General features: G+C 45.0%; 3 protein-coding genes and 1 pseudogene across 6 annotated transcripts in view; 2 read left to right on the top strand and 2 right to left on the bottom strand.

Annotated features, from left to right (window-relative positions):
* LOC148131743 (zinc finger protein 174-like) overlaps nucleotides 1–3,355 on the bottom strand; it is a 13,275-nt gene extending 9,920 nt beyond the window's left edge. Inside the window, exon 1 of the mRNA XM_087953223.1 lies at nucleotides 3,287–3,355. The gene's annotated coding sequence lies outside the window, so the exon portion shown is untranslated. The remainder of the gene's footprint in view (nucleotides 1–3,286) is intronic.
* Nucleotides 3,356–11,418: 8,063 nt separating this feature from the next.
* LOC113424437 (uncharacterized) lies at nucleotides 11,419–56,591 on the bottom strand. Of its 4 annotated transcripts, none has more exons than XM_026686126.2 (11): nucleotides 56,470–56,591; nucleotides 52,537–52,738; nucleotides 46,522–46,672; nucleotides 41,658–42,076; nucleotides 38,691–38,814; nucleotides 36,766–36,843; nucleotides 31,239–31,397; nucleotides 16,713–18,920; nucleotides 14,385–14,437; nucleotides 13,948–14,010; nucleotides 11,419–11,716 (listed from the first exon to the last, which is right to left on the bottom strand). In XM_026686126.2, the coding sequence occupies exons 1-10, from the start codon at nucleotides 56,538–56,540 to the stop codon at nucleotides 13,966–13,968; spliced, it is 3,510 nt and encodes a 1,169-aa protein (XP_026541911.2). In that variant the 5' UTR covers nucleotides 56,541–56,591; the 3' UTR covers nucleotides 11,419–11,716; nucleotides 13,948–13,965. The 4 variants fall into 4 exon arrangements, with proteins under 4 accessions (XP_026541911.2, XP_026541910.2, XP_087809009.1 ...); XM_026686125.2 differs by having other exon boundaries at nucleotides 36,766–36,846; XM_087952883.1 differs by lacking the exon at nucleotides 31,239–31,397.
* LOC113424451 (CD82 antigen pseudogene) lies at nucleotides 24,550–25,387 on the top strand (annotated as a pseudogene).
* On the top strand, nucleotides 28,405–29,304 carry LOC113424449 (CD82 antigen-like). The gene has a single exon (XM_026686148.2). It carries the CDS (start codon nucleotides 28,405–28,407, stop codon nucleotides 29,302–29,304), a length of 900 nt encoding a protein of 299 aa, XP_026541933.2.
* Nucleotides 56,592–68,279: the final 11,688 nt, after the last annotated feature.

The following is a 68,279-nucleotide window of genomic DNA, read 5'->3' on the forward strand; positions in this document are numbered from 1 at the left end:
CACACTGTAATTACAAATTCATCTCATCTTTTTTGGAGCAAGAATCAACTAATATAAAGCCTAGTTTATAGTATCATTAATTTCCAAATAATCAAGCATAGAAAATCATATTATAATTCTTTCCATAGTCATCACTTGTAACATATTTTTACATTATATTATTTTAACTATTACGTTATAGTTATATTATGTTATATTTCTCTAATTTCTTGTCTAACCATTGATAAAATAAATCCCATATTTTATAATATTCTTTTCTTCTTGCTCTCTAATGGCAAATGTCAATCTACTCATTTCTGCACATTCCATTTTTTCTTTTATCACTTCATCCTCTGTTGGAGCTTTTTCATTTTTCCAGTTTTGCACAAATACAATTCTAGCTTCTGTCAAAATATTAACAAACAAATATGTCAATTCTTTACTGCATCCTTCAGGTAATATGCCCAATAAAAATATCTCTGGTTTCAAATCTATATGCTGTTTTGTCATTTTTTTCCAACCATGCATGAATTTTAGTTCAATCAATGGACTTTTTAACTGGATGTTTCTGTTAGGAGGAAAAGAAGTAAGGCAATAAGTTAAGGTGCCCAAATCACTGCTTTTTCTCCTGTGAAGGAAGCCCCCCACTTCCCAGATAAAAGAAACCATGAGGCAGCAAATAATCCAAACACAATACAAATAATTAAATCATAAAGGGAAGAAAAGCCCTGTTTGGCTCATTAGCAGAACTCATACCTCAGGCAAGCTCAAGTGTAAACCCTTGAGATAAACCTAACTACAAAAAAAACACAATTAGCACTAGAATGTAGCAAAAGAGCAAACATAATAGCTGTTGCTTGTTAGACCAATTACCAGAACAAATAGACATAGGAATTAGATTTCTCAACCTTGCTTTCTTTCAGGAACACAGATTAATCTTCCTCCTTCCAGACAGAATTGAATAGGGAAAATTATCCCATCAATAAACACAGGATTCAACATCACCAAGCACAGACTTAAACCAAAAAACCAGTTTTAGACAAAAACTCAAAGGGTATGTAACAATCACAATTAGAATATCAGTCTTTTTAGCTAGCCAAGAAACTTTGCTGAATGTCACTTGTCTTGGTTTCTTGCCATTAAAAGACCTCTTTCTGGCAGCTCTGCTTCATTATTCTATTTATTCTCCAAAGCGTTGTTTCCCCGGCTGGAAGAATCCTCATCGGGAGGCATTTTCCTCCCAACACTTGTAAGATCACTTCTGTGTCTTTTCCACGTCTTTGGCTGCGTCTAGGAAGGAAGATGCTATAGATTTGCTTTGCGCTTCCTCTCCATGAACCTTCCAACACCGCGTTCCCTCATCCTTGGCAGCTTCAAGCTGGCTGGGGAATTCTGGGAGTTGAAGTCTACACATCTTGAAGTTGCCAAGGTTGAGAAACACTGCTCTAATATTAACAGATTAACAGAGTTGGAAGGGGACCTTGTAGGTCATCTAGTCCAACCCCCTGCCCAAGCAGATCCTACACCGTTTCTGACAAATGGCAGTCCAGTCTCTTCTTGAAAGCTTCCAGTGATGAAGCTCCCACAACTTCCGAAGGCAAAGCTGTTAATTGGTTTATTGTTCTCACTGTCTCCTTATTTCTAGGTTGAATCTCTCCTTGATTAGTTTATCATATCAGAATCGGAATAGAGCTGGAAGAGGTCTTCTAGTCAAACCCCCTGCTCAAGCAGGAGACCCTATACCATTTCAGACAAGTGATCAGTCTCTTCTTAAAAACCTCCAGAGATGAAGCACCGATCACTTCTGAGGGGAAGCTGTTCCACTGGTTAATTGTCCTCACTGTTATGAAGTTTCTCCTCAATTCCGGGTTGCTTCTCTCCGTGATTAGTTTCCATCCATTGTTTCTTCTCTTGCCTTCTGGTGCTTTGGAAAATAAGTTGACCTCCTCCTCTTTGTGGCAGCCCCTCAAATCTTGGAATACTGCTATTATATCCCAAACACTTACGATGAGCCAAACCCAAATCCTGCAATCATTTGTCATGTTTTAATCTCCAGGCCTTTAATCATCTTAGCTGCTCTTCTCTGAACTTTTTATCTATTTTTTCTCCTAGCAGAATCCACAAGGAGATAGTTTTACACACACACACACACATAAAATCTCCTTCTCTGAACTATCTATCTATCTATCTATCTATCTATCTATCTATCTATCTATCTATCTATCTATCTATCTTAACATGGTGAGGTTTGTATTTGCAGTTTCATTTTAATCCTAGGATTGTTTTCATTTAAGTTTCCTCTAATAGGAATTCTGGGTGCTGATCAGCAGGAGAATCAGAGCTCAAATAGGATCCCTGAGACAACAATTCCCTGAGAGTCACAAATTCACAGAAGCGTAAAAGTATATGTAGAACAAAAACTCACATGGGGCTAGGGGAAGATTCCCACTACAAATGTTTAGAAAACATAGAACACGGAAAACAAAATATATAAATAGCAATTACGGGTAGTCCTCAATTTACAAGCACAGCTGAGCCCCCAAATCCTGTTGCTAAGTGAAACAGTGGCGAAGTGACTTTTGCTCCATTTTATGACATTTCTTGCCACTGTTGTTAAGTGAATCACTGCAGTTGTTAAGTTAGTAACTTAATGGTTTGAGGTGAATCTGGCTTCCCCATTGATTTTGTTTATCAGAAGGTCGCAAAAGGGGATCATACTGCCACCGTCATAAATGTGAGGCAGCTGCCAAGTGTTTGCATTTTCATCACTTGACCATGGAGATACGGCAATGGTTGTAAATGTGAAAAATGGTCACGGGTCACTTTTTTTTTTCCAGTGTCATAACTTGGAACGGTCACTAAACAATCGGTAGTAAGTCAAATTCCCTTAAAATTTTGCACCAAGTCCCTCAAAGTGTCACCTGCAGAAGTAGCTGGGGGGGACTACAATAGCTCAGCAACAAGACAGAAACCCCATCGAAGCCAGGCGCACCGTATAAAAACACGCTCTTCAGCATCAGAGCGTGACACACGCCCACTTGAACCGAGATTCCCATCCATAAGGACTAGAAACTTGTTTGTCACCGTTGCAAAGTTATTTCCCCGAGCTGCTGTATACGCACGCACGTGGTGCCGAACTAACGAATCTGCTGGCCCAAACCCAATGCAACTGGAAAGCCCTCTGGAGAAACTGGGAGGGAATATCAATCCACCAACAATCGGTCAATCAATTCAAACCAACTTTCTGTATTGCAAAATTTGCATTATACTTCCATGCACGCTCCCGCTCTGCCCGCCCTGGACTTACAGGTCCGCCTTCTCTCTGTTCCAGCCAAAGCAAGCTCACTTTGCTTTAATAATACTTTGCTAGTGGGCTGGACAGGAAGAGACAACACCCCCCACCCCACCAACCACAATCCCTTTGATTTATTACCCACAGCCCCTTATCCCTCCTCTCTAGCCGCTTCAACTCGGTGGCTCCATTCTTCTGGCACGGTGGTCTTTGAACCCAGAGAGTTCCCCTTGCCTAGAGCGGAAGGAGGATTTGGGGGGAAGGAAGGGAGGAAAGAAATAAATGGGAGGGGGTAACAGTGAAGTTGGAGAGTTCATTGCCTTCCCCTCCTCCCGCTCACCCCCAATCCTTATTAGTTGTAAGTGTATGAATTATCTTTAGAAAGAGGCTGGGGGTGGGTGGCATTGGGAGAGACTTTCAGGAAAAGATTGGACTGCCATTTTTTGGAAATGGTGTAGGGCAGGGGTCCCCAAACTTGGCAACTTGAAGACTTGTGGACTTCAACTCCCAGCTGGCTGGAGAATTCCGAGGGTTGAAGTCCACAAATCTTTTTTTCAAAAAATATTTTTTTTTATTTTTTAACGACATAGACAAACACAAACACAAACTCAGAACATAAAACCATCTTTCCATAATACAGTGTGTCGGTTGGTACATATCTCTTGTGCACAATATACTTGAATACACAATTCTTGAATACAGCTCATCAGTCTGGAACCCGCATTACGTATCTGATATTAACACAGTTGAGAAAGTCCAGAAATATTTCACAAGAAGAGTTCTCCATTCCTCTACTCGTTGCAGAATACCTTATGCCACCAGACTTGAAATTCTAGACCTAGAAAACCTTGAATTACGCCGTCTTCGGTCTGATCTAAGTATGGTATATAAATTATACATTGCAATGTCCCACCTGTCAATCAATACTTCAGCTTCAACCATAACAATACAAGAGCAAACAATAGATACAAACTCAAGGGTAATCGCACCAAACTTGATTGCAGGAAATACGACTTCAGCAACATTGTGGTCAATGTCTGGAACACTCTACCTGATTCTGTGGTTTCTTCCCCAAAAACTTTAACCTTAGACTTTCTACTATTGACCTCACCCCTTTCCTAAGAGGTCTGTATACATAAGCGCACCAACGTGCCTACCGTCCCTGTCCTATTGTTTCTTTTATTTTTCTTCTATGTATCCATGTATTCATAACTATGTTTTTACTTATACCTATTATCTTGTAAGCAATTGACAAACCTAATAAAATAAATTTAAAAAAATATTAACAGTCCCGCCTAACAAATTAAAATTCATATTATATAAATCAACTATCGATATCATATATTATTATCAAACCATTATTAGACTATGATTATTACATTCATATGTATTTTCGAGCAAACCTCAACTAAATAGTCCACAATAGTCTTAAAGTTGCCAAGTTTGAGACCTCTGGTGTAGGATCTCCTGCTTAGGCAGGGGGGTTGGACTAGATGATCTACAAGGTCCCTTCCAACTCTGATTATCTGTTATCTGTTCTCGAGCCAAAGGGGGGCATTTGGGCGTGGGGGGAAAGTAGCAAGAAAGGGGGAGCAAAGGATTGCAATTCGCAAACTTGGGAGTGGGAATGGAATAAAGAAATCACACCCACACATCCACCCTTTATCCAATATTCAGGAAGTCCTTGACTTGCAGCGTTTGAAGCTACAACTGGGGGAAAAAAATGACTTACGACCACTTTTTCCCACTTAGGACCATCGCGGCATCATCTCTGGGGCCACGGGATTGAAATTTTGGATGCTTGGCAACCCGGCCTGTATTTATGACGGTCGCAGCGTCCTGGTGAATCCCGATTCCCCTTTTTGTGACCTTCGGACAAGAAGAAGTCCACAGGGAAGCAAGATTCACTTTACGACTGCGGTGATTCACTTAACAGTTGTGGTAAGTAAAAGTTATAAAATGAGGCAAAACTCAACAACTGCCTCGCTTAGCAACAGAAATGTTGGGCTCCACGGTGGTTGTACGTTGAGGACTACTAGTACTTGATCCACCGCCCTCTTCCCAACACCTTCGCCTCGCCTAATCCTGGGTTTGAAATCATAGGCTAAGCCACCCTCAAGATGGCCCCTATTTCTTATTTCTCCCCTATTCCTTGGAGGAATCCATTCGCAGAGCAGCCGGTTGGGGAGTGAGCCCTTGGGAGGCTATTCAACTGAGGCCGTCTTGGCCTCAGCCTTTGGCTTGAAGGCTCTTCAAAAGGGGAGTTGCCCCCTGTCATCTTTGGGGGCCACTAGGACCCTCGTCTGGAACTTCCTTTAATTTCCATCCAGAAAAGCTACAATAATTTAAAATAAAGAATTTTGTAAAAAAAAAAAATGGATAATTAAGTAAACAAATAAGGCTTGCCTTCTGAGGTATGTTTTACAGATTAATAGTTGGAAGGAACCTTATAGGTCATCTAGTCCAACCCACACACCAACCACGCGGGAGACCCTACACCATTTCTGACAAATGGCAGTCCAATCTCTTGAAAGTCTCCAGTGATGGCGCTCCCACAACTTCCGAAGGCAAAGCCGTTGATTGTTCTCACTGTCAGAAAGTTTCTCCTTATTTCCAGGTTGAATCTCTCCTTGTTCAGTTTCCATCCATTATTCCTTGTCTGGCCTTCGGGTGCTTTAGAAAATAGCTTGACCCCCTTCCTCCTCTCTGTGGCAGCCCCTCAAATATTGGAAGACTGCTATCCTGTCTCCCCTGGTCCTTCTCTTCACTAGACTAGCCATGCCCAGTTCCTGTAACCATCCTTCATATGTTTTAGTCTCCCAGGCCCCTAATCATCCTGGTTGCTCTTTATCCTGTTCTCCTTCAGGTATTGCAACTGCTCTCCGATCCCAGTTTGATCCAGTTCAAACACCCCCAAGACTTTGCTCTGTTTTCTCATAGGTCTGGTTCCCCCTCCCCCCCACAACTTCTTCCCAACTTCTTGTCTATTGCCCTTCTCTTGACCTTAGCAACTTTAAGAAGCATTGGACTTCAACTCCCAGAATTCCTTGAGAACTCAGATTCCCTGAGAATTCTGGGTATCTTGACTGAGAATTTTTTTTCCTCTCGGCCCTTCTGAAGCACCCAAGTGGCACCCTCAACATCAACTTCCCACACACCCCTCCAGCCTTGTGGCTGTGTCATAATGAACTCTGAGACATAAATAAGATTAGGACATACAACAGTTTTTCCCAACCTGATCTCCTTCCAATCTATTGGACTACAGCTGCCAGAATTCTCTCTCTTTTTAAATAAACTTTATTCATTTTTTTCAACAATTAAAAAACCTAAAAATACAATTGTATCAACGCTGAAGATATCATTTACATTTCTTAATCATATTCTTATACTTAATTTTCTATTACATTGCAATTATTACATATTACTTTTTCTATTGATTCTCTATTCCTTACTCCTTGCTTATATCATTTGTTACATAGTACATTTTCTGTTAATTCTACATTCAGTACATATAGCTTCATATTCTTTAATTAGTTACATTATTACTTTTCTTTCTATTCTCAAACCATATATACCAGGCATCCCAGACTGAATAATACATCGATTCCTCTCTATCTTTTAACTCTAGAGTCAGCCTGTCTATTTCTGCGCACCCTAAAATTGTTCTTATCACTGTTCCCTCTTGTGGTATAATCTCCCTGTTTCCAGTGCTGTGTGTATGTAATCCTAGCAAACTCCCAGAATTCTCAGTTAATATCACCCATATTCCCTGGTATTTCTGGTCATTGTTGCCCAGGTTGTGATTTTGGCCACTGATCCCTCTCAGCCCAACCTCACAGGGTTGCTGTTTAGGGAAAAGGACCCAGGTTTCAGAAAAAAGCTGCTATATCAGCCTTATACTGCACAGAGAACCCGCGATTTAAAACCATTCATTTAGTGACTGAAATTACAACGACACCGAAAAAACTGACTTATCATTTTTTTCACACAACAGGGGCAGCATCCCCATTGTCACATTACCAAAATCCTGACACTTGGCAACTGACTCATACTTATGACGATTGCAGTATCCTGGGCAGGGTGGGGTCAAGGTCCCTTTTATAATCTTCTGATAATCAGTGTGGAAACCAGATTCACTTAATAACGGTGTCGCTAATGTAACAGCTGCAGTGATTCATTTAACAGCTGTGGCAAGAAAGGTTGTAAAATGGGACAAAACTCAGCAACGGTCTTGTTTAGAAACGGAAATTTGGGGCTCAGTTAATGGATGTCGGTCAAAGACTATATCAACTCATAAAACATTTTCTATACACGTTTTATAGTTGCCAACAGAATGAAGAGGGGAGGTTTCGAAGAGCAGGCGGCAGTGTGGAATCGAAAGTACATTCCATTCACGTTTTCTTCAGAGATTGATTAGATGACTGAAGTTTCTGCTGCGCAAAAATCTAATTGAAGAGCATGATTGTTGACTCTTGGCTATGGATGTGTTTTGTTGGAGAATATGAATTATGATACACTCAGAGAGGTGGGGGGGGGGGAAAGCAGGGTCAAGGGTGACGGTGAATTACGTGTCTCAGAGTCGGCTATGCCCAGGTCATGCCAACATGTTGACTTCCAATAAATCCTTCGAAGTTTTGGGAGTTTGGCTTGGTGCTAATGATTTAATTGGGGTAACTGCCGGAATCCTGACAGATAGCCGACTCTGTGACACGTAATTCACTTTGGTTTTTGTGTGTGTGTGTGGTACAGCTCACCTTCAAGAAGTGAGGGGAGCCGAATGTCAACTCATAAAACATTTTCTACACATGTTTTATACTTGCCAACAGAAGGCGGGGGGGGGGGGTGTTTCAAAGAGCAGGCAGTAGTGTGGAATCGAAAGTACATTCCATTCAACTGTTGGAATCCTGACAGACTGCCTACACAATTAAAATTGAGCACCTCCCTATATAATTGGCTTTGATTACAATATTCAGAATCAGAATAGAGTTGGAAGGGACCTTGGAGGTCTTCTAGTCCAGCCCCCTGTTCAAGCAGGAGATATCCTACAACATTTCAGATTTGAGCGTTTTTCTTTTAAATAAGAAACTGCAATCTTTTCCCTCCTGTAAATCGGCAGCGCTACTGAATGGAAACGCTGCCAAACAACATCAACCCGGAACGTGTGCAAGCGCGAGCAGCCTTGGAACTGCTCGTCAATCTTCCCTGTTCTTTAAGGGTTAAGACGAGCGATGCTACAATTCCTAGAGAAGACTTGCGGAAAAGGGGGGGGAAGAAAAATTCGATCTTTCCGGTCCGGCCCCTTTGGAAAATGCAAAGTGATCACGTGGGTGGAATCCCCGAGTTTGGAGAAGTGAAGCTGCAGCAGCGGGATGGGAAGAGTGGCCGTTGCAGCGCGACCATAGAGTAGGGAAGCGGGCGCCGGTCTGGGAAAGACAGGCGCGGTTCCAATCAATCAATCTCCAAGGTCCCTTCCTGTTCTGGTCTATATTCTAGGGGGGTTGGACTAGATGACCTACAAGGTCCCTTTCAACTCTGATTATCTGTTATCTATACTCTGTTATACAGTATATTCTATTATATTCTTTTTTATTTTCGATTCTATTCTATATTCGCTGGGGAAGCCAGATTCACTTAACAGCCAGTTTACTAACTTATCAACAGCAGTGACTTATTTAACAACTGAGGGAAGAAAGGTCATAAAATGGGGCAAAATTCAATCAATGTCTCGCTTAACAGGAACTTTGGGCTCAATAGTGTTCATAAATCAACTAGCTGTAACTTGCACTGTTCAGATAATCAGAGTTGGAAGGGACCTTGTAAGTCATCTAGTCCAACCCCCGCCCAAGCCGGAGACTCTGCACCATTTCTGACAAATGGCAGTCCAATCTCTTCTTGAAAGCCTCCAGTGATGGCGCCCTCACAACTTCCGAAGGCAACTTCTGTTCCATTGGTTAATTGTTCTCACTGTCAGAAAAGTTTCTCCTTATTTCCAGGTTGAATCTCTCCTTGTTCAGTTTCCATCCGTTATTCCATGTCTGGCCTTCGGGTGCTTTAGAAAATAGCTTGACCCCTTTCTCCCTGTGGCACAAACTGTTCACTGGAACAGTCTGTAGAGATTCTCGGTCATCCAGGTCATGATTGTCCCAAAGGTGCTTTTTTTTCAGGTGTCAACTGGACTTTCTTGTTTTTTTCTTTTGAAGATGTTTTGCTTCTCATCCAAGAAGCTATTTCAGCTCTGAATTGCAGACTACAAGGAAGCAGGAACACTAACCAGGTGATCCTGAGGACATAGATAAAACTTCCAAGTGCCTCAACTCACTGACCTTCCAAAAGGATGCAAATGCTGTCTGCGAGGAATATAAAACCTTCCATTCCCACTCTCCTGTCAGAGCTGAAGAAACTTCTGGGATGAGAAGCAAAACATCTTCAAAAGAAAAAAACAAGAAAGTCCAGTTGACTCCTGAAAAAAAAAGCACCTTTGGGGCTGCAACTGGAACAAAATTTGAATAACATATACCAGTGATGGCTAACCTTTTCGGCACCAAGTGCCCAAAGCGTGTGTGTGCTGATCCCCAAAACGCGTGTGTTCCCCGCCTTCCAGGAATGCACACGCACCCTGCACATGCGCCCACAACCCCCATGTTTCCATGCATCTGCATGCATACGTGACTGTGTCCCCACAACCCCACACGTGTGGCCCTCGCAACCTTGTGCATTCACATGACCCACGCGTGTGCGCCGTCCCCCACGTGGCAGAGACACGAACATCAGTTGGCTGGTGGGAGCTGCGCGCATGCGTGGCAGAGCTGGGTTGGGGTGACGGCTCACATCCCAAGAGAGGGGTCTGTGTGCCACCTCTGGCATGCGTGCCAGAGGTTTGCCATCACGGATGTATACTGTCCAGCTGTCAGAAATGTGTGGATTCCTCTGATAGGAGCAGCTTTCGTTTTCATTGCAACTTTTCAGTGTCTCTCTGCAGGGCCCCAAATTTGGAGTCTCTCTCTCTTGTAATTTTGTCTTTGCTTGATGGATCCATTTTTAGGTCATCTGTCATCACTGGATCCTGGGTGGATTAGACTCAAGGGTTTGAGAGGAAGACAAAAGACTTCTTTAATCATCTCAGCTGCCATACGTGTCATTTGCCCTGTTTTAATTTCTTGGATTTAGAAAATTTTAAAAAAAGGAATTTAAAATAAAAAAGAACAATATATCTTTGATCCCTGTGTTTGTTGAATTTCATTTTGGTTTTGGTAGGGCCCAGGTCTGTTGAAGATCCTTCTGGATCTTGAGCCTATTTTCTGGAGAGTATTGGTTATTCCTGCCAGCTTAGTGTCATCTGCAAATTTGATGAGCTGCCTTCCATCTAAGCCCTCATCTAAGTCATTAATGAAGATATTGGGCCCAGGAAAATAAATAAGGCTGGCTTCATCCTTTTTGACTTTCTGAAACTCCCTCAAGATATGTGTTAGGAATATAAGTCACCTAACAGGTATTTGGGTTAGAAATATATAAACCAAGATAAACATATCTTTAAGGGAATGCAAGAGCATGCAATTGGGTGTGGTTTCTCAAACAGCCATAAGATGGAGCCAGAAACCTGGGTTGTTTAGTCTTAGTCTGAGTCTCAGAAGAGAGTGTATCTCTGTTTCCTTCTGTTGGAAAATATTGCCATTGCTCCATTTCTTCTAATTGACTGATATTACTGGATTTAATGTAAGTCTGATACTGAACTGTTTCTGACACTGGAATTTGATATTTGGATTATCCCTGGATGAAAACTGATTGATTTTACCTGTGAATGACTTTGGATTGCTTATTTTGGACTTTGCTTAAACCTGTCTGGAAGTAAAAACCTACATTTACTGTACAGTTTATCTGTGTGCTCTGTGTGTATTATTCCAACACTACTCTCAAATACGTCTCCCTGTATGCGCTCATTCTCCTAACGGGGAATTACCTCAACAATATGGTTGTAACATCAGGCCTGGGGAGGACAGGTGAAATACTGAGTTAGCCCCACTGTTAAAATAAAAATGGGGTTAAATCCGTCACCATTGTCTGTCATATAAATTCAGATATCTAACAATTACCACCTTCAAAGATTGAGGAGAGGGGGAAGAGGAAATAATTGCAAGTGCACAATGCAATACAATATAGTCATTTTATTTTACAGTATTTCGTTTAGATCTAGGTTATTCAGAGGATGCAAAGCGAAGAGAAGCAGTCAGCGTGACAATGTTGAGGGAGATGGACACCACATCCAATAAAGGGCTTGTGCTGAAAAAAAAAAAAAAAGATGAAGAGAGGAATTGGTTTTGAGGGAAAGGCAGCCATCTTGATGTCCTCCAGAAGGAAAAGGATGAGCTTCTTGAAGGAAAAGGATGAGTTTCTGGAACAGCTTCTGGAAGAGTTTTCCATTTGGTTTGGTAAACTGAGGCCACGCTCCTTAAAAAAAAAAAAGAATCAAAGTAAGACCATTGACGGGTTAGAAAAATCTGCTACGTAGAGAATTCTATGGAACTTCCAATGTACTAAAAGAATTATTGTGCAAGTGTCATTTGTACAAATGAGAAGATGGCTAGTACATTCTCTTTCCCCAAATCAAATCAAATTTTTATTGTGGCCATTGGACAGCAAAAAGAGGGGGAGGGATGCAGTCATTTAAAAAGCACAGAAGATGCATCAGAGTCAAAAATTACTATTGCCAAGAAAAGCTAAAAGATATAAAACAAAACTACATGTAAAAAATAAAAGAGTCTAAAAAGAGGGAGAATTGGATCAGTCCTGGTAAGTTTACGCATCCGGAATTTTGGCTGTCAGGCCCACGTGAGGTCAACTGGAAATTAGAAATGAAATGAAATCTAAAGAAATGACAACTGCACTGCTTTTATTTTGAAGTCAACTGTTTTTCAATTTCTTGAAATTGGAAGAAAGAATATTACATATATTCTGTAATATACGTTGGAATATCCAATATATGTATTACATATATATTGGATCCCATTTCATTGTTACACCAAGATTGCCTCATAGAACATGGGTGAGGGGAATTATTCAAGAAGTTGTTTCAAATTGCAAGCAGTCCTCGCTTAATGACAGGAACGGGGAATGGAATTTCCATCATCAAGTATAGGTAATCCTCAACTTATGACCAGAATGGATCCCCAAACTTATATTCCTGAGTGAGAAATTTGTGAGGTGAGTTTTGCCCCATTTTATGACTTTAATTGCCGCGTAAAGTGAACTGCTGTGGTGGTTCAATTAGTAACCCGGTTGTTAAGGTGCATCTGGCTTCCCCATTGACTTTGCTTGTCAGAATGTGACCTTGGGATACTGCAACCGTCATAAATGTGAGTCAGCTGTCAAGCATGTAAATCACACGACCGCGGGGATGCTTAAACGGTCGCAAGGGTGAAAAATGGCCATAAGTCACTATTTTCAGTGCCGCTGCGTGCTCAAATGGTCACTCAACACACTGTTGAAAGTCAAGGACCGCCTTCAATGCAGTATTAAGAGTGCAGAGTAACCAGCCTCTGTTATTAAACGAATCACCGAGAGTCATTAAGTGTAGGCCCTCACCTGGACAGGGCTTTTGACTTTCTGCTGGCTTCCCCATTGGCTCTGCTCACGGGAAATCAGCAAGAAAATCTGGGTCGATTGTGACTGTGCGATTATGGGATGTGCTGCCACCAGTTATAAACACAAGCGGATTGGCAAGCGCCTGAAATGTGATCGTGTCAGCGTGGGGTGGGGGAATGGCATGTTTTTATGACAGCCAGAAGTGTTGTAGGGCAGGGGTCCCAAACCCCTGGGCCGTGGCCCGATACTGGGCTGAAACCCATTCAGAATCGGGCCACGCAAGCATCAGGTGAGCGTGTGCCTGCTGCTCACACAGAACCATGGCCTCTTCCCCCCGCCACCGGTCCACAAAGCCGGAAGGGTTGGCGGGGGGGTGCGTTTTAAGGAGCCATAAAGCACCCTTAAGGCTGTTGTAACTCCAAATGGTCATTAAATGACCCGTCATGCTGTGTTTCCCCGAAAATAAGTCCCAACCAGAAAATAAGCCCTAGCATGATTTTTCAAGGTGCTCAGAACATAAGCCCTTACTCCCAAAATAAGCCCCAGTTAAGATTTTCAGTCAGACGGACGCATTTAATACCATATTTCCTTGAAAATAAGACCCAACCGGAAAATAAACCCTAGCATGATTTTTCAGGGTGCTCAGAACATAAGCCCTACCCCCAAAATAAGCCCCAGTTAAGATTTTCAGTCAGACGGACGCATTTAATACCGTATTTCCTTGAAAATAAGACCCAACCAGAAAATAAACCCTAGCATGATTTTTCAGGGCGCTCGAAATATAAACCTTACCCCCAAAATAAGCCCCAGTTAAGATTGTCAGCCAGGCGGGCGCATTTAGTACCGTATTTCCTTGAAAATAAGCCCTAATGCATCTTCTGAAGCAAAAAATTAAGACCTGGTCTTATTTTGGGGGAAACACGGTATGTCAAAGACTACTTGTAATACATAAGTTACATAAATGAATCACTGAAGGTAAAGGAAAGTATTGGAGGATGAATAACATTGCCATCTACCAGTGCACGAACCAGTTATTCTCCTTCCTCACCCAGGACGCTAATCGCACCATCCTGCTCTTTTCTCTCAACTTCACTTACCTTTTTGACAATTTGGCGCTATACGGCTGTGGTCAAAATAATTGTATTGCAGTCCAGGCTCATCTAAAGGAGGGTGGGGTGGGGAAGAAAACATAAATCTCTGTTTATAAAACAAAACCCACATGGCAAAAGCCACAGCTGCAGAAGCCCTCCGACGCCGTGCGAGTGTTGGGCTGGAGTTACACACAACACAACCCATTAAGTGTTCTGTCAGATTCTGCTTTGGGTCTCAATTTCGGCTCACGTTGCTTTGTCACAGTCACACACACAACCCCAGAAGCCCACCCAACCTCTCTCTGAGTAGCCACAGAAAATTACAATCCATTTTCACTGGGATTTTTTTTTTCCAGGGTAGCTGGGAAAGTTCGGATAGAGAGAAAATAAAAAAATAAATAAAAAGAATATATATATATATATATATTATTTCTCCTCCTTACCACAGCAGTGGTGATTTCTTCCATGGAGAGTTCAGGTGGCCCGACAACAAGATCTGTGAATTTCAGAAAGTTAATTCAGTGGGATGTATTAACAGCTTACAAGGACTTTTAAGTCAGTGACAATTGTGGGCGTGATGGGAGGAGCTGGAAGTTGTGGGTGTTACATACGGGGTCAGCCCTGCGAGGCGGTTTAGACAAGAAGCCAAGAAGACCAACCAAGTCTGCTAGCTCTCTCTTCATTCAAAGGCAAGGGTCCCCAAACTTGGCAACTTTAAGACTTGTGGACTTCAACTCCCAGAATTCTCCAGCCAGCTGTGCTGTCCACAAGTCTTAAAGTTGCCAAGTTTGGAGACCTCTGCTCTAAGGTTACATTAATAAAATTCTGAAAGGCTGAAAGCATTGAGGGGCTGTCTCAGGCCACTGGGACTGTGTGGTGGTTCGCCGGCAGCAGGTGCGGACGGCTGAGGTCTCGGAGAGTGAGGACTCAGATGAGGGGCTTGTTTGTGATGCAGGGATGGGGCCAGGACCATCAGGGGGTGGAGTGCTGCCTTCGGAGATTGTGGAGGCTGGCAGCAGTGATGAAGAGGACCCAGAGGAGCCTGTGCTCATGTGTGCAGGGGTGCTGAAAGGAAAGAGCAGCTGCAGCAGCACGGGCGACTCGGGAGTAAGGCTGCAAGGTAATGGCCCCTCCCTTAAGAGATAAAAGCCAGCTGAGAAACCGGAGTTCTTTGCAGGAAGCAAAGAAGTTTTTGCACTCAAGCCTTGTGGATATTCAGACTCTCTTAGTTTGTGTCTTTGTGTTTGAAATATTTCTTGGCAACTTTATCTAGTGTTCTTGGCAGCCTTGAGCAACCTTGGCAAGGCTTGTTCTTATCAGAGACAATTAGTTTTAATAGCCTTTTAACCGTGAAGGAACGGAATTCGTAAATTGCGCAGAGCTGGCAGAAGGCGAGAGCAGCTGAGACAAAAGGGGCGACTCGGGAATAAGGCTGGGAGGTGATTGCCCCTCCCATAAGGGATAAAGGACAGGCATAGGTGAAGAAACCTTTGCAGGAAGCAAAGTCTGTTCATTCTGTTCAGATTAAACCTTGAAGCTCTGTGTGGACTTTGTACTTCAGTTGATTTTTTTCTAGTTCATTTGGCACTTTAGTTGTTGGCAGCAATTTAAAGGAGAGAAAGGTAGGTGCTTATCTCGAGGGACTGTTTGGGACTCATTACAGGCTGGGAATGAGCATAATTCCCAGCACTGAAATAAAACAAAGAGTTGTTTTAACTAAGCATGGGCTTAATTACGGTCTCCGGAAACCTTGGTCAGAACAGACGCAGTGCTAGGAGGAACCAGACTTCAGAATGATGGAGGAACCGGACTTCAGAATTGAGTGGGAGGCTTCCGGTTAGGACCTTTGTGGCTCCTTTTTTAAGGAGTTTTTAAGGTTGCGTCAACCCCTGGGCTGGACATACCTGATTCATGTAACTATTCTTTGTATGCTTTAACCTCCAGCTCCCTAACCCTTTTTATGCTGCTCTGAACTTTCTTGTTTTGTTCCTTGAAAACGTTTCACTTCTCATCCAAGACGATAGAACTGAAGAAAGCTTATCTTGGATGGAGAAGCGAAACATTTTCCAGGAAAAAAACAAAACAAGAAAGTACAGATGCTTTTTGGAAAATCACCTTTGGGAGAACACCGGGAACTCATCTCTAGATTTCCTTTCTTTGTAAGGAATGAAAAGACTCTTTCTTTTCAATCAGATGTCCTACAGCAGGGGTGGGGAACCGTGGCCCTTTTGTGACTTGTGGACTTCAACTCCTAGCGGTCAAGCCCAAAATCTATCTATGTGTAGCCATTTTAGTTAGGCTTAGTATATATTCTTTTTCTGACTTTCTCTGTGGCACTCATGGGGGGGAAGGGTTTCGGGCTTGCCACATTCCTGAGGGGGGAGGAATGCAGATAGGGAGAGTTGTTTAGGCTAGGTGATTCTTCTTCCTGTGGGAAAACAAGCTGTCCGTGCTTAGGCCTCTTGAGGTGGAGATTTATGACATCAAGCAACGTTAAATTACTTCTATTGGAGACTTTTGGGGGTTGTTTCTAACTTCTGATATTGTGAGTAATTCTGGGTTCTGTCAGATCTGGAATTACCACGGACTTTGCCAATTTGATGCTTTCCTAAATAAAAGAAATTGTCTTGGAAGATGGACTTTGTTCTTTTCTTTTTAAATGGATTTCATCACTTGGAAACCTGACACTAGCGTGTTGGCTCAGGAATTCTGGGAGTTGAAGTCCACAAGTCATAAAGGTGCTTCCCTACCACAGTCCTACAGGATCTCACCTGTGTGGGTCCTTTCATGCTCTGCAAGAAGAGACCGTTGGCTGAAGCTTTCCGTGCATTCAGAACACTGGTAGGGCTTCTTCCCCAGGTGAGCCGCCCGGTGGGTGAGGAGGGACCTCTTCCAGCTGAAGCTCTTCCCACACTCAGAGCATTTGTAGGGTTTCTCTCCTGTATGAGTCCGCTTGTGCACAATCAGGGCCACTTTCTGGTTAAAGCTCTTCCCGCAGTCGAAGCAGGAATAGGGCTTCTCTCCCGTGTGGATGATCTCATGGCGAGCCAGGTGGTCCTTTTTATGGAAGCACTTCCCGCACTCAGCACACGAATACGGCTTCTCGCCGGTGTGGATTCTGGTGTGGTTGATCAGGCCCACCTTCCAGTTGAACCCTTTTCCGCACTCGGAGCACTGGTACGGCTTCTCTCCCGTGTGGGTCCTCTTGTGCGTCATGAGGCGGTCTTTCTTGTAGAAGCTTTTCCCGCAGTCCGAGCACTCGTAGGGCTTCTCCCCCGTGTGGGTCCTCATATGCGCCACGAAGTTGGCCTTCACGCTGTAGCTTTTCCCGCACTCGGCGCACTCGTGCGGCTTCTCCCCTGTGTGGGTCCGTTTGTGGGCAAAGAGTGAGGACTTTGCATGGAAGCTCTTCCCGCACTCGGGACACTTGTAGGGTCTCTCGCCCGTGTGGATCCTCTTGTGCTGGATGAGGATCCATTTCCCGCTGAAAGTTTTCCCACACTCCGAGCACATGTAAGGTTTCTCCCCCGTGTGGGTCCTCATGTGGATGTTCAGAGCGGACATCCAACTGAAGCCTTTGCTGCAGATTTTGCACTCGTGCAGATTCTGCTCCCCCGTGTGCTTCCTCATGTGCATGATCAGGGAGCGTTTCCAGTAGAAGCCCTGGCCACAGTCTGAGCAGGTGTGGGAGCGTTCCCCCGTGTGGGTTTTCTCATGCCTTAAAAGGTAAGAGGAGCAGGAGAAACCCTTCCCGCAATGGGAGCACTGATACGGCCGTTCTCCTGTATGAATTCTCTTGTGTACGTCAAGGTACGCTTTCAGGATGAAGCGTTTCCCGCAGTCAGGGCATTCGTAGGGTTTCTCGCCCGTGTGCGTCCTCCGGTGCGTAATTAGGCCAGAAATCTGTTTGAAGCTCTTCTCGCATTCAGAGCACTCATAAGGCTTTTCCCCCGTATGGGTCCTCTTATGTGTAACGAGAGTTGCTCCGTGATTGAAGCTCTTCCCACATATGGAGCACATGTAAGGTTTCTCACCCGTGTGGATTCTCCGGTGCGTGATCAAGTAATCCTTGCGGCCAAAGCTTTTCCCGCATTCGGGGCACTCATAGGATTTGAGAGCTGACCCGGCTGAGTGGGTTTTCTTGTGTCTCCGAAACGACGCGGTATAACTGAAGCATTTCCCGCATTCAGCACACTGGTAAGGCTTCTCCGCCGTGTGGCTCTGTTTGTGGATGTTGAGAGTTCCTTTCTCGCGGAAACTTTTCCCACAGTCGGGACACTGGTAGGGCTTCTCTTCCGAATGAGTTCTCATGTGTACATTAAGAGCCGATTTCACGGTGAAGGTCTTCCCGCAATCAGAGCACTCGTACGGTTTTTCCCCTGTGTGGATCCTCCGATGGACGGCAAGGTGCGGCTTACGGTTGAAGCTCTTGCCACAGTCTGGGCATCTGTAGAGTTTCTCCCCTGTGTGGATTCTCTCATGCAGGATTAGGGACCCCTTGCGGAAGAAGCTTTTCCCGCACTCCGAGCAAGCGTATGGCCTATCCCCTGTGTGGATCCTCTTATGCTGGAGAACGTAGGCTTTCTCACGGAAGGTTTTCCCGCAGTCGGAGCACTGGTAGGGTTTCTCGCTCGTGTGGCTTGCCTCGTGGCTGAGAAGTGCATGGCGGGAGGAAAAATTCTGGTCACACTGGGGGCAGCTGTACAGTTTCTCTCGGCTGTGACCCCTCTCGTGGATTATCATCTGGGACCACTTGTAAAAGCTTTCTCCACACTGCACACATTTGTATGGATTCGCTTTGGCTTTCTTGCCTGGGAGGGATCCCTGGCCACTATCCGTTCTACTGTCCTCCTCCAAGGTCTTTTGCGGAGTCTCATCTGGCAGAGCGTCTCCTCCAACTTTCCCCAAAATTGCTACTTCTTCCTGGGTAGGCTGTTCCAATGGAAGGTGGGCTTCTTTTACTTGCGACTGATCATGGCCTATTGGAACAAAAGAAGAGCAACAAAGATGATTAGGGGACCAGAGGCTACAACATATGAAGAACAGCTACTGGAATTGGGTATGTCTAGTTGAATGAAAAGGACTAGGGGTGACATGATAGCAGGGTACCAATATCTCAGGGGCTGCCCCAAAGAAGAGGGAGTCAAGCTGTTCTCCAAAGCACCTGAGGGCAGGACAAAAAGCAACGGATGGAAACTATTCAAGGAGAGAAGCAACCTAGAACTAAGGAGGAAAATTCCTAAAAGTGAGGACAATTAACCAGTGGAACGACTTGCCTCCAGAAGTTCACTGGAGACTTTTAACAAGAGGCTGGACAGCCACTTGTCTGGAATGGTATAGAGTCTCCTGCTTGACCAGAGGGTTGGTGTGATGACCCGGGGCGTGGCACAAAGGCAACACAATCAAATAAGCAAGAAGAGTCCCTTAATTATCTCCAACTTTGTCCCCAATGTCCGGGTTACCTTCGGCTGGAGAAAAATTTCTCCCAAGAACAGTCTTTAAGTGGAGGAAATTCAGTCCGAAAACAAAATACATACAAACTGTAACTAAAAATCCAAACAAACCACGCTGCACTAATTAACTTGACAAGGCAGGAACAGGAATTGCACACTTGAAAGCACAGCAAAACACACAGTTGGGAAGACACCAGGAACCCAGATAAGCCTCGACAATAAAAGATAATTCACGATTTGCTCCCCAACAGTTTGCTGTGTGCAGCTTCCCTTTTTAAACACTGTGTTCCCAGCTGCAGCTAATGAAGGGAATCAGGGCCCTTTTCTGCCCCGTAAGCCATGCAACTCACGTTGCTCCCTTCTCCACTCCTCCCTGCGTGCCCTAGGATGAAGAGGGTGGACCTGGGTCTTCCTCCAAATTCCCTCTCCCTTGCTCTACCCCTCCCCTGCTCTGCCCAACCGGACTGTGCCCTTCCCCAGTTTCTTCCACAGCCAACAAAGCCACACTCCCACTCCCTGTCAGCTGTTCGGCCTCCCCCTCCGAATCAGATTCTGACAGGGGCATGACAGTTGGACTAGAAGAGCTCCAACGTCCCTCCCTACTCTGTTGTTATTGTGTTAAGACTTAAAAGGGGTCTTTCAGCAACATCTACTGAGCTGAATGAAACCAAACCCAATTTTCAGCAATCTCCAGGAGTCAGGCTGGCCGGGAAAGATTTGATCTCTGTTTAGCCTCATCTGGGAACCACTATTTCAAACAAATATGAGGACAGTATACAGCATTCCTTGAGTTGTGACTGTAATGGAGCCTGCTTATCATTGGTTGCAAATCATGAAGCTCATAAATCAGGTCACCCATGAGACAGTCTGAAATGGTATAGGGCAGGGGTCAGCAACCTTAAACACTCAAAGAGCCAGCTGGACCTGTTTCCCACAGTAAAAAAAAAAACCACTGGGAGCCACAAAACCCTTCCCGTGCCTGACTATTTCCGGAGCGGCCACAAAACTAGCATACGTAGTTGAATTATACGTTGTTTTCCTTCTGAAACTTTTCTTGGATTTACCCATTTACCGGATTTACTGGGGGGTTGAAAAGCTCAATAAATCATGTGCCGGCGGGTGTCATACATTGGCAGTTGTGACACATATTTTGAGCGACAGGGAGCTGCAGCAGAGGGATGAAAGAGCCACATACAGCTCCAGAGCCGCGGGTTGCTGACTGACCCCCTGGTACGTAGGGTCTCCTGCTTGAGCAGAGAGTTGGACCAGAAGAGTTCCAAGGTCCAGCTGACCGACCGACTGATTGAATGAATGAAAAGGGGCTTAGAGATAACAAGTAAGAAAATAACACATCGTCAATAACATTTGTTTGAAAAAACACAGCCTCTGCCTAACTAAATCTTTGTGGTGCTTTCCTCATTTTAGTGCAAGGACGTGGTGGCCAATCGATAAGGAGTCAACACTGATTTGGGCCCAAACATAAAAAAAAGGGGGGAAATAGATTAATCATTAAAGTTTAATAATAGAACGGAATTCTTTATTGGCCAAGTGTGATTGGACACACAAGGAATTTGTCTTGGTGCAAATGCTCTCAGTGTACATAAAAGAAAAGATACATTCCAAGAATCATAAGGTTAGAATAGAATAGAATAGAATAGAATAGAATAGAATAGAATAGAATAGAATAGAATAGAATTTTTTATTGGTCAAGTGTGATTGGACACACAAGGAATTTGTCTTGGTGCAAATGCTCTCAGTGTACATAAAAGAAAAGATACATTCGTCAAGAATCATAAGGTTAGAATAGAATAGAATAGAATAGAATAGAATAGAATAGAATAGAATAGAATAGAATAGAATAGAATAGAATAGAATAGAATAGAATTCTTTATTGGCCAAGTGTGATTGGACACACAAGGAATTTGTCTTGGTGCAAATGCTCTCAGTGTACATAAAAGAAAAGATACATTCGTCAAGAATCATAAGGTTAGAATAGAATAGAATAGAATAGAATAGAATAGAATAGAATAGAATAGAATAGAATTCTTTATTGGCCAAGTGTGATTGGACACACAAGGAATTTGTCTTGGTGCAAATGCTCTCAGTGTACATAAAAGAAAAGATACATTTGTCGAGATTCAAGAATCATAAGGTACTTAATAGTCCTAGGGTACAATAAGCAATCAAATCATACTTGGAAACAGTCCATATAAACCTTAAGGATACAAGCGACAAAGTTACACTCATACAGTCACAAGTGGGAAGGGATGGGCGATAAGGAGTGATGAGAAGATTAATAGTAATAGTGGTGCAGACTTTGTAAATAGTTGGACAGTGTTGAGGGAATTATTTGTTTAGCAGAGTGATGGCGTTCAGGGAAAAACTGTCCTTGTGTCTAGTTGTTCTGGTGTGCAGTGCTCTGTAGCGTCGTTCTGAGGGAAGGACCCGTTTCCGGCTCCCCGGAACTGTCTCTTGTTTTGTCCTCCCCGTCTGAACCTGTCCGTGAGATCGAATCTCTCCTGATGCTCTCCTTGTCTATAACCTGATGCCCTATTGAAACGAGGGTAGTAGGGTGCCTGATAGAAGGTCCGAAAGGAGCCTCTCCGAAAGGGCTGTGGGGATTTATTTTATTTTTGAAAAAGTGAGGGGAGAACCTTCTTGTTCCTGGCTTCAATCAGGAGCGGATCGAGGGCAGTGCCAAATAACTTTCCCCCCAAAATCAGGGCTGAGGCAAGCTTGCACCTGTGTTTGGTATCAGCCTGCCGATGCCTGAGCCATAAAAAGCCTCCTTGCTGAAACCTGTGATGTGATAGCCCTGGAGGAGAACTTTACTGCATTGAAGGTAACATCTGCAGAAAATTCTGCCGCCGCGATAAGTTTGGCAATGTCCTAATTTGCTCGTCTATTGGAAGCAGGTATGGTGTCCCTCAGGGGTCAAAGCCACCTGAGGGAGGACCTAGTAAAAAAAGGATGCAGCCGTAGCTGCTCTAATGGCCCAAGCGCCCGACACGTGTGCTCTGCAGAGGGCCAGTTCTGCCTTCTTTTCTTCAGGTTTTAGGGCCTCCTCCGCCTCAGTGGGAATGGAGGAGGAGGAGGATGCCAGGGCCACTATGGGGTCGTTCTACTTCCAGTGTCTTTAAGGAATTTGAAAAGTCAGGTGCCAGATTGTAAAAAAATTTTTTATCATACCCCATGGGAGCGGGGTATGACGCAGCCGAGGCCCATTGTCTCTGGACTAATTCCTTAAACATATGAGGGACCGGAACTACGTCTGCCTCATTGACAGGTTGGGAGAAGATTAAATCCCCTGCCTCTTCTAGGGACTCTGCTGGTTGTGGGGAAGCAGTAGCCTTGTCAAGGCGGGCGGTGTTCCTGGCCTTGAATAATAGGGACCTGAACAGTTGTGGACAGAACAGTCTCGTAAATACCGGTTGGTCGGGAATGAGGCCTTCATTGTCCGACATTCCCCTTTCCAACGGGTCCGCCTCTGATAACCCCTGATCAATATTTTGTATTGACCCTTCATCTAATTGGTCCATTTCCTCATCTTGGTCGCCAATATCCGGGAAACCTTGGCGGGGTTTTTTTTTGATAGGGAGTATAGGGAACTCCCCTTGGGGAGGTACCTGTGTAATATGCTGGTCCTTCACACTCAAGGACTGCTCAGAGAGGGACCCGAAATCCGAAGCTGCTGAGTGTCGTCTAGCTCGAACGGATTGTTGAACCCCTGACGCAATGCCCTTCTGGATTGCCATTTCCATCCACATTCTGATCTTGTTAGGGATTTCCTCCGGTAGATCTTCCTCCTGGCGAAGGCCAGCAGCTGTGGATGCAACTGTTGCCTCTGGGTCCCCTCGTGGGGCTGGCCCAGCCTCTGGGATATCAGGGGGAGGCTTGTCTGATGGTGGTATGCCTTGACTGGATAGATAAAATAAAGGGGAGAGGGTGGAAGGCTAGGGGCCTGAGCAGTAGTAGACGGAGGTGGAGCTTGGTCAGTCTCCCTGGCATGCTTGCTCACTTGTTTCTCTAAGGCCTGATGTCTCCCATGGGCATCCTTTTCCGCTGCTTTAGAGGGCTTGCTGGGCTCCGTGGATTTATCCTGGGCCTTGGATGCAGCTCTGGAAGAAGTTGCCCTTGGGTGATAGCGACCTGCCATTGTTACTGAGGCTGATGTATGGTCCAGATAATGGTTTGGGTCCTGCAAGGGTTCCTAAACGGAGATGCTTAGTCCTCTTTTTTGTCTTCTTTCGTTATTCTTTCATTATAGTAGCCCACTGAACGGGAGGAAGGAGTTAGACCGAATTCAAAATGGCGCCCGCAGCCACGTTGTGCAGTAACAATTTTATTTTATGTTTCATTATTTATTTATTTTAATTAATTTATTATTATTATTATTATTTATGATAGATAATAATTATGTAATTGTGATAGTTAAATTTTGGTAAAACCGAGAACCGTTTACAATGGATAGTTCGAATTATTTGAGAAGCCCTGTTTTAGTAGCAGGTTGTTTGGAGAATTAGTTGTAATTGTCCGGATACTGTCCAATGATTGTGGAGAAGTAGTGGTGGTGGTGTTTGAAGGCTCCTGGTCCCCAGAAAGGGAAACCTATGGAGAATAAACCACTCGTAGCCCCACTGAACGGGAGGAAGGAGTTAGACCGAATTCAAAATGGCGCCCGCAGCCACGTTGTGCAGTAACAATACTTTGGCAATTGAGACTCTGCTTGTGAGGATCCCGTTCAGCTAAACATGCCCTAACCCCAAAGCAATTGGGGTGAAAGAGCAAGAGAGGGAGAGGGACAGTAGATCCCTGGTCCCCAGGAAAAAAAACCTAAAGGGGAAAACACCTCACGCGGTCTTGCAATAATGAGAAGCGTGCCCGCGGTTTAGAAATGGTGTCGCGTTGTTCATCTGAGCTCACGCCCTTTTGATGAGAGTTTTGGCAAAGGGGGTGCAGACACAGAAAGCCGTGAGCACTTGATTGAGGAATCTCTCCTTTGTTTGTCATTACGGCCCATCCCACCGGGAGCACAACGTTCTTTGTGGTGCTTTTTTGATGACGTTTTCAGGTTTTAAGTCTACGATACAAGCTCCACAGATGGTGACGTACAGTTCTTCCATTGTGTTTGTGGACTCTCTCTCTTTTTTTTTTTTCAGTTGAATGTTCCGAGTTCTAAACAGAAGTCCCAAGATTCCGTTCAAAAGGAGAAGATGAAGGTGGGATATTGCTGTAAGAAGGTCACCCTCTACTTGTTTTTCTTCTTCAATCACCTGTTCTTTGTCTTAGGGGCGCTGATGGTTGGGATTGGAACCTGGATTTTGGTTGACCAAAAGTCCTTTGTTCCCATCCTGCAGAACTCGGCGCCCTCGTTCCAAGATGGGGTCTACGTCTTCATCGGAGTCGGTGCCATCACCATGGTGCTTGGCTTCCTGGGATGCTTAGGGGCCCAGTGTGGCATCCGGTGTGCCCTTGGCATCTACCTCACCTGCCTGTTGTTCATCCTCTCAGCCCAGGTCACCGCTGGTCTGATGATCTACTTCCAACAGTGCTCACTGAAAGCCAGAATGTCCGAGGTGGTGATTGATCTCTTCCAGACATATAACCCTTCCGATGACACCAACCAGGTCCTCGAATCCGCTTTGGACTTTGTTCAATCCAAGTTCTCGTGCTGCGGCTGGACCGGACCCGAAGACTGGCAACTCAACAAAATCCTTTGGACGAGCAAAATGCGCTTCTATCCATGTTCTTGCAACAACCAGACGGAGGGCACCTCGATAGGGACAGGCTTCTGTGCTCTGGAGACCCAGTCCAACGCAACCACCGTGGCCGACTGGCCCGTGAAGAAGCAGGGGTGCCGGATGGTTGTGCAGAGCTGGTTGCAGGAAAATGTCAACATCTTTCTTGGGGTCTGCATAGGAGTGGCCATCGTGGAGCTGCTGGGGATAGGGCTCTCCATCTGCCTTTGCAAAAGCAAAACATGCCAATACTGAAGACGACAACCCTGCCTGGAGCCTGGATGTGAATCCACGAGGAAAGAGAGAACTGCATTCCTTGTTCCAGTTGGTGCTTGGCAGCCCCCACGGGAGCATTGGCATTAGCCCAACAGCTCTTCCTCTACTTATCTTGCTTCTTCCGCAAATGTTCTGAACATCATGGTTTCTAGGTTTGATTCACCGCCATAATAAGACTCGGGATGCTCCGTATGTCTTTCAGACACCCCTTTCGCTGGGTTTTTTTCGTACCCTTCTTCCTTCTGTGCAATTTGGATCAAGTTGGGAGATTACAATGATGGACCTCTTAGGCAAATATCCCTACCTGAGTCTTGGTTCATCCCTTCTCAAATTATTCAGACACCGCGGTTAAGGCTGACTTAATTCGATTCCCAGGGGAAATATCTTCCACCTGGAACGGTATATCTTGCTCTGTTTCTCCAACCTTTGAAAAATAAAAGTGTCGGCTGTACCACTTTTCTTTCCCTTCCTGCTTGGTGTTTGGGATAGCCATCAGGTCAAAGGTCAGCTTCAAAGGAGGGCTTTGGGTCCCACGGTGGAGTTTCTGGAGTTCTCCCCTAGCGACATTTAGTCTTTGCAATCTGTAGCCTTAATTCATCCATTTTGTTAGTCAGAGATCTTGCATGGTTTTGGTTCATAGGAAGGCAGTTTATTTTTGATGTACAGGCAGTTCTCGACTGTTCGTTTAGTGACCAGAGTTACTACGGTACTAAAAAAAAAAGAATTGATTTATGACTGTTGCAGGATTCCTCGTGGTCACGCGATCAAAATTCGAGTGTTTGGTAACGGATTCATATTTAGGACGGTTGCAATGTCTATCCTCTTTTGTGACCTTCTGACAAGCAAATCCAATGGGATTTGCCAAATTCACACAGCAACATTTAGTCTTTGCAATCCGTAGCCTTAATTCATCCATTTTGTCAGTCAGAGATCTTGCATTGGTAAGAAATATACTTGGAATTGAAGGCTTGTGTGGAAACTTACTGAGCCTAAAGAAAACCCCAGCACAGCATCCTCTCTTCCTCTTCCTCTTCCTCTTTCTTCACCTCTTCCTCCTTCCTACAGGGGTAGTGATCCATGGCTCCCCCAGGATCCCAGCTGCCTCCTTTGGTATGTTATGACAATGTCTAAAATAGTCTGTAATAGCCTTTTCACATTTCAGTCCAAAGAGGACTTGCAGCCCTGGTCAAAAGGGCCCAGCAGAGATTATACTACCTGAGACTTCTCAGAAAACAACAACCGAATGAAAAACTGCTGGTGACCTTCTACCGCTGCACCATAGAGAGTATTTTAACTTACTGCGCCTCTGTATGGTTTGCCAATTGCACAGTGGCAGATAGGAAAGCACTCCAGAGGGTAAAGGTCATTGCCCAGAAGATCATGGGTTGCCCTCTCCCCTCTTTGGAAGAGCTTTATAGCTCCCGCTGCCTTGAGAAAGTTCAAAACATTCTCAAAGATCCATCTCATCCTGGGCACCCCTTTTTTTAAACTATTACCATCTGGCAGACGGTACAGGAGAATAAAAACAAGGACAAATAGGCTGAAAAACAGCTTCTATCCCAGGGCAGTTGCTCTGTTGAATTCTACTGTGTAGTGTAGTATTGGTGCGGTGTCGGGGGTTTTCGGTTCAATGTGTGGAGGGTGAAGGATGTGTGTTTGTGTTTATTTTCATGGTCATGATGTGCACTGAAGATGGTGTTTGATTGTACCAGGTGCAATGACAATAAAGTAACTAAACCACCATGGGTCAGTGTTCCAGTAAAACCAAACTCCAATCAAAAGCTCTTGAGACAGGCATTTTCTCAAAGTTTCCTTTTATTAGAGTTGTCATACTGGCGCATCTGGGAAACCCAAATCTGAGAGTTCCAGTTTTCCCTCAGTAATTCAAAAGTCAAAACCCAACCCCTGCACCCATCAGTCCATGACATGGTCCAGTCACCACCCGTCCCAACTTGAGACATCCCTGGACTTCAACTCCCAGAATTCCCCAGCCAGCCAAGAGTTGAAGTCCACTCGTCTTAAAGTGGACACAGTTGAGAAACATACCATATTACATTCAATTCCACCAAGAAACAGGCTCATCCATACTGTGAGGGCCGCAGGCTGGATGACCTTTTTTTAATGTCTTACAAAAAGCCAAGCAGGATCAGGACAAGCCTAATTCCAGGAGTGGTGTGTGTGTGTGTAGAGAGAGAGAATAATGACACGTTTGCATTTTTAATGACCTCGAATTGCGATTATATATCGTAAAAGCCCAGATTTCAATGTTATAGTGTTTGTTTTTAACTACTTTTGTCCACTGCTCAACTGCAATGCCTTAAGGAATTAGCAAACCAAATGCTAAGTACCAAAGGCATCCAGAAAACCTCACTAGAGAGACTTAAAGCTGAATTAGGAACTTTAACAGTGTTCAACTACCTGGGAAAACATTTTGACTGAAGTAAGGAACTGAAAAGCATAGGATGCCGTTATGTAGCTGTAGATCAGAGATGGGGAGCCATGATGGGCCTTTTGTGACCTATAGACTTCAACTCCCAGAATTCCTGAGCCACTTTGTGGAACCATGGCCCCTTTATGACTTGTGGACTTCAACTCCCAGAATTCCTGAGCTGGCATGGGGAATGATGGCCCCTTTATGACTTGTGGACTTCAACTCCCAGAATTCCTGAGCTGGCATGGGGAATGATGGCCCCTTTATGACCTGTGGACTTCAACTCCCAGAATTCCTGAGCTGGCATGGGGAATGATGGCCCCTTTATGACTTGTGGACTTCAACTCCCAGAATTCTGGAGCCAGCATGGGAGTTGAGGTTCGCAAATCATAAAAGGCCCATCGTTCTCCAACCCTGCTTTAGATGCTAGCCTTCTGCTAGAGCCATTCCTGAAGCCAACAGCCATACGGGGTTCTGCACAAGTCTAAAGGATGGACCATAAAGACTGGATCTGGCTAGAGTGCCCTCGAGAGACAATGGTGTCATTGTCTAGGGTGGCTTTTCTATGGTTGAGACCCACCCGGAGACACAGCCAAGCCATTCTGTTTGGTCGCCGTGTTTCTTTCCTTTGATGCTGACAGTTCTGAGTTCTGAAAAGAGGCTCCGCGAAAAAGCAACGATGGCGAATTGCTGCTTCAAGTGCCTCAAGTGCTTGTTCTGCTTCTTCAATGTCCTTCTGTTTCTTGTGGGAGCTGCAATGTTCAGTTTAGGCCTCTGGGTTTTGATCACCAAGAGCGCCTACATCTCCATCCTGCAGTCTGTTTTCGACTCCTTCCAAAGCCTGCTGTACATTTTCATCGCGGTTGGGGCTTTGGCCATGTTTCTCGGCTTATGGGGCTTCCTCGGAGTCTATCACTTTGGAGTAAAATTCGCTTTGATCGCCTACATTCCGCTCCTGATTGTCCTTATCATCTTCCACTTTTTCCCGGGCTTGTTTGTGTACTTCAAACAGCAGAAGATGGAAGACGAGCTCAACAAGAACATCCTCAGCCTCATTCAAAACTATAACCCAATGGACCAAGCCAACCAGCACAAAAGGTTAACTTTGGATTATGTCCAGGCCCGAATGTCTTGCTGTGGCTGGACTGGGCCGGAAAATTGGAAAAACAACACCTTTTTCCAGGATAAAATGGGAACCTACCCATGTTCTTGCAGCAACCACCCAAACAGCTTCCAACCAATGCTAGGCGTCTGCCAGTTGAACACCGTCTCCCATAAATCTGTGGTGAGTGACTGGCCGGTGAAAAAACAGGGATGCGATACGCGGGTGCAAAAGTGGTTGAAGAGGGTGGCGGACGCCATTTTCCTCGTGTCCTTCCTCGTGATCGCCTTCGAGATCCTGGGAATCGGTCTTTCGTTTTACATTTATGCCGGCCGAAACGTGTACGCTGAAGGTCACAGCTGAATTTTCCCACGTGGAAGACCGCCAAGGTTCCCCCCGCAGAGGGGAGAAAACAAAAAACAAAATTCCTTGCTTCCAGGTTTTCTTCAGCTTTCCTTCGACATCTTGACTTGGCTTGGAAGCTAATTTGTTGAACTCAAGCCGCACGTTTTGAGCCTCCAGAGGTTCAAATGAAATTTCCAGTTGTCTCTCACTCTTGAGCGTATCGGTTTGGACTTCTGAGGGTCGAGGTTCCCTCGGCAAAGGGAAATTCTGGGATCTCTATAAGTGTATCTTAAAAGATTTCAAAACCTGGCCAACCTCAGCCATTTTTGCCCAGTCAGCATTATCCACCCTTAGATAGATGAGACCTTGGAACATTAACATGTAGCTCTGAGCTACATAATCTAATCTACTGTTTCTAAAACCTCTGACACTTTTAAGATGTGTGGACTTCAACTCCCAGAATTCCCCAGCCATCATGGCTGGCTAGGGCATTCTGGGAGTTGAAATCTACCCATCTTAAAAGTGTCAACAGTTGAGAAACACTGATAAATTTTTTAAGCTTTATCCATGGTCATGATTTAGGATGATCCTTCTTTGCATGTCTCTAGCTGTCTTCCATTATCCAAGAATTGGATAATGCATTGAATTTATCCACAAGATCTAGCCACAAGATCAATCCTGCATTCAATTCTTCAATTCGAGATCCTTGCTTCCTATTGGACTATCTCCTTCCAAACACGCTACAAAAACCTCCCAAACATTAAAAGGGTTTTCTTTTCGCAATGATGCACGTGGCACCAAGGAGCATCCAGTTGCTTTTGTTCTTTGAAGAAACACGCGTTCTCAATAAAAAATACTTCCAGCTCTTGAACCTGTTGCTGCATTAATTCTCCAGATTGATAAAATAAAACTGTTACACCTCCCCCCCAAAAAACGATTCCCGAATCCTTCCCATCACTCGTTCATTTGTTGATGACACTGAGCAGATCGAAGACCAGACCAGCCTTGCAATTGTGATTTTACAGATTATCCAATGTCTTCTAGTCTCTCTTCCTTCCTTTCTTCCTTTCTTTCTTTCTTTCTTCTTTCTTTCTTTCTCTTTCTCTCTCCCTCTCTCTCTCTCTCTGTGAGTGTGAGAGAGACACACACACACAGGGACAGAGAGAGAGAGACAGTCAGAGATTGAACAAGGATATCATCCAATCACAAAAAGTGATATATAGCTCTATACCCATGATGGCGAGCCACAGGCAAACTTACCTCGCTGAGCATGCACGCGCCTCCCTACTGATTTTCAGGCCTTTTTCGGCCTGCCAGAGGCTTGAGGGAAGCGTCTGCAGGCTGAAAAATAGGCCCATTTCATCACTTCCTGTATTTCCAGAAATACCAGAAGTGACGAAACGGGCCCATTTTTTTGGCCTGCAAAGCCTGCAGGGGCTTCCTTCAAGCCTCTGGCAGGCTGAAAAAGGCCTCAAATGGGCCGGGAGGTGCAACGCAGGTAAGGGGGCGCGGGGGGATCATGCGTGCATGCGCAGAGGGCTTGGAGGGGGGCATGCACATTGCTTTCTGGGTGTTGGCGCAGAAGCGCCCGCAAAATTTTTGGCACAGGAACCCAAAAAGGTTAGCCGCCATTGCTCTATACAGAGCAGAAGTGGATAACTATGGCCCCTTTATGACTTGTGGAATTCTGGCTCAGGAATTCTGGGAGTTTGAAGTCCACAAGTCACAAAAGGGCCTTTAGTTCTCTACCTCTGCTGTAGAGTATATAGCATGCTATCCACTATAGGCGGTCCTTAGCAGTCGAGAAAAGGGAGAAAATGAAGGGACTGCATGTGGATAATAGAGAGCTGAAAGGAAAAAGAGGTGTTCCCCAGGAAAAAAAAAGGAATCCTTGGCAACTAATTAAAACCAATTCCGATTAACAAACAGCCAGAGAAGCAAAAAGAGATTACTTGCTGCTGCGTCTTTTCTTTCCTCAGCTGTTTCTTCCAGTTCTTGGATCTTGGCATCAGCCAGCTGTTCACAACACTCGTCTGCATCCGTCCTGTTGTTCTCTCGGCAGGGTGTCTCACAGAGTTTTCCAGCCTGATAATCCTGCAACTCATCCCTGCCTGGAATCACAAAACAAACACACACACACACACACACACACACACACACACACACAGAAACTTCAGCCCCAAATTCACTTCTGGCAGGAAACCCCAAAGGTGCTTTTTTTTTTTTTTCAAAGAGGCAACTGGACTTTCTGGTTTTCCTTTTGAAGACGTTTCGCTTCTCCTCGAAGAAGCTTCTTCGGTTCGGACTGGATGGCGGGGAATGAAAGGATTTGTATTCCTTGAAGACAGCTGGTCATTTGCATCCTTTTAGAGCAGGGGTCCCCAACCACCGGGCCCGGACCGGTACCGGTCCGTGGATCATTTTGTACCAGGCCGCAAAGAATGAAAGTAGGGCCTACTTTGCTTGGGCCCCGCCATCTTGTTTCGACGGCGCTTGAGAAAGTGCTTCCGGGTGAAGCTTGTCGGTCGTCGGTTGGAAAGCGGCGTTTGGGTGCTGAAGGAATCCTCGCGCCTTAGTTTCGTCGAAGAGTGGGGGGGGGCGGCTTCAAACGAAGAGCCGTCCCGATGGCGATGGAGTCTCGCGTTACTCAGGAGGAGATTAAGAAAGAGCCCGAAAAGCCCATCGACCGTGAGAAGGTACAAAGGAGGAGTTGAAGGTGGCGGGGAGAAGCGGGGGACGGCTGGCTGGCTGGCCGGTCGCTCGGCTCGCCTTGCCTTGGTCATGTGTGCTGATGCCGGTACCGGTCCGTGGATCATTTTGTACCGGGCCGCAAAGAATGAATAATCGTGAAACTGGTCCCTGGTACAAAAAAGGTTGGGGACCACTGTTTTAGCGGGTCATTGAGACCACTTGGAGGTTTATCTGTGTGCTCAGGGTCACCTGAGTGGTGCAAATGGGTGTGGAGCCTCCTTGGAACTGCTGAAAGGGACTGCGTTGTAGACTGGAGATAGATGATGTCATATCCCCTCCCTCCTTGAGAAAAGGCTGTTCAATTTTGACCTCAATGGCCTCTTTGACCCCTCTTTCAAACCAGCGGTCCCCTCTGTCCAAAATTTGCTGCTTTCAAAAGAGTAGCCTCTGTCCTTTACATGCCGATGGACGGCTGAATCTTGTTCTGATGGGTTTGTTCTCCTATGTCTGCAAAGAGCGGGGATCTTCCAACTTGACAGCTTTTAAGACTTGTGGACTTCAACTCCCAGAATTCCTCCTCCAGCCATGTTAGCTCAGGAATTCTGGGAGTTGAAGTCCACAAGTCTTAAGGTGGCCATGCTTGAAACACATGGATCTAAACCAGGGGTCTTCCCACTCGACAGCTTTAAGACTTGTGGACTTCAACTCCCAGACTTCCTCCTCCAATCATGTTAGCTCAGGAATTCTGGGAGTTGAAGTCCACAAGTCTTAAACATGCCACGTTTGAGGACCCTTGTCCAAGAGTATAAATCCTTCCATTCCCTATCCTTCCAGTCAGAGCTGAAGAAGCGAAACATCTTCAAACGGAAAACCAGAAAGGCCAAGTTGCCTCTTGAAAAAAAAAAGCACCTTTGGGAGAATCATCACCTGGATGACTGAAAATCTCCAGAGGCCAGGGGTGTCAAATTTAAGGCTCGGCGGGCCGAATCTGACCTGTGGGGTGCTTAAATCTGGCCCGCAGGGCCGGCCTGGAAATAGCAAAGGAGTGGCCTGCGGTGCTTCTGGCAGCCAAAACAGGGTGCGGGAGGGTGCATGCAGCCTCTTTGCTCCCAGGGGTGGGCTTCAAAAATTTTAGCAAAGGGTTCTCTGCTTGGTTGCTGGATGGGTGTGGCAACAGTGGGTGTGGCCTAGTCGGCCTCCTGCACCATAGCCGGGGGGAAAGTTTTTGCCCTCTCCTGGCTCTGGAGGCTTTTTTCGAGCCTCCAGGAGGGCAAAAATGCCTCCTGGCCTCCGGAGGCTCACTGAGCCGGAAGGGCCCGTTCCGGCCTTCCCACTTCCGGGAGGCTCACTTCCGAACTTGGAGGCACGCTGGAACTTGGGAGGCACGCCCTTCCGAACTTCCGGAGGCCCGTTTCGGCCTTCAAACTTGGAGGCACGTGCCTTCGAACTTCCGGGAGGCCTGTTTTGGCCTTCCGAACTTCCGGAGGCCTGCGCCTTCCCGAACTTCCGGGAGGCCGGAACTTCCGGGAGGCCGTCCTTCGAACTTCGGGAGGCCCGCCTTCCAACTTCCGGAGGCCCGTTCCCGAACTTCCGGGAGACCGCCCGTTCCGAACTTCCGGGAGGCCGTTCTTCCGAACTTCCGGGAGGCCTTCCTGAACTTCCGGGAGGCCCGTTTCGCCTTCCGAACTTCCGGGAGGCCCGTTTTTCGGCCTACCTGAGCCTCTGCGCGGGGCCTGCAGTTACCTGCATCCAAAACGGGCCACATGGGGACACCTGGGAGGGGAGGGGAGGGTGGGCCAAGAGTGGGATTTTGGGGTTCTTTGAACTGCACAGAATCTTAGCTAGAGGCTCTCCTGAACCCCTGCTGTTGGGCTTCATAGGAATCGGCACCCGACAGCCGCTGTGTCTTCAATCTTGGGAAGGCTCGGCGCTTCCATAAGATGTCACTGGAGGCAGCGAAGTAATGAGGGCTGGGAGACAAGAGCTGGGTGGGGCAGCCCTGATGTAGCATCCATGCCAATGGGGGAAATCCCTCGCACAACCCAGGATCCAACTGTCAGCTAGGGAGGTAACGGTTGGTGGGGGGGCGGGGAATCCCTAACAACAGTGTTTGGAAATCCTTCGGCCAGAACTCCTGGAGTGTGTGTTGTTAGGAATATGGGTCACCTAACAGCTATTTGGGTTAGAAATATATATAAACCAGGATAAACATTTTAAAACTGTATCTTTAAGAAAATGCAAAACTGTAATTAGGTGTGGTTTCTCAAACGGCCATAAGATGGAGCCAGAAACCTGGTTTGTCTTAGTCTGAGTCTCAGAAGAGAGTGTAAGTGTATCTCTGTTTCCTTCTGTTGGAAAGTATTGCCGTTCCTCCATTTTCTTCTAATTGACTGATATTACTGGATTTAATGTAAGTCTGATACTGAACTGTTTTTGACACTGGAATTTGAGATTTGGATTATCCCTGGACTGAAAACTGACTGATTTTACCTGTGAATGACTTTGGATTGCTTATTTTGGACTTTGCTTAAACGTTTCTGGAAGTAAAAAACCTACATTTACTGTACAGTGTATCTGTGTGCTGTATGTGTATTATTCAAACACCACTCACAGATACGTCTCCCTGTATGCGCTCATTCTCCTAACGGGGAATTACCTCAACATGTGTGTATATATTGTTGAATTGGGAAAGGGGATTAGCTTGGGGATCAGGGATAGGAGATAGGGCGGATTAGGATACAGGGCTGATGTAAGGCTAGGCATAATAGGGTGATTGGGAAACCAGCATAGGGCGGAGTTAGAGGCATTTAGGTGGTTGGAGTAAAGGGATAAATTACACTGGAAGCCAGACGCTTCCAGTCCTAACCTGGATGGGAATAAACCGTCCTTGCTGACTGCTGTGTGCGTGGAGGAATAAAGATACTTCAAACCTTCAAGTCTGCTGACTCATATTTCTTACCTACTGGTTATCCAGACCTGAGAGAAGGTTAGCCCTGGAAGCATCTGCCTTCCAGTGTCATTTATCCCCTTACTCCACCCACCTAAACGTTCCAGACCTGCGAACCCCCAGTAGCCCCATTTTCTGTCGGTGCCCCATTTTCCTGCCTGGATGGCCTCTTGCAGCACCACCACCCACGCCCCCATTTTGGCCAGCAGAGTGCTGTAGGAGGCGTCCATCCCATCTCACTCTCCCCCCTGCACCAGTCTGCGAAGCCCTTTAGGAAATCCAGTTTGACCCCCCTGCCGTAGACGCTCTGGCAGGAAAGTTGAAAACAAAAACACAGCTCCTCCAATTAACCATCAAGCGCATCATGAATACGAATCTCTCCGTTTCTAGTCCAGACCTTCCCAATGACCTCTTCCCCACCCCGCCATCCCCTTCCCAGCTCTGAGGCGAAGAGGGAGGTGCTGGCCCCCAAAAGTCCCAAGCGGTAGCGGGATCCTACCTTAGTCGCTACCGGTTTGGTGGGTGATCGCGCGCGTGCGCTCCTAACAAGGATGAAGAAACGAAAAAGCGAGGAGCGACCCTCCCGTGCGCTTTTCCGTCTTTTATCCTCTCAGCGGATTGTTGGCGGCTTTTCCCCCTCCCTCCTCTCAGCTGATCAGAGGCTTTAACTGGTAGTGATTTTTACTACCAGTTCGGTCGAACCAGGCCGAACTGGTAGCATACCACTACTGGTCCCAAGGTAAAGAGGGAAACAGAACCTGGGTCTCTTCAATCCTAGCTGAACAGCTTCCATACTACCACAGTCTGGGCCAGAGAGGGATTTTAGGCTCAACTGTGGTCGTAAGTCAAGGTGTCAGCCTTGGAAGCCATTTTTTTTTTAACTTGGAAGCTTCGAGGCTGCCACATTCAGTGCCTGGGAATTTGGGAGGGGGGATTTCATAGTGACACAACGACAACATTCTTTCTCAGAGAGTCAAGGACATGGTGCCCTGCACTTGGAGGGGAGTGTCTGGAGGGATGTCTCCAGTTGGGACGAAGATCTGATTGGACCACGGGATGGACTCATGGGTGCAGGAAGTGGATCTTTGGATTTCTATTGGGAAGGGAAAACCCGGAACTATCAGATTCGGGTTGTCCCAGATGTGCCAATACGACAATTCTCATAAAATGGAGGTCAGCTTTGGAAGCCGTATTAGCACCAGACGCTTCCACACGGCCACATTCTTGAGCCTGGGAAAATGGGAGGGAGGAATTTCGTGGAGCGTATGTGGTTAGACATAATAGCATCCTTCTTCTAAGTCAAGGTCATGTTATTTCTGCACCTGGGTGAGGAAGGGTTGAGGGGACGTCTCAAGTTGGGGCAAATGGCGATTGGGGCGTGTGGTGCAATGAAGTGTGCAGGGGGTGGATTTGTAATTTTTCACTTATGGAAGGGAAAACCTGGAACTTTCAGATTCAGGATTTCCCTGATGTGCCAGTATAGCTACTCTAATAAAAGGAAACTTTGAGCACATGTCAGTCTTGGAGTTATTGATTGGAGTTGAGGTTTTTTTTAGAAGGCTGACATTGGAATTTTGAGGAAATATTTGCCTCGGGGTTTTATTAGTTTGGAGTTGGTTAGTTGGAATGCTGACATTAGGACTACCTCTACTGGTCAATTGGATGGAGCTGCAACCAGCAATATTTGTGGTGTAATAAACTCAGAAGCCACAGGAAAGCAAATCATGGCTTGATGCAATGTGGGAAGCTGGTTTCGGAGCGGAAACCAACCTAAGGTGCTCCTTTTTTTTTTTTTTTGTCTCCCTTCCTCCCTGATCACAACATGTCCAACAGGTACCCACTTTCAATCACAGCAACCTCAGAGGACACCGTCTTCTTGGAAGCATCTTCCTTTTCGATTGTCTCTTTCGTCGTCCTGTCTTCTGGAAGATAAAATGGAAAACAATCGTGACAGGAGGGGAAAGAAAGAGTAGTTAATCCCTGTCCTTCTCCTGCAATGACATAGATAAGTCCAGTTCTGAATCGTCTTAAAGTGAAGAAAAGATGGTTTAAAGCAACGGTCGCCAACCAGTGGGCCGGGGACCACTGGTGGTCCATGAGAAAATTTTGGTGGTCCACAGAGAAATGTCACCCCCAAAGCAATTAATCCAGGCTACGCGGGAACACAAGGCTGAGCCGCTCACATCTCCTGCATTGCAAACAACATGAGGTAGTGAGAGGAGGGGGGAAAGGGCGGAGGGAGGTGCCCCACTTGCCCCATGCGCCTCGCCTGACCACCGGGCTACTTCTTTCTTCTTCTGCTTTTGGCCGCACGCAAGGAAAGCAGCAAAAGTCTTTCTTTCTCTCCCCCAAACTCCGCCAAAAATGAGTCTTTGGGACCCTGCAAGGCATCCCGCTCCAAGAGGCTGCGCCATTCTGGCGGAGTTTTGGGGGAGATAAAGAAAAACTTTTGCTGCTTTCCTTGCATGAAGCCAAAAGTCTCTGTCCCCCCTCCTGAGAACAGAGCCGGAGACGGTATCCTGCGATCCCAAATAAAGAATGATCAATCGGTAGGAAAACGGGGTGGGGGATTTTCCTGCAGACCTTTTTGGGGATTTTTTCCCAGGGTCTCTGGTCTGCGGGATTTAAAATGATGAGTTTGGTGGTCCAAAAGGTTGGCGACCCCTGATCTATAACATATCCGATGGCAGCACATCTGATGCAGCTAACGGTTAAAAAGCTCACCTCGACTTACAACCTCCATTGAGCCCAATATTTGTGTTGCTAAGCAAAACATAATGTAAATTTTATTCCATTGTAGGACCTTTCTTGCTATTTTCTTTCTTACTGCAGCTGTTAAGTTCGTAACACGGTTGTTATGTGACCCTGGCTTCCCCCCTGACTTTTGTTTATAAAATAAGGTCACAAAAGGGGATCATGTGACACTGGGATGCTGTAAAACTGTCATAAATGCAGTGGCCAAGCATCCAAATTTTGATCACGGGACCCTGGGGAGGCTTCAATGGTTGGAAGTGTGAAAAATGGTCATGTCGATTCATAAAATGTTTTGTATTCATGTTTTATAGTTGACCACAGAAAGAGGCGAGGGGGGAGTTTCAAAGAGCAGGTGGCAGTGTGGAATTAAAAGTACATTTCATTCATATTTTCTTCAAATATTTTCTTCAGCCATCTAATCAGTCCCTAAAGAAAATATGAATGGAATGTACTTTCGATTCCACACTGCCACCTGCTCTTTGAAACTACCCCCCACCCTTCTTTCTGTTGTCAACTATAAAACGTGTATACAAAATGTTTTATGAGTTGACAGGTCACACTTCACTTTTTCAGCGTCATAACTTTGAACAGTCACTAAATAAACTCTCATGAGTCGAGGATGACCTGTAACATGGTATTTGTTTTCTTAGCCAGGAGTCATTTATGGAAGAAACAAAAAAGTACTTTTGAGTAAAGGCAGCGCGCCTGAGGTAATCGGCACCTCACACAGGACTAGGGGATTATGGAAGCAGGTGTCAAAATGGGGAGGTGTGGAAAAAGGAAGGGAAGGGGGATGAGAAAATGGATTCTCAGGAGGGGACGTCTTGTCCCGCCAGTGACATCGGCAGGGAAGGTCAAAAAAATTCAACATGGTGGTCATAACGGAGGAATCCACAAAGCAGGGAAAAAAAGGGACAGGGTCTTTGACCACACAGCCGCCATCTTGAATTTTTCTGAACTGCCCTCTGAAGTTGCCACTGCAGTCAGCAGCGGAGATATGAGAAGCCCTCACCCAAAACAGCGGATTTTCTGTCTTTCCTAGTGATTTTCCTGAACTTTTCCGTGTGCTGGCTTTCTGACGGAGCTTCCTTTGACGCAGGGAAATGAGAGGTTTGTCCCTTGAGCGGCCGATCCACCTGGAACAGAGGTGAGAGAGAGAAGTAAAAGAAATGGAGGGTGACTCAAACAGTAGAGAAAGGACGACAATTTTCACGGAGATCTGCAAGAACAGATAACAGATAAACAGAGTTGGAAGGGACCGTGTAGGTCAGTGATCCCCAACCTTTTTTATGCGCGCCCGGTACCGGCATCAGCTGGGCGCCGCGGACCCGGTACCGGCATCAGCTGGGCGCCGCCATCTTTTTTGATGAAAAAGTGCTTCCGGTGAGCTTTCTACCGGAAAAGCTCACCGGAAGCACTTTTCATCAAAAGATGGCGGCACCCAGCAACCAGCGGCCTGGTAGGACTTGTTCCGCGGACCGGTACCGTCCGCGGACGGTGGTTGGGGACCCCTGGTGTAGGTCATCTAGTCCAGTGATCACCAACCAGTGGGCTGCGGCCCACTGGTGGTCCACGAGAAAATTTTGGTGGTCCACAGAGAAATGTCACCCCCAAAGCAATTAATCCAGGCTGCGCGGGAACATAAGGCTGTGCCGCCCACATGGCCCGCGGGAACCCTCCCTGCCCACTCACTCTTTACCTGGCAAACTTGCCTGCTAAGTTGCTATTTTTCCTTCCCTCCCCCCAAACTATCAGCTGTTCTGCTGTGCCGGGAGATTTAGATCAGCTAGAAAGCGGAAACAATTGGATTTCTTGCTTTCTAACTAATCTTTAGATCTTCGGCTCTGCTATCTTTCTGCAGATAGATAGATCTGTGAATGAATCTGTGATTCTGTGAGCAATTCAATCTGCTTCCCTGCTTTGCCTAATTTTGGGTAAAAGTTGCTCCTTTTTAATAAAAAATTCAATATTTACATACATGGTGTGTTGTAAGTTAATTTGGTGAGTTTGCTTGCTAGCAAATTTTAGGAGTTTGCTTGCAAGCAAATTTTATGTGACAGACTCAGGTAGCAGATTGCAGAAAGATAGATCTCTGAGTGAATCTGTGATTCTGTGAGCAACTCAATCTGCCTGCCTGCTTTGCCTGATTTTGGGTATAAGTTGCTCTTTTTTTTATAGAAAATTCAATATTTACATAAATGTTTATATTTACATACAAGCCATGCCCAGCCAGTCACATGACCACCAAGCCACACCCACAAATTGGGTCATGCCCACGGAACCGGTTAAGAAATTTGAATCCCACCCCACCTCTGTGTGTTTGTGTGTGTGTGTGTGAGAGAGAGAGAGAGAGAGGAAGAGAGAAGGAGAGAGAGAGGTTAGATCAGAACTCTCCATCTCTCCCACCAATGTCAGCAAGCCACCGTCAGTCAAAATTCATATTAGTGGTCCCCGGGATTTAAAATTATGAGTTTGGTGGTCCCTGAGGTCACCCCTGGTTTAGTCCAACCCCCTGGCCCGAGTGGGAGACCCTACACCATTTCTGACCAATGGCAGCCCAATCTCTTCTTGAAAGTCTCAAGTGATGGCGCTCCCACAACTTCCGAGGGCAAGCTGTTCTGAACAGTTATGTAGGGCAAAAAATGGGGCTTGTTAAAAGGCAGGTAGTCCTTGACTTACGACTACAATGGAGCCCAAAATTCACATTTCCAAGCGAGGCAGTTGTTAAGTAAGCTTTGCCCCATTATACGACCTTTCTTGCCACAGTCGCTAGGTGAATCATTGCAATGTTAGTAAAGCACGGTTGTTAAGGGAATCTGGCTTGTTGACGTTGTTTGTCAGAAGGTCCCCCCAAAAATCCCATGACCTCAGGACATGACACTGCAATGGTCATAAGTATGAAACAGTTGCCAAGCCTCCGAATTTCGATCATGTGGCCATGGGGATACTGCAATGGTTGTAATTAGGAAAACTGGTCATACGTCCCTCTTTTCAACACCTTTGTATCTTCAAGCGGTTGCTAAACGAATTGTTCTTAAGTCAAGGACTAACAGTGCAGATGGACTGAGGCCATCTAGGTCAAAATTGAACAGAGAGGAAAGGAATACAACACCACCTATCTCCCGTCTACATCACACTCCTTTCAGCCATTCCAAGAAGGCTCCACACCCGTTTGCACCACGCAGGTGACGCTGAGGACCCCGATAAACCTCCAAGTGGCCTCGACGACTCTCTCAAAAGGATGCAAACGACCAGCTCTCTGCAAGGGCAATAAATCCTTCCATTCCCCACCACCCAGTCAGAGCTTAAAGAAGCCTCTTGGATGAGAAGTGAAATGTCTTCAAAGAAAAACCAGAAAGTCCAGTGCCCCCTTGAAAAAAATATATTAAAAAAGTGTATCATAATACCTATCTTAACAGCGGCCAGGCTAGCGTTTGCTCAGTGCTGGAAACTATCTCACATACCTACAGAACAGATGATCATCCAGAAAATTTCAGATTGTGCAGAAATGGACAAACTAACCCTAGTCCTAAAAAAAACAAAGAGTCTTCAATATATTACAACAACCGGAATCCCTGGTACAAGTGGTTAGACCAAAGATAGATGGTGTATTATAAGGTATAAAAAAAAAGAACGAGATAAACCTATTTGAGTGTAATCCAAATATAGATACGGATAAGATGTGCGTATATGATACAATTTAAGGAGAAAAGATCTCACAAACTGTCGAAAAGGAAAATGTTTTTAAATGTTCACCCTCCCTTCTGTCTTTTTCTTCCTTTTTCCTTTCTTTTCGCGTTTCTTTCTTTCTCTCTTTCTTGCTTTTTTTCTGGTTTTGTTATTTGTGTATAGGTTGTAGATTTGTTTTTGTTTTTTAATTGTAAAATTAATAAAAGTTGGTTTTTTTAAAAAAAAGAAAAAGAAAAAAAAAAGCACCTTCGGGGCACGTCGGTGCCCCCCCCACATGGCAAGCGCTCACCTCCCCCCGTTGGTGGGTCTCTAGAAAATCCTCTGCCAGAGATATAGCCTGATTACAGGTTGAGGGCCCCTGTTCCTTGATGTTCTCCTGCATCTCCTCGGGCAGGATGGCCAGGAACTGCTCCAGGATCACCAGCTCCAGGATCTGCAGTTTCGTGTATCTCCCAGGCTTCAACCACTGGTGGCAGAGATGCCAGAGCTGCCGGCAAACTTTACGGGGCCCTTCATTCTCCTGGTAGCAGAAGTCACGGAAACGCCGGCGCTCCGATTCGGAGTCGATGAGCGGCTCCTCCTGGGCGTTTTGCCTGGTTCTGTCCCGGCACTCTCGCCAAGGCCTCGTCTGGAGCACGGGAGAGCTTTTCCCTGCTGCCGATTTTCCCGGGTTTTGCTCCCGGATGGATGCCAGCTGAGGGTCCAAGGCTGAAAGGACCAAAAGGAGACAATCGAGGATTAAATTTACTGTAAACTCTCCCCCCACACACCAAAAAATCACAAGACCCATCACCTGAGGTGACCCACATCTCACCCATCAAAAGACTCTCATCTGATGTGACCCACAATTGACCCCTCACCTGACATAACTCACACCTGATCCATCACAAAACCCTCACCCGACATGACCCACACCTGACCCATTCACAAGACCCAGTGTCATGCCCGTCAGAATCTGACTCGGAGGGGGAAGCCGAACAGCTGACAGGGAGTGGGAGTGTGGCTCCGTTGGCTGTGGAAGAAACTGGGGAAGGGCACAGTCCGGCTGGGCAGAGCAGGGGAGAGGTAGAGCAAGGCAGAGGGAATTCGGAGGAGGACCCAGGCCCACCCACTCTTCATCCTAGGGCACGCAGGGAGGAACGGAGAATAGAGCAACGTGGGTTGTGTGGCTTACGAGGCAGGAAAGGGCCCTGATTCCCTTCATTAGCTGCAGCTGGGAACACACTGTTGAAAAAGGGAAGCTGCGCACCTGCAATTTGTGGGAAGCAAATCATGAGTTATCTTTTATTGTCGAGGCTTATCTGGGTTCCTGGCGTCTTCCCAACTGTGTGTGTTTTGTTGGCCTTTGAAGTCTGCAATTCCTTTATCCTGCCCTGTCCAGTTCATTGCTGCAGCGTGGTTTGTGTGGATTTTTATTTACAGTTTGTTTGTACTTTGTTTTCGGACTAAATGTCCCCCACTTAAAGATTGTTCTTGGGAAAGTTTTTTTCTCCAGCCGAGGGTAACTGGACATTGGGGGCAAAGTTGGAGGACTTTTCTTACTTATGTGACTGTGTTGCCTTTGTACCACGCACCAGGTCATCACACCCATCAAAAGACCCTTACTGACGTGATGTACCCATCACAAAACCTACTGACCACACAAACCCTTATAAGCAGAAGAAGACCAACACTGACATCCCCTAAACTTCGCTGAAGGTGTTAGCTAGCCTGGTCATGAAACATTCGGAAACCAACCAACCCACAAGCTCAGAGAACTAACCTCTACCCTCAACCTATACCCGAGCTACAGATGTTCAGCACTATCGCAACAACAACAGAAAAAGCCAGCATAATTGCTCTCTCAAGAGCAGTGTTTCTCAACCATGACCATTTTTAAAGGCATGATTTTCAACTCCCAGAATCTGGACAATCTAAGAAAGTGGGGCTTCCCTACATAGAAGATACTATGAGAACGTGTGTACAATGTTCTCAATCTCATGTTCTGACCAAGGCTTCCGAGACCGTCATTACGCACACGCTTATTTTAAAAACAAGCTTTGGTTTATTGCAATGCTGGGAATTATTTTCATTCCCAGCCAGTAATGAATCTCAAACAGTCCCTCGAGATAAGCACCCACCTTTCTTTTCTGTGAAGTGCTGCCAATAACAGAAGTGTCAAATAAACTAGAACAAAAACCAACCGAAGTACAAAGAGCTTCAAGAAGGAGTCTGAACCAAATGAAAGACTTTGCTTCCTGCAAAGGTTTCATCATCTTTGCCTGTCCTTTATCCCTTATGGCAGAGGCCCCCAACCTTTTTTGAACCAGGGACCGGTTTCACGATTATTTATTCTTCCATGAACCGGTACCTGAGTAACGAGAGACTCCACCGCCATCGGGACGGCTCTTCGTTCGAAGCCGCCGCCCCCCTCTTCGACGAAACTAAGGCGCGAGCACCCAAACGCCGCTTTCCAACTGAAAACCCGGAAGCACTTTCCAACCGAAAACCCAGAAGCAACCGCAAACCCGGAAGCAACCGAAAACCCGGAAGCGCCGTCGAAACAAGATGGCGGCGCCCAAGCTTTGCGGCCCGGTAAAAAATGATCCACGGACTGGTACCGGTCCGGGGACCGGTGGTTGGGGACCCCTGCCTTATGGGAGGGGCAATCACCTCCAAGCCTTACTCTCGAATTGCCCCTTCTGCTTCAGCTTGCTCTCGCCTTCTGGCAGCTCTGCGCATACGCACACTAGGAACAGGCTCCCCTGGGTCCTCTGCCTCGCTGCTACCAGACTCTGGAGGCTCCGGAGGCAGCACCCCACTCCCAGATGGTCCTGGCCCCATCTCTGCATCGGACGCAGGACCCTCGTCCGAGTCCTCTCCAGACTCCCGGACTGATCTCTGTTCTTCCCCACTGTCCGATTCCGCTGCCGTCTGCAAGCTGGCAGTGAACCACAACAGTCTATGCTATGGTGCATATGATGTCCTTCAACGTGTACAGAGGAAGACCTCCTGCAGGAGAGAGGGAATGCTGTCGATGCTGTGGCCCAATACCGGACGAATGTCATTTAGGTTTAATAGCATTAGGACCGTGATGGCGAACCTAGGGCATGCGTGGCCAAAGTGGCATGTGAAGCCATGTCACCTGGCATCCGTGGCCTTGCCTGTTTGTCTTCTGGGTTTCTGGCGCACATGTGCGCGCGCGACAATCAGCTGTCCTTTTGCGCGCATGGCAGTGCCGAAAACCGGCGTGCACATGCACGCTGGCCAGCTGATTGTTGAGTGTACACATGCACGCCAGAAACCCGGAGGTTCAGCTTGACAAGAGCGCGATCCCTTTGCGTGTGCGGTAATGCTGAAAACCAGCTGGCTCATGCGTGCCGGCTAGCTGATCATTGGGCGCACATGCATGCTAGAACCCAGAAGTTCAGCTTTTCTGGAGCGTGGGCCCCGACGAGCGGGCGCGCACCATGTTTCCGCACAAACGTTTCGGCACCGACAAAAGGTTCGCCATCACTGTACTAGGACTTTAGACTTATATAGAGATCGTCCTTGACTTACAACAGTTTGTTTAGACACCGTTCGAAGTGACAATGGTACTGAAAAAAGGTGACCGTTATAACCATTTATCACACTTATGACAGTTGCAGCATTCCCCCCAATGTTCATGTGATTTACATTGGGATGCTTGGCAACCGGTTCATATTTATGGCGGTGGCAGTGTCGCGGGGTCATGTGATCCTCTTTTGCGACCTGCCGACAAGCAAAGTGTCAACTCATAAAATATTTCTCTGGTCTTTTGAGAGTTGGCAACAGAAAGGGAGGGGGAAGCAGTGCAGCAGCTTGCAAACCAAAACTGCATTCCATAAATGTTTTCAAAGATAGGAACTAGGTGACTGAAGTTTCTGCTGGACAAAATTCTAACTGGAGAGCATGATGGATGACTCTTGGCTATGGATGTGTCCTATTGGAGAATATATATATAGAGAGATATATAGATATATGTATAGAGAGAATTAAACACCGGTATCTGAATATTATAGGAAGTCCTCAACTTATATTATCACAATTGAGACCGGAATTGCTAAGCAAGATGGTTATTAAGTGAGCCTGATTTTATGACCTATTTGTCACCGTTGTTAAGCGCATTGTTGAGGTTCCTAAGTGAATCACACAGTTGTAAAGCAGATCCAGCTTCCCGTTGACTTGGCTTGTCAGAGGCTGGATGGGAAGGTAGCAAATGGGAGGCTACACATACTCTATATCCCTAATATTAATATCCTTAATATTTGCTAATTAAAAGGATTTTTTAAAATACAGTATCCCTCAGCTTATCGCCCTTCATTTAGTGACTGTTAGAAGTTACAACGGCACTAAGAAAATATTGGAATGTGCTGAAATGAGTAGATTGACATTTGAAATTTGAACAATTTTATAAAATTTGGGACCTTTTCTACCAATGGTTAGATAATAAAATACAATAATAGAATATCTAGAATTCTAGGAAATAATGAATATATAAAGATATATTTCTTTTTTCTTAATATCATATCTATAAAAATGTTTTTAAGATAGATTTGGTATGATTATATGATTTGTTATAAAATAAACTAAGTAAATTAAAGTTATCTCGCAAAGTATGAATGAATAAAATTATAGTCAAATGATTGTTTAATAGTGATACTAGGGTATTTAATTTCTGATTGATAATATGAGTTATTATGTAATGTAACTGTAATTGAGACTACGAAATGGATGCACAAAAAAAGTGAATTGTGTGTCTCAGAGTTGGCTACACCCAGGCAGTGCCGGACATGTTAACTCCCAATAAATCCTTTGGAAGTTTGGCTCGAGATTCATGATTTAAATGGGGGTGACTGCCGGAATCCTGACACAAAATCGGCGGGGAAACCAAATCCACTTAAGAATTGTGTGACTGAGTTACCAACTGCAGTGATTTGGTTAACGAATGTGGCAACAACAACAAAAAGAAAAGAGTGGTAAGATGAGGCAAATTCTGAGCTCCAGGGCAGTCGTAAGTCGAGGACTATCTGTACTATGAGAACTCCCACAAATACATTAGTGTTGAGGCTGCATGCTCCTCCTGAACTCAAGGACGCATTTCCCTTGCAACCCTGCTTTTCTGCTGCGCAAACTGAGCAGAACTGGTTTACCTGGGCTGGCAGGAAGCGAGTAGGAGTGCTCCAGACCCACGACGCCACTCCCGGGCGAGGGCGTGTTGGCACTGCTTTCCACTTTTAACAGATTCCTCGACGGAGACTCGGGGGGCTTACGGCGAAGAAGAGGCCGCCTTCTTTTAGCGCCCTGCAGAAGAGACAAGATCAACTTGGAGAAGGGTATCTAGCAAAGCAAGGGGTGGGATTCAACCGATGTTACTACTGGTTCGGTGAGAGTTTGAGTTTTGCCGCGTGCGCATGGAGAACGTTTGCAAAAAGACATCCGCTGTGCCAACAGGACAGCTGACAGGCGCTGTGCGCCGTTGCACAGCGTTTGAAAAGCGTCTTCTTTCCCGCTTTTCCGACCTCAGCTGGGCCGCACAAAGCAGCTGAGGTTGAAAAAGCAGGAAATAAAGGACAGCCAAGAGCCCAGGCGGGTGGGTGGGCCAAACAAACGACCCAAAGATTGTTGCACCGAACCGATTCGGTGTCTGCTGCTCCTAAGAGCTACCGGTTCTATAGAACCAGGCCGAACCGGTAGCATCCCACCCAGGGGTGGGATTCAATTTTTTCAACAACCAGTTCTGTGGGCGTGGCTTAGTTGGTGGGCGTGGCTTGGTGATCATGTTATTGGCTGGGTGTGGCCAACTCAATATCACTCACATCGAGGCACGCATCTCCTCGCCTGGCCTCTCATGACTATGGGGATGCTGCAACAGTCGTAAGTGTGAAAAATGGTCATAAGTCACTTTTCTCAGTGCCATTGTAAATTTAAATGGTCACTCCACACAAGCAAAGTACCAGCAAAGGAGGGAAAAAAAACTCCAGAGAGGTTCCAGAGACAGGAAGTCTAGTCCTGCCAAGAATGTAATAAGGGTTAACGGAGAGGCAGTTTCTGTCAGCAACACCAGAATGTTTCCTTCCTGCCTTCCTTACAGGATTAGGCCAGTAATTTCTTCTAACAACCGGTTCTCCGAACCGCTTAGAATGTTAACACCCGGTTCTAGCAAATAGGTGCAAACTGGTAGAGAATCCCAGCCCTGATCCCACCCCTGCAGTAAAGCCAGCTGGCTGTGTTATATAGCTGCCAATAAGATACGCTTTTAGGGTTCACAGACGGAAAGCAGCAGCAACAGATTCCTTCCAAAGCCAGGTTCCACTTCATGATCTTCAAGATCCACATGTAGAAGTTGAGACTTTGGGGAGCGGGGGGGGAGGGAGAAGTGCAGAGAAGAGCAACTGAGACGATTAAGGGCCTGGAGACTAAAACATATGAAGAACGGTTGGAGGATTTGGGTTTGGTTAGTTCCAGAGAAAAGAAGGACGAGGGGGCACAGGATAGCAGCACTCCAGTATTTGAGGAGCTGCCACAAAGAAGAGGGGGTCAATTTATTCTCCAAAGCCCCTGAGGGCAGGAAAAGAAACAATGGATGGAAATTAATCAAGGAGAGAAGCAACCTGGAATTAAGGAGAAACTTTTTAACAGTGAGGACAATTAAGCAGTGGAACAGCTTTGCTGTCTGTTATATATGGAAATTAATCTTATACACCTAAGAATATAAAGAACCAGACTAACTCCATGTTTGCTCTTGATCTGAACTGTTTAGATATCAGAACATTTATGTAACTTGTTATGAACGTGTTTACTGCGAAAAGTTATGCAGAATTGCAAAATATTCTGTCTTTGACTTGGTTTGAGATGCATACTAAGGTCGTCTTGATATTATGAGACATATTAAGAGATATTAATGATCTCTTGTGTAATCTTTTAAGTAGAAAACAGGAAATCTAATGATGAAGTGGTGAAGTTCATTCATATTTCGAAATGTTACCATCAGGGAGGCATTATAGGTGTCTTAAAATGAGGACTAATAGATTGAGAAATAGTTTCTTTTCCAAGGCAGTAATTGTCTTGAATCAAACAGTGCATTTGTGATTATTTATTATTATTATTATTATTATTATTATTATTATTATTATTATTATTATTGTTGTTGTTGTTGTTGTGATGTTGTTGTTGTTGTGCTATAGCTTTCTCTGTAATGCAATGATAAAGTGATGTGGTGTTTGGGGATTCATTCTGTGCTGGAATAGCTTTATTTCAAATTATCCTATTCCTATGCAATGACAATAAAGGTATTCTATTCCTATTCTATTCTATTCCTATTTCTACTCTATTCTATATTCTATTCTATTCCTATTCTTTTCTATTTCTATTCCTATTCCTATTCCTATCCCTATCCTATCCTATCCTATTCTATTCAGTGAAGACAATTGGGGAATTTCCAGGGACGCATGGAGGGAGTTATGAAAAAATATCCAGAACTTTCCTATGGGATTCTCTGTAATTTGCTATGTATGAAAAACAGGAAGTGTTATGTAATCATTTAATTGTGACAATCCTATATAAGGGTGTATTTACTGGAAAGGGGTGTCTCCTTTCGCTCACACTGCAGTCTGAGTGTCAAAGGGGAACAATATTGCAATATCTATATCAATAAAGCCTGTCACGGATTTCTGATGATCACAGTCTGTTGTTTTAATTTTGGTAGAATCTCACACCGTCAAACGTTGTGGATGCTTCATCACTGGAGGTTTTTAAGAAGGGAGTAGACAGTTACTTGTCTGAAATGGGTTAGGATCTCCTGCTTGAGCAGGGGCTGGACTAGATGACCTCCAAGATCCCTTCCAGCTAGGTTCTGATTCTGATTCCTGTCTATAGCCACATCCTCTTATCTATTTGGGAACCCGCCTCAAACGAAGCACCATCTTGCCTCGCTAAAATGCTGCTTCCAGTTCTCTAATGCAGGGTTTCTCAAGCCTTGGAAACTTTTAGCCTGCTGGCTGTGGCATTCTGGGAGTTGAAGTCCGCACATGTTAAAAGCAGCTTAGGTTGAGACACTCTTACATAGTCATTTCTAACACAGTCCTCCAGTGCAACCTCATGTGAGCATTACCCAGATTGAACCGAAATCTCAACATTCATTTTCGGTTCAATGGCTAAGCAAATGAGCCAATAACAGATAATCAGAGTTGGGAGGGACCTTATAGGTCATCTATTTATTTATTTTATTTTGTCAGCTGCTTACAAGATAATAATCTAGTCCAACCCCCCCACCTGCCCAAGCGGGAGACCCTACACCATTTCTGACAAAGGGCAGTCCAATCTCTTCTTGAAGGTCTCAAGTAATGGCGCTCCCACAACTTCTGAGAGCAACTTCTGTTCCATGGGTTGATTGTTCTCACTGTCAGAAAGTTTCTCCTTATTTCCAGGTTAAATCTCTCCTTGTTCAGTTTCCATCCATTATTCCTTGTCTGGCCTTCGGGTGCCTTAGAAAATAGCTTGACCCCTTCTTCCTCTCTGTGGGCTACCCCTCAAATATTGGAAAACTGCTATCATGTCTCCCCTGGTCCTTCTCTTCACTAGACCAGCCAGGCCCAGTTCCTGTAACTGTTCTTCATATGTTTTAGTCTCCAGTCCCCTAATCATCCTGCTTGCTCTTCTCTGCACTTTTTCTAGAGTCTCAACATCTTTTTATAATGTGGTGACCAAAACTGGCTGCAGTAATCTAGGTGTGGTCTTACTAAGGCTTTATAGAGGGGCATTAGTACCTCCCTTGATCTCGATTCTATCCTCTGTTAATGCAATTTAGGATTGCATTAGCTTTTAGCTGCACACTCTCATATTTAGCTGGTTGTCCACTAAGACTCCAAGATCCCTCTCACAGTAGCTGCTATTAAGCCTGGTTTCACCCAGTCTATATGTCAGGCATGATATTCCCTCTGAAAAAAATGGGCTGCCAAAGAGACCCCCACCACGCGCCAAGAAATCGCTGCCCAGCTCCTTCCTGCCGCTCCGCTCGCACCGCCCACCCGCCCGCCCGGGCTCCGCTGCACTGCCCGCCCGTCCGGGCTCCGCTCAGGTATCCAGCTGGGGCTGTCAGGAGTTGCACTAAGACCGCATTGCCTCGGGAAGGAAGATGCCGTTGCAAGCGCCGCGCGCTCTTCCTTTGCCTTTCCTTCCTGAGACGCGGACTGAGTTACTGACTCGGGCTCCGAGGGAGGAAGGAGGAGAAGAAGTGGGGGAAAGGGGGCGATTCCAAAAATCAGAATTCGATTTTAATCAGAAGAATATCATGTCTGATATGTGTACTTTTGGTTTTTCTTGCCTAAGTGTAGGACTTTACTATATTTTATAATATAATATTTTATTCTGAACCACCCACTGGGATACCGAGATCTGTTTCTGGATCAAGATCATTAATATTTTTTTTAAAAAAATATTTTATAGTAAAATTATTATATTTATATTACACTGTCACAAAACAATAAAAAGCAAAAGAAAGAAGTCTACACTTAAGAGTGACAATTCAGTGAAGAAAAAATACTAAATATATTATAGAAGTTACATAAATGAAATGTCATCCAAATATTAACAGAGAAAATCCCTATTTTGTCTATTAATACGCGTATGGCTTTTGCCTTCTTAGATCATTAAATCTGGAACATACAGCAACACAAACTGTCACACACTCATTTCTGGACCACAAAAAGGCTTTTCTAAAATAGATAATAAACTTGCATCCTGGATTAAATTACTTTAATTTAAATTAAATTACCAACTGCCTTTGCAGTTACCCCGGACCATCCTTGTTGCCAAATAAAATGAAAGCTCTTCGTAACCATTTGTAGCTTTTGAATGTTTTAAAACTTTGTTATGGTATTAATTTTGTGTATTTCTTCTTGAAGGTTTCTTGTAGACTACCCAGAGTCCCTTGTGAGATGAGTAGCTATACAAATTAGACAAATACATACATTTCCCTATTATTTCAGGCCCCGTTAATGTCTCACGTCAGTAATTAAATATGACACAATCTGTACTGTGGGCCTAAAAAAACTTTCCCATGCCTAAAAATGCATTATTCCCCTTAGAAATTAAAAACTGCCACATGGCAAAACACAGGGGGAAGAACAGAGCAACGCCTCCTTACTCAGCTTTGAAATAAGGCTTTTCAGATGCTTTTCGAAGAAAGCGTTTTGGGAATAGACCAGAATAGAATAACAGAGTTGGAAGGGACCTTGGAGGTCATCAAGTCCAACCCCCTATACCAGTGGTGGCTAACCTTTTTGGACTCCTGTGCCAAAAATGGTCGCGCTCGCGTGCCAGCACCCGGAAGGCAATGCACCTCCCCCCCCCCCACTTACACATTCACGCGCAATCATCCACTCACCCCCTGCCGCCCCCTTACCTGCACTGCGCCTCACAGCTGATTTTTGGCCGGTTTGAGGCCTTTTTCGGCCTCCCACAGGCTTAAGGAAGGCTTCTGCAGGTTTTGCAGGCCGAAAACAAGCCCCGTTTGGTCACTTCCTGTTTTTCCAAAAATGCTGGAAGTTAACAAAACGGGGCTCGATTTCGGCCTGCAAAGCTTGCAGAAGCCTTTCCTCGAGCCTTTGGGAGGCCAAAAATCAGCTGTGAGGCGTGCACATGCACAGTAAGATAAGTCTGCCTGCAGCTCGCGTGCCGGCACAAATGGCTCACGCGTGCCACAGGTTCGCCATCACGGCCCTATACCACTTCAGACAAATGGTTGTCCAATCTCTCCTTAAAAGCTTCCAGCATTCACATTGGAGCATTCACAACTTCTGGAGGCAAATTGTTCCACTGATTAATTGTTATGGCTGTCAGGAAATGTCCTCCTTAGTTCTAAGTTGCTTCTCTCCTTGATTAGTTTCCACCCATGGCTTCTTCTCCTGCCCTCAGGTGCTTTGGGGAATAGCTTGACTCCCTCTTCTTTGGGGCAACCCCTGAGATACTGGAACACTGCTATCATATCACCCCTAGTCCTTCTTTTCATCAGACTAGACATACCCAATTCCAGCAAATGTTCTTTATATGTTTTAACCTCCAGTCCCCTCATCATCTTGGTTGGAAGACAATCATTTTTGGAAGAACAAGGAGTAAAACAACCGATGGTTACTTTCAATAATAAGTCCAATTGGCTCTACCATTACCTTTCTCTGTCGTTCGGGTATATTAAAAACAGTCGGAATCGCTTCCGGCTTAAGGTATCGCCGACCGGAAGCCACATTTTCTAGGTAATCAGCCTCGCAAAAATGTTCTGAGCAGAGCACATGGTGACGTGTGGGAGTGAAATTCTTGCGTCGAATATTCCAGACCCATTTTTTTAGCACATCTTTTTTTCCAAGGGGAAACCTACAGGCAAATAACAACACAACAAGCATAACAGCAATAGCGTTTATATATACCGCTTATGATATGCCACTTATTATATACCGCTTCGTAGTGCCTCTCTGAGCGGTTTACAACAGCCGGCCAATCTGGGTCCTCGTTTTTTACCCACCTTGGAAGGATGGGAGGCTGAGTCAACCCTGAGCCCAGTCAAGATCGAACTGTTGGCAGTCGGCAGAGTTAGCCTGCAATTCTGCATTCTAACCACTGGGCCACCACGGCTCTTCATGACGATGAGAATAACATTAATGATGTCCCAATAGTTTCCATAGTAACAAGTTGTTGCTAGATGCTGCTTATTGCTGTGAAAGGAGGTAGGAAAGACCTTGGGGAGGGGATGAAATCTAGGGAACAAACAGATAAGCGACAACATAGCCCACAACTGTACAACAGGTGGGAATAGAGGCTCAGCTCTAAAGGTGATGGTGGGAGACTTGCAAGACTCTGTTATTGTAGCTTTACAATGAAAAAATCTTGTCAGGCTGGGTTTCTTGATTATTGCATTGGTGTGACGGTAGTATAGTTGGTTCTTATCTATATAAAATGGCTTCCCCCCTGTATCTTCTGCCTTGTGTGGCCCAAGTAAAAACTTAAGATTTCTTAAAGCCGGTTTTTCCTCCCCTCCGAATACTTCTCCAAGTTTCCCATTCCCCCACCCCCATCCTCCACTCCCATAGCCAAGCTTAAGGGATGACAGGGACAGATAGTCTTTTGACTTACAACCGCAATTGCGCCAACATTGCTGTTGTTAAGTGAGTCATTTGTTAAGGGAGTGTATCGTAATTCATATTCTCCAAAGGGACACATCCATAGCACAGAGTCATCAATCATGGTTTCCAGTTAGACTTTTGCACAGCAAAAACTTCAGTCACCTAGTTACTATCTTTGAAAAACTATTTGCGGAATGCACTTTCGATTTCCAAGCTGCCACACTGCTCTTTCAAAACCCCTTTCCCCACTCCCTTTCTGCTGGCAACTCTAAAAAAACAAAACAGAAATATTTTAAGAGTTGGCACCTCTAATTTATTTATTAAGCAAATGTGTACGGCAGTGGTGGGATGCTACCGGTTCTGTCCGGTTCTAAAGAACCGGTAGCTCTGAAGAGCAGCAGACACCAAACCAGTTCTGTGTTTGCTGCTGTTTGGCCCACCCGCCCGCCCGGGCTGTTACCTGTCCTTTTATTTTCTGCTTTTTCAACCTCAGCTGCTTTGCGCGGCACAGCGGAGCTTGAAAAAGCAGGGAAAAAGAGGCTTTTTGAACACTGCACACCTTCTCACAGTGCTTTTAGAGCACTAAAAATCTCCACAGATCGTTCTCATCCTGGTCATTCATATTTCGAACTGTTACCATCAGGGAAACGCTATAGGTGTCTTAAAATGAGGACTAATAGACTGAGAAACAGTTTCTTTTCCAAGGCAATAATTGTCTTGAATCAAACAATGCATATGTGATTTAGCCCTATGTATATAGTGACATTTTTAAACAAACTAATGTATGTACTATACTATATAGGTTTTTAATTTTTATTATTTATTTATTTATTTATTTATTTATTATTATTATTATTATTATTATTATTATTATTATTATTATTATTATGTTCTCCAATTAGAATTTTGCACAGCGGAAACTTCAGTCATTTAGTTACTATCTTTGAAAAACTATTTGTGGAATGCAGTTTCGATTCCCAAGCTGCCGCCCTGCTCTTTCAAAACCCCTTTCCCCACTCCCTTTCTTTTGGCAACTCTAAAAAGACCATAGAAATAGTTTATGAGTTGACACTTTGCTTGTCAGAAGATCACAAAAGCTGATCATCTGACCCTGGGACACTGCCACCGTCATCAATACGAGTCAGTTGCCAAGCACCTGAATTTCGATCACATGACCAAGGGGATAGCAATAGCACATAGAGACTTATATACCGCTTTATAGTGCCTCAAAACTGAGGCACCCCAAGGGTGATGAAGGCTTATTCCCTGAATTTGGGAGAAAAGACACCATCTGTTTGCAAAGCGGCTTCCCAGTGCTTTTACAGCCCTCTCTAAGCAGTTTACAGAGTCAGCCTCTTGCCCCCAACAAGCTGGGTCCTCATTTTACCCACCTCAGAAGGATGGAAGGCTGAGTCAACCTTGAGCCTGGTGGGATTTGATCTGCCAAATTGTAGGCAGCTGGCTGCAGCAGAAGTAGCTTGCAGTACTGCACTCTAACCACTGCGCCACAGAGGCTCTTAATGATGATGAGGAAAACATTAATGATGTCACAATAGTTTCAATAGTTTGATTCAGGACAATTATTGCCTTGGAAAAGAAACTGTTTCTCAGTCTATTAGTCCTCATTTTAAGACACCTATAGCGTCTCCCTGATGGTAACAGTTCGAAATATGAATGACCAGGATGAAAACGGTCTGTGGAGATTTTTAAAATATTTCTGTGGTCTTTTTAGAGTTGCCAGCAGAAAGGGAGTGGGGAAAGCGGTTTTGAAACAGCAATGTGGCAGCTTGGAAATCGAAAGTGCATTCCATATGTAGTTTTTCAGAGATAGTAACTAGGTCACTGAAGTTTCTGCCATGCAAAAACCTAACTGGAGAACGTGATTGATGACTCTGGGCTAGGGATGTGTCCCATTGGAGACTCAAGATTTAAATGGGGGTATCTCCCGGAATCCTGACATTTAAGCTTGGCCAGAGTTTTGAATTGCTACACTACAAATTTGCGTTGCAGATCACTGTGCTAAATGGTAATGTTTAAGATACTCCTGTTGTTCCTTTATCCTTCCGCTGTCAGCTTTCCCAATGGCTACATTCAGACATTACATATAATCTTCGATCTTCAGTAACAAACCACTTGTGTTCATATAGCATGCTATGCCTATTGTTTTAAGGCAGCGTTAACCTTGGCAAGTTATGTGGACTTCAACTCCCAGAATTCCCCAGCCAAGCCAACATAGCTTGGCTGGGGAATTCTGGGAGTTGAAGTCCACATAGCTTAAAGTTGCCAAGGTTGAGAAACACTGGTTTAAGATAATGACCTGATTTCTGCTGCGCAAAATTCTAACTGGAGAGCATGACTGACGACTCTGGGCTATGGATGTGTCCCATTGGAGAATATGAATTATGATACGCCCAGGGGGTAGGGAAAAATCAGGGTCAAGGTTGACAATGAATGATGTGTCTCAGAGTCGGCTACACCCAGGCAGTGCCGGACATGTTAACTCCCAATAAATCCTTTTGAGGTTTTGGAAGTTTGGCTTGAGACTCATGATTTAAATGGGGGGTAAATGCCGGAAGCCTGACATAGTCCTCGACTTATGACCGCAGCGGAATCCAACTTTTCTGTTATTGAGACATTTGTTAAGTGAGCTTTGCCCCGTTTTACAACTTTTCTTGCCCCCGTTGTTAAGCGAACCACTGGCCGTGGGTAAGTTAGTAACCCGGTTGTTAAAAGGAACCAGGCTTCCCCATCAACTTGGCTGGTCAGAAAGTCGCAAAAGGGGATCGATCGCGTGATAACAGCAAAGGTCGTAAATATGAGTTAGTTCCTACGTGTCTGAATTTTGAAAGGGTGATCGTGGAGATGCCGGCAAAGGTCGCAACTGTGAAAAAAACGGCCATAAGTCACGTTTTTTTCATAGCCTTTGTAACTCTGAACTGCCCCCAAACCAAACAGTGATGCAATTTGGAAGGAGGTTTGACTTACCTGTGGAAGGAGATATTATTGCCCAGTGAAAACTTGTTATTGCAGTTTATTGCACAGCATGATTTCACCATGACTGTGTCTATCCCATGAACTGTGGAAGGGAAAAGAGGAGAAGCTAATGAAACCTGCCAGAGACCCAGGCCCCAAAGCAACTGCCCTAGTTTAGGGGACCCCTCCTGCTTATCATTCTTGTACCCACCCCAAATCTGTTAGCATTTTCCTGTTCAAGCTTCACTAGGCCATTTCTGCACATTTTCTCCTCCTCCTCCTCCTTCTCCTTCTTCTTCCTCTTCTCCTCCTCTTCTTCCTCCTCCTCTGTCTGTCTGTCTGTCTGTCTATCTATCTGTCTGTCTGTCTGTCTATCTTCTTCTATCTATCTATCATATCTATCTATCATCTGTCTTATATCTGTCTGTCTGTCTATCTATCTATCTATCTATCTATCTATCTATCTGTCTGTCTGTCTGTCTGTCTATCTATTTATCTGTCTATCTATCTATCTGTCTGTCTATCTATCTATTTACCTGTCTATCTGTCTGTCTATCTATCTATCATCTATCTATCATCTATCTATCTATCTATCTATCTATCTATCTATCTATCTATCTATTTATCTATCTATCTATTTATCTGTCTATCTATCTATCTATCTATCTATCTATCTATCTATTTATCTGTCTATCTATCTGTCTGTCTATCTATCTGTCTGTCTGTCTATCTATCTATCTATCTATCTATCTATCTATCTATCTATCTATCTATCTATCATCTGTCTGTCTGTCTGTCTGTCTGTCTGTCTGTCTGTCTATCTATCTATCTATCTATCTATCTATCTATCTATCTATCTATAAATACCACTCATGCATCATCACAAAATCTCCAGAACTGTAAAAACCTACAAACTTGAAATTTGGCACATATGTTCCTCTTGGCTTCTAGGTGGTCACTAAGAAAGGATTTTTTCCAAATGACCATCAGAACATTAGTATTTCATTATATTGCTGTCTCCTTCTTGCTCACACAGCAAATACTGTTTCAGTTTCCAAACAGCCCTCAACCCTTACACACTGACAGGACGCTAGCCAGATGAATACTGAGGGATGCTGGTAGGCAGAGGCAGAATTCCCACCCCCCACTTATTTTCCACCCCCAAAACTAAGTCCGACCACACAGTTTCGCAGTTCTTGCTAACTTTGAGTGGGGGGGATGTAAACAATAAACAATTGGAGATCATTAAACAGATTTCACATCTCTAGAAAGAGATAGCCATTGCGTTACCTGGAAGGGGGGAGGTCAAAGGTCAGTCACCAGATGTATTATATTTCTTTCAGAGATCAAAGAAAATCTACAGAGAAAAGAAAGGGGGAAAAGGAAAGACAAAAAAAAAAGACTTAAGATTTTGCACTGGGACCAGGTTCATATATTTTGCCTGATTGAACCGTGATTTTAAGATGAACAAACCACTTGCCTGTGTAAAGGAGGCTGCTCCCCACCCTTAGGAAAAAGACTTAAAATATTTAGCAGCATATGACTTTTAACTGTTGTACTACACTGACTTTTAATTGTGAGGGGGTTACCTGGAACAAAATCCAATAGTTTATTATTAAATGAAGAAAGAAAGCACCTCTTAGTGCAGTGATGGCTAACCTTTTCAGCTTGGTGTGTTGAAAATCGGGAAAAAGTGTAGCCTTCCTCGGGTCGTGTGTCACTTCAAGAAATATCAATAATTTGGTTTATGATGGACTGGGCTGGGGTGATCACACAGGGCTGTGAAACTCGTCTCCCTGGTCTCAGGGCTGCAGGTGCAGGATGTGGGGATCGGAAGGCCACCTTACAGGGCTGTGAACCTCACGGATCTCCTTTCCTCCTGTAGCGTTCCTGAGGTAATGAAACTGACAAACCTCAGTTTATGGCGGTTAAAACTGGTTCTCTGCTGCAAAGATCTTGCGGCAGCGGTGACACCACGCCCCCACGCAACAAGCAGGGAGCAGGGATTGGAGCAGAGCACAGGCAGCCTCTAAATGTGCAGGTTTTCCCCACACCAACAGGCGTGTCAGTCAAAGTGCCTCGGCGTGTCACGAGTGACACGCGTGTCATAGGTTAGCCATCACTGTCTTAGTGTGTTATACAGCAGCGGTCGCCAACTAGTGGGCCAGGGACCGCTGATGGTCCGTGAGAAAATTTTGGTGGTCCACAGAGAAATGTCATCCCCAAAGCAATTAATCCAGGCTGCGCGGGAACACAAGGCTGCACCGCCCACATGGCCCGTGGGAACACAAGCCTTGCGTCGCTTGCATTGCGAACAATCTGAGGTAGTGAGGGGAGGGAGGAAAGGGCAGGGGAGGGGACTTGCCCTACACGTCTCGCCTGGCTACCAGGCGGCTTCTTTCTTCTTATGCTTTTGGCTTCATGCAAGGAAAGCAGCAAAAGTCTTTCTTTCACTCCCCCCAAACTCAGCCAGAAATGAATCTTTGGGATCCTGCAAGGCATCCCGCTCCAAGGGGCTGCGCCAGCACGACAAGTCTCACAAATTCTGACAGAATTTGGGGGAGAGAAAGAAAGACTTCTGCTGCTTCTGCTGTTTTCCTTGCATGAAGCCAAAAGTCTCTCTCTCTCTCTCCCCCAGAATGGAGCTGGAGACGGTATCATGTGATCCCAAATAAAGAATGATTGATCGATAAGACAACTGGGTGGGGGAATTTTCCTGCAGACTTTTTGGGGGGATTTTCCCAGGGTCTCTGGTCCGTTGGGATTTAAAATTATGATTTTGGTGGTCCCTGAGGTCCAAAAGGTTGGCGACCCCTGTTATACAGCACACTAAGAACATCACACGTCACACCACCTTACAGCTTAGCATAAATTAAGAACTGAAGGCCACAAGGAATAACAACTCAAGCACCTTCCCTAACGTGTCTACAAGTAGAAATATATGTGCAAGTACACACCCCATACAGGCATCTGGCACATTTTCCCTCCCACAAGAGCCAATGAATCTACAGAGAAATTGTATTCATTAAATGTATATGCTACCCATCCTCTAGGCCAGGGGTGGGCAAACTTTTTGGCTCGGGGCCTCATTGACTTTTAAAATTTGACAGACGGGCCGCCACCTGGTGTCGAAATGCCTGTCATTACAAGTCAAAATCAAATGAATGCAATCATTCAATCATTCACATCAAACCTTAATTCTGTACCAATCTTGGCGCGGCCGGATTAAAAGACCAACGGGCCGGATGTGGCCAGCGGGCCGTAGTTTGCCCACCCCTGCTCTAGGCAGTTTATGACAGAGTAGAAACAAGAAGGTAAAGCATTAACATCTAAAAACATTAAAATCTAAAGTGATACACTAACCTTTTAGAGGGAAAAAATATGTGTTTTGCTTTTAAATCTACCCCTCTTAATTAGCATTATTGAACCTCTTATGCAAAGAGAAAGCAATCAGGGGAAAGCTAGAAGGAAATAGATGAAGATGACCAGCAACAAGGCAGATGGCCTGGCAATGACAGCACCAATTGTAATTGATAATATGAATAATAAAACTGGAGAGGCAGTTTTGCCTAGTGGTGAAAGCACCAGGCTAGAAACCAAGAGACTGGGAGTTTTAGTCCTGCTTTAGGCATGAAAGCCAGCTGGGTGCCTATGGGCCATCACTCACTCTCAGCCCACGATGTCAGGCTCGGCTGACAAGCTAGTCCAGGGCTCTTCAAGCTTTAAGAACTTGTGGACTTCAACTCCCAGAATTCCTCCTCCAGTCATGTTACCTGAGGAATTCTGGCAGTTGAAGTCCACAAGGCTTAAACTTGCCAAGTTTGAAGACTTGAGGTACTCAGTCAATTTCTATTGCAACCAATACCCAAGCAGAGACCCCCTCAGGTGCGGGGGTGGGTGGGTGGGGAAACACTAGGAAAACAAAATGTGAACAATAAAACTGTCGATTTTAAAGATGCCTCAAGCCTCCCTCTTTAGGGAGGCCCTTTCCGAGCAAACTGAATGACTCATTGATAGGCCATTTCAAGTTGGTGTTGACTTTTAGCAGGCAGATGGCTTTCCTTCTCTTTCCTTCCAGCTTTCCAGCATGAAATCCAGAAAGCCGGACATAATATGTCCGACTTATTTTTTTTTCTTTTTTCAATCTAGGGCAGCAGTAGCGAAACTTGGCAACTTTAAGACTGGTGGACTCCGACTCCCAGAATTCCCCAGACAGTATGGCAGGCTGGGAAATTCTTGGCGTTGCAGTCCGCAAGTATTACGGTGGCCAAGTTTCAAGACCCCTGACCTAGTCCTCAGCAACTTCTGAAAAGGCTGGACTCCAACTCCCAGAATTCCCCAGCCAGCATGGGATGTTGAAGAATCCTGGGATTGAAGTCCACAAATCTTATAATTGCCAAGCTTCAAGACTCCTGATCTGTAGCATATTTCTGAGCCTTGGCAACTTCTGAAAAGGCTGGACTTCGACTCCCAGAATTCCCCACCCAGCATGGCAGGCTGGGAAATTCTGGGAGTTGCAGTCCGCAAGTACTACAGTGGCCAAGTTTCAAGACCCCTGACCTAGTCCTCAGCAACTTCTGAAAAGGCTGGACTCCAACTCCCAGAATTCCTCAGCCAGCATGGGATGTTGAAGAATCCTGGGAGTTGAAGTCCACAAGTCTTATCATTGCCAAGCTTCAAGACTCCTGATCTGTAGCATATTTCTGAGCCTTGGCAACTTCTGAAAAGGCTGGACTTCAACTCCCAGACTCCCCCATCCAGCATGGCAGCCTGGGGGATTCTGAAGAGTCGCAGTCGGCAAGTCTTATAGTGGCCAAATTTCAAGACTCTGATCTAGAGTAGCGTTTCTGAAAAGGCTAGACTCCAACTCCCAGAATTCCTGAGCCAGGCAGGCTGGAGACTTCTGGGAGTCGAAGTCCACCAAGTCTTATAGTTACCAAGTTCCAAGACATATAACCTTGGCAACTTTTAAAAAGGCTAGACTTCAACTCCCAGAATTCCCTAACCAAGACTTCTGGGAGTTGAAGTCTACAAATCTTATAGTTGCCAAGTTTCAAGACCCCTGGATTTAGCGCAGTTTTCTGAACCGGGGCAACTTTTAAGAGGAGTGGACTCCAACTCCCAGAATTCCCTAGACAGTATGGCATGCTGAAGGATCCTGGGAGTTGAAGTCCACAAGTCTTAGCATTGCCAAGCTTTCAAGACTCCTGATCTGTAGCATATTTCTGAGCCTTGGCAACTTCTGAAAAGGCTGGACTTCAACTCCCAGAATTCCCCACCCAGCATGGCAGGCTGGGGGATTCTGGGAGTTGAAGTCCTCACCCTTCTTTTAAAAAGTTGCCAAGGTTCAAAAACGCCGCTTTAGAGACCGGCTGCGGGCTCCGCTCGGCTCACCTCCTCCGTCTCTCGAAGTTGGCCACCGAGGAAACCACCCGAACCATCCACTTCCTCCCTTAACGTCAGAGAGGCGGCATTTGAGGCCAGGATCCTCAGCCTTTTGCTCCCTTCCTCTGAGCCTCTCTCCTCCGGGCACAGCCGCCGCCCGTTTCCCCCCCCTCCTCCTCCGCGCACCAGCAACCAAACGCCCCTTCTCAACCAGGCAAATGCGGACCGGAAAGTGCGCCGGCGAATGTCTTCCCCCCCTTTTTGCATCCACTCGCTAAAACCTTCCTCCTCTGCTTTTTCTCCTCTCGAGCCGCTTCCCTCGCTGGCTTGAGCGTTTTGCAGGATCCGATGCAAGATCAAGCTGGGATATTTTTTTTAAAAAAAAAAGCGGGGTGGGGAAGATATTTTTTTTAAAAAAATGCTAAAAATTACATCCACTGAAGCAGAAGCGTCGGATGGGGGAAAAAACAATCAAAAGGAGCCCCGCTGCAACGCGTTTTGTTTTTAATAATAATAATGACAACAATAATTAATAACAATAATAATTGATGGTGGTGGTGATGATGATGATATTAATAATATAATGTGGAAAGGGAATTTCACGAAGGCAGTAGTGTCACACAAAAAAAAAAACAGGAAAAGCCCAAGGGGAACATCAGGTCAGCCAGAAAACAAACTTACATAGGAAAAGGAATCAAATAAATAGTATTAAAGAATCCCTACAGACAAAAGCCTAAGTAATTAAGAAAACTAGACAAATAGGAAAAGGAAACAAAAGATAATTTAGAAAACCCTTACAAACACAGGACATACCAAATAAGCAAAACAAACAGACAAACAGACACAAAATATAAATTACAAAAGGGACAGACAGGAGATTGCCACAGAACAAATATGAAAAACTATCTTAAAGCTAAAAGAGATTACAGAAAACCAATAATACAATCTGGCCACCCCGCGGAGTTTGCCTTCTGCACCCCGCGGAGTTTGCCCTCCGGCGGAAATAAAGACAAACTCAAAACAGGATTTGAAACATTAGGCACAAATACAAACACTCACACAAAATCAACTTACAAAGGGAGAAAAGGGTATAAAAAACCAGGGACTTCCCATTAGAAGCTAGCTAGCCCAGGAACGCAGACTTCTTGCTGTTCTCCGCCTTCCTGAAAAGTAAAAAGATCCAGCTTTCAAGCAGTTGTCCATATCCTTGCGCTGGAGCTCTCCCAGCGGGAAAATCGAATCCTCGAAAGAAAGGCATTTTAACACCTTTCAACAACAACAACAACAACAACAACAACAATAATAATGTGACCAACTTTTTTACAATGAGAAGGAAACAAATAAATTGAAGAAAAAAAACAGCCAACTGCCACGCTTGCGTGCAGTACACTCTCTCAAAACAATTCTCCTGTGTGAAGCGCGTGCATCTCATAATCGTGTCTTGCCGCACCGTACCGAGCCTTGACGAATCGTCATGTCAAATACAAATACGTCACATCACACACAACGGATCGGATTGGCATTGATCAAATACGGAGATTTACAGATTAGTCTTCAAATATCAAAAAGGAGGACATGTAGGAGGACACTTTTTGAGAGAGGACAGAACTTACAAAAGAAGGACTGTCCTCCCTAAAGGAGGACGGTTGGTCACAATAATAATAATAATAATAATAATAATAATAATAATAATAATAATAATAATAATTGGAACAGCTTATATCCTCTAATGCTACCTGAACAGTTCCAAGGTCCTTGGTTAGGACTTGAGCTGTTGAGCTACCAACCAGCCCCAAAGGCTGTGAATCTCACTAAATAATAATAATAATAATAATAATAATAATAATAATAATAATAATAATAATAATAATAACAACAACAACAACCAACCAACAGCAAATGCCGCCTCTGTAATGAGAAAGATGAAATAGTTTACCATTTAATTAGTGGGTGCAGCAAAATTTCACAAAGTGACTACCTAGAACGCCATAACCGAGTTGCTAAAATCATTCACTAGAAACTGCCAAAAGTTTGGATCTGAGTATAGTAACAACTACTGGGAACATCAGGTTGAGAAGGTTCTGGAGAATGAAAAAGTCAAGATCTTGTGGGACTTCAGAATTCAGACTGACAGGCACTTGGCCCACAACACACCTGATATAATGATAGCTATAAGATAAAGGGTTGGTTCATTGACATTGCAATATCTGGTGATACACGAATTGAAGACACGCAGCAAGAAAAAATCACAAAGTATCGGGACTTACAAATTGAAGTTGAGCGGCTTTGGAAAAAGAAATCGTGTGTTATCCCAATTGTAATTGGAGCCCTTGGAGCAATACCTAAAGGCCTACCTTGCTATTTGGAAATTCTGAATTTATGAGACTTGAATACCCTGATTCTACAAAAAACCACCCTACTTGGAACAGCTTATATCCTCCAACGCTACCTGAACAGTTCCTAGGTCCTTGGTTAGGACTCAAGCTGTTGAGCTACCATCCAGCCCCAAAGTCTATGAATCTCACTAAAGATTAACCAATAACAATAATAATTGCGGCTGGTGGATTGTTGGGGTGTGGGTGGGGAGAGAAACGCAACGTTGGAAATAGCAAAAAAAATTGGAGGATTTTTTTTTTAAACCTACTACTGTTTTAAAAACATGTGCGTGTATATAAGATATTCACACACAACCAAACCTGAGATTGCAACCACTCCAACCGAGATGATTGTCTCAAAGGTGCTTTTTCCAAGACAAGAGGTCCACAGAGTCCAGTTGCAGAGGTAGTATTCAGCAGTTTCTGACCACTTCTGGAGAACAGTAAGAGAAATTTGGAGTAGTTTGGAATACCATCTCTGACTGGCCTCGCCCCCATCTATTCTCTGCCTCCCAAGTCCCAGCTGATTGGCTGGATCTTCTTTTGTTGCTCTGCAGAGGAGAGCGGAGCTGGAAAGCAGGTTAGAGAATGGGGATTTTACAGTATCCTTCCCCTGCCACACCTACCAAGCCACGCCATGTCCACCAAGCCACGCTCACAGAACCAGTAGTAAAAAAATTTGAATCCCACCACTGTCCAGTTGCCTCTTGGAAAAGCCCCTTTGGGACAACCATGACCTGGATGTCTGAGAATCTCCATAAACCAAGATGATTGTGTTTAGAATAATGACTTCATACCAGCTGGTAAAAGTTTGTCAGTTCATATAACAAAGAGATCAAACCAATGAAAGAGATGGACGAAAATTCCCAGAGACCACAAGTGAAGATTGAAGCCAGGTATAAAGGGTCTCTTGGTGCAACTGGAGCAGATGAAGAAAAATAGGAAATAAATAGACATTTCTAGAAATAGAAATGTCCCTGCTGATCTTTTTCATTTAAGACTTGTTTTGACCTAAATAAAGAGCAGGCTGGGCGCCTTGGAAATCCGTGGGAAGCCGATCTCTTTAATTCCCAGCCTCCAGTCGCTGGGAATGATGGGAGGAGAGGTGACCTCCCATGCTTGGAGGGCGCCGAGTTGGGAAAAATCTAAAAAAAATGGAAAAATTTTCACCCCGCCTGGATTTCTGAAGATGCAGGGTTTTTTTAACCCCATTGCCTGGAAATGAACCCAATTATTAAAAACAGATGGGCTTCCTCTCAAGTAGACCAAAGCAGGCTCGAACTGAGAGGTTTCATGCCCCTACATTTATTTTTGAAGAAAATAGTTGGCAACGGTAGTCTTTTTTCCCCTCTTTCTAGTACGAAGGTGCAGGGGACGCAAATATAAAAATAATTCTTCTGGCCTTATAAGAGTTTGTTTATTTGGAAAAGCAACCCTTGGAATCCAATTATTTGATGCATATTTGTATTCAGAAGGGAAACAGAATTAAGTAAAGCTTTCCCTCTGTGAATTCTAGAGTGGGATGGATTCACACAAACAACCCCCCTTAGCTGAGTTCAGCCCTCAGCAATTACAGCTAACTTTAAATGGTTTTAAACTTGGTTAGCCTTGGGGTATGTAAATTTGCCCCGTGCAATTTAGGCATTCTGCAAACTCAGAAAATGAATTAATTTTCCTGCCAAGCTAAACAAGTTGTGAGAATGAAGTCATGTACAACTGTGCGTTCATGGAGAACAATCTCTGTGTCTAAGAGTTGACATTGGCTTGATGGCACATAATTAACCACAGTATACTTTTTAAAAGATGACACTAAAAGAAGAGTTTATCCTTGATCAGTCAGTTTTAGGTGTTCAGAAAAAAATACCCAGATAACTATAGTTTATCCTTTGAGGTGTGTAAACCCAAACTATTACACTAAAAGGTGTGCTGCTAATCCCAAAGAAGCTTCTTCAGCTTCTTTGAGAAACTTACTTCAGAAGCAGAAGCTCACCCCCACTTTTATTAATGGATGGGCCATTAAGGCCTGGGCCAGAATATTTTACATAACAAAGATCTCCAGGTAGAGCTATAGGAATTGCCCAAAGCCCTTTCATTACATCATCATCCAGCAAGGCTCAACCAAGCCTGGGACTCAGGACAGCCTACAGAGTTGCCCCTGCATGGACCCATGGGAGTCTCACAACCAATCAGAATACAAGCTCAAATTCAAATCTCAACAGAGGGTATAAAACCAGGTATTTTCAGCACCTCAGCCCTTCCTTCTTTGGAGCTCCAAGCCATGTGGTCCTGTCCACCATTAAATCATCTTTCCAAACAGTTACCATGTTTCCAGTGTCTTTCTTCCCCACTTGGAACTGATACCCAGAAGGATATTTCTTCCAACAGAGTCTTGTGTAAGCCTACTTGGTGTGGGTTGTAGGTACCATATCTTTGGCTATGAAAACAGCAGTATATTGGCTTGTACACCATCTGCACCAGACTAGTTTAAGTAAACCCTAGCATTTAAAAACAAAAAACAAAATCTGGAATGAAATGGAAACACAACACTAGCCCATATTTCAGCATTTCGGCTTTTTTTTTTTTATTAACCGAGACAATAGAACCCATCATTGATTTGAAGTACCTCCACTGTGTTTAGTTGCCATTGAATTAAGCATGTAGTAGGGATCATTCGTGTGTAAGAGGTACCTTTATTCATTACTAGCTCTATACCCACCATGCTTCGCTACGAAACTATGTGATCGGGCTTAGGTTTTGGGGAGGAAAAGGGGGAAAAATTCTGCCTACCAGCATCCATGAGTATTCATCTGGCTAGCATCCTGTCAGTCTGTGAGAGAATTGAGGGCTGTTTGGAAACTGAAGCATGGAAACTGAAAAGAGTATTTGCTGTGTGAGCAAGAAGGAGACAACAAGGAACCTGGGCGTGGCTTAGCTCAACTGTTCTGTACTAAAGCTGATTGCTGCTCTGAAACTGGTTTTGCATTTGAAACAGATTTTCTGTTGAGGTGGGGAGTGGGAGTAGAACTCCTTAGCATCAGAGCATGTTAATAATAATAATAATAATAATAATAATAATAATAATAATAATAATAATAATAATAATAATATACAAAATACTAATGCTCTTATGGTCATTTTGAAAAATCCTTTCTTAGTGAGCACCTAGAAGTGAAGAACAACATACGTGCCAAGGCTTTACAGTTCTGGAGATTTTGTGATGATGTGTCAGTGTTATTTCGCTTTTAAATTAAAAAAGGAGGAAGAGGAGGAGGAGGAGGTGGAAGAGAAGAAGAATTAAGCCAAGATCTGTTTTTTTTCTCTAAACAAGACCTCCAAGATCTCTTCCAGCTGTTGTTACATCCCACATAACGAAATATGAAAACATCCAGGAGAAAGGCAATGGCAATACCATTTCTGTAATTTTTAAAGAAAACATGCTTCTTGACTGATCTTGAGAAGCTTAAGCAGAGTCAGGTTACTTGGACCATTCAAAAAATGTTCAAGCGGTGTGGACTTCAACTCCCAGAATTCCCAACTCCCGAAAACTAGCTGAGGAATTCTGGGGATTGAAGTCTGCACAACTTAAGTTATCAAGGTTGAGGAACATTGAGATGTTGAAAGCTGTGTACCAGGTGAGAAGCCATAATGCGGCCAAGAAAAACAGTGCAGACGTGGCCACGGGGCTACCAAAACTTCAGTTGGTCTCAACTAGTTTGCGTGGGTTTTGCCTGTTCGACCTGATGTGTGAACGTCCACTTTCTGCCTATTTGCATCGAAGCCACTCATCAATGCTCACAAATGCTTTCCATAAAATAGGGACAGGGGTCTTCAAACTTGACAGCTTTAAGACTTGTGGACTTCAACTCCCAGAATTCCTCCTCCAGTCATGTTAGCTCAGGAATTCTGGGGGTTGAAGCCCACAAGTCTTAAAGTTGCCAAGTTTGAAGACCCTTGGAATAGGTGTAGGCAACGCTGGCCCCTTCCCCACCTATGGACTTCAACTCCCAGAATTCCCGAGCCAGCCATAGTTGTCCGTTCCCCTCCCCTCCCACCATAGAGATA

The sequence above is a fragment of the Notechis scutatus genome, chromosome 2 (genome assembly GCF_049901735.1).
Source record: "Notechis scutatus isolate UNSWTSFEM ecotype Mainland chromosome 2, rNotScu1.2, whole genome shotgun sequence".
NCBI lineage: Eukaryota > Metazoa > Chordata > Lepidosauria > Squamata > Elapidae > Notechis > Notechis scutatus.

Excerpts from the sequence above, each read along its gene's own strand:
- LOC113424437 (XM_026686125.2), bottom strand. The coding sequence starts at position 56,540 with ATGGTGAAATCATGCTGTGCAATAAACTGCAATAACAAGTTTTCACTG. Across the intron at positions 42,077-46,521 it reads CTCGCTTCCTGCCAGCCCAG|CCTTGGACCCTCAGCTGGCA; the intron begins GTAAACCAGTTC and ends TGGTCCTTTCAG. Across the intron at positions 14,438-16,712 it reads GCATGAAAGGACCCACACAG|ATCTTGTTGTCGGGCCACCT; the intron begins GTGAGATCCTGT and ends TGAAATTCACAG.
- LOC113424449 (XM_026686148.2), top strand. The coding sequence starts at position 28,405 with ATGGTTGAGACCCACCCGGAGACACAGCCAAGCCATTCTGTTTGGTCG.